General features: G+C 41.5%; 3 protein-coding genes across 7 annotated transcripts; 1 reads left to right on the top strand and 2 right to left on the bottom strand.

The window, feature by feature from the left end:
• Positions 1 to 927: 927 nt before the first annotated feature.
• LOC140592301 (uncharacterized) lies at positions 928 to 4,167 on the bottom strand. The gene is made up of 5 exons (XM_072715585.1): positions 3,380 to 4,167; positions 2,348 to 2,497; positions 2,133 to 2,258; positions 2,003 to 2,029; positions 928 to 1,901 (listed from the first exon to the last, which is right to left on the bottom strand). The coding sequence occupies exons 1-5, from the start codon at positions 3,447 to 3,449 to the stop codon at positions 973 to 975; spliced, it is 1,302 nt and encodes a 433-aa protein (XP_072571686.1). The 5' UTR covers positions 3,450 to 4,167; the 3' UTR covers positions 928 to 972.
• A 42-nt stretch (positions 4,168 to 4,209) lies between these two features.
• On the top strand, positions 4,210 to 19,697 carry LOC111860012 (hepatocyte nuclear factor 4-alpha-like). 4 transcript variants are annotated; one of them, XM_023843251.2, is made up of 15 exons: positions 4,210 to 4,350; positions 4,540 to 4,738; positions 6,718 to 6,893; positions 9,248 to 9,513; positions 9,667 to 9,789; positions 12,130 to 12,254; positions 14,531 to 14,702; positions 15,435 to 15,529; positions 15,812 to 15,918; positions 16,683 to 16,838; positions 17,263 to 17,350; positions 17,677 to 17,829; positions 17,985 to 18,221; positions 19,139 to 19,255; positions 19,458 to 19,697. In XM_023843251.2, the coding sequence occupies exons 6-15, from the start codon at positions 12,140 to 12,142 to the stop codon at positions 19,592 to 19,594; spliced, it is 1,377 nt and encodes a 458-aa protein (XP_023699019.1). In that variant the 5' UTR covers positions 4,210 to 4,350; positions 4,540 to 4,738; positions 6,718 to 6,893; positions 9,248 to 9,513; positions 9,667 to 9,789; positions 12,130 to 12,139; the 3' UTR covers positions 19,595 to 19,697. The 4 variants fall into 4 exon arrangements, with proteins under 4 accessions (XP_023699019.1, XP_072571688.1, XP_023699020.1 ...); XM_072715587.1 differs by lacking the exon at positions 6,718 to 6,893 and having other exon boundaries at positions 4,540 to 4,652; positions 9,335 to 9,513; XM_023843252.2 differs by lacking the exon at positions 6,718 to 6,893 and having other exon boundaries at positions 4,540 to 4,652.
• A 532-nt stretch (positions 19,698 to 20,229) lies between these two features.
• Positions 20,230 to 36,240, bottom strand: LOC111860011 (serine incorporator 3-like). Of its 2 annotated transcripts, XM_023843250.2 has the most exons (11): positions 36,021 to 36,240; positions 35,245 to 35,335; positions 30,578 to 30,739; positions 30,210 to 30,403; positions 29,227 to 29,306; positions 29,001 to 29,138; positions 28,719 to 28,888; positions 24,647 to 24,737; positions 23,699 to 23,900; positions 22,899 to 23,129; positions 20,230 to 22,309 (listed from the first exon to the last, which is right to left on the bottom strand). In XM_023843250.2, the coding sequence occupies exons 3-11, from the start codon at positions 30,713 to 30,715 to the stop codon at positions 22,171 to 22,173; spliced, it is 1,383 nt and encodes a 460-aa protein (XP_023699018.1). In that variant the 5' UTR covers positions 30,716 to 30,739; positions 35,245 to 35,335; positions 36,021 to 36,240; the 3' UTR covers positions 20,230 to 22,170. The 2 variants fall into 2 exon arrangements, with proteins under 2 accessions (XP_023699018.1, XP_023699017.1); XM_023843249.2 differs by lacking the exon at positions 35,245 to 35,335 and having other exon boundaries at positions 36,021 to 36,239.
• Between the last annotated feature and the right edge of the window lie 24,708 nt (positions 36,241 to 60,948).

The raw sequence follows: 60,948 nt of genomic DNA, 5'->3' as shown, positions 1-60,948 counted from the left end.
CTTGCTCCATCTCGCCTTTAGCTCCCCAACCACTTTCCTGACAAATAATTCGTCACACTGCGCATGCGTGAAATGCGTTAAAATTTTTTACGTAATTAACAAAAAAATAATTAACGTCGTTACTGCGTTATTTTTGCTATATATATATATTTATATATATATAGCAAACTACATAGTGCTTAATTAAGGGTTTACAAAACAAATTTACATACTTGCTTTCCATCAAACACTGAGATGCATGTATCTCTATGTTGTTTGAGTTTTGGGTCAAATGTAGGGTTCTGGTGAAGGTACATTCTGTTGGACTTCAGTGTTCCTGATACAAGATAATTTTGAAGTGCCTATACCAGATTAAGAGAAGTAAATAACAGGCTTTAATCAATTGTCAGCTTCAAGTATCACAACTGTGAAAACTATTTTTTACCATAATTTCCTCATCTGTGATTATTCTGACCACTAGTCCCTCCCGTACAGCAGCATGTACACTGGAGACAAAAAAAGAATTAGACCTATAACCAAATAATGTTTTCTTAATTAAACGTAATAATATTTTGTACCTTTCATATGGATATGGCTCTGAAAAATGACAGCCACAGCTGAATGGGGTATCTGTCTCAAATGTGCTAGTGTCAGTCCCTGCACACTCACTGTGCAGCCAACCACTGCAGTTGTCACACTGCACCCAGTCTATGGTTTTGCCTTGTGGGTGCACTGACCTGTGAACACAATTTTTTTTTTAATATCTACAAATTTTAAATTGTCCAGACACGTTTGATGTCTTACTTTTAAAAAAAGGTCTTACTTTTTTCTGATCTTTTGATACACACAGGCATAAATGTCCTGTGCAAGGCAGCGACTTCCAAAATTTTCAGTTTCTTTTCGTCTTTTTGGTGCAGGAAGACCCTGCTAAGATAAAGAGTCTTTAAATCACAGTTTGTCAAAGGAAATTTAATGGCTATAAAATAAAAGCCATCAAGGTCCAGGACAATATGAGCACACTACCTCCAGTGGTTTAAATGACTCTGGAAGAGGCTCTTCTTTGGTGACGAACTCATGTGGGAGATCTTTTTTGTGTGTTATTTTAATAACACCTGCAGACCTTTCAGCACACTGTCTGAGGGGTTCCTCTGTTTCTGCGACTATTTCTTCCACATCATCAGTATCAGTATCCTCCAAATTTAAATTAGCAGTTGATTTAAAAAAACATGGATGTTCCTGAAACATGTACCACATAGAAAGGTACCTATGTGTACAACTGGCTCTTCGCTTTTCTCTGCACTGGCAGTGCCACTTTCCTGACTGACTATCAAAAGTGACACGGGTCCTTGCAAACTTGCACCAGTTGTCCTTCTTATTTGTAAACACTGAAAAATAAATTAATCGCTCAGAAATGCTATTTTCATCCCAAAAAACTGGGAAAACACAGTCTATGTCTTCAGAATGTGCTTTTGCATTCATGTCTAGACATTCCTTTTGTGCAGTTCTTGAGATTAGACCTCTGTCACTCATTAATTGAAGTGATTTTTCTGCCAGAAGAGGGGGGGTCGTATATGCCAAGGCTTTGTTGGTCCTTTCCAGATGCTTGCATTCCATCCCTGGATTACCTCTTTTTAAAGCATCTGCCATGAAGTGTCTACAAACATCCACTTCACAGGAAATTGCCTGAGAGAGCACGGACTTGCATACATGAACCGGCACCCTAGGTCCATAGCGATCTTTTGGAGTTACAAAAATTCCATTCTTCACATCAATGCAAATAATAGGTTGTCTTTCCTTGTCATGCTGCATCTTTTCACTTCGTAAATTAGAAATGTGGGCTAATTTTAAACGGCAAACTTTACATTTCAGGTGATTAGATTTAGAGTGGTCTTGAGCAGTGGGTAGGTCTTTTGCATCTCCAGCTGTAGGTGTAAAAATGAAAAGAAAAAGTATGAAAAGGGGCTCTCTGAAAGGACATAAATAGCAATAAATTGTTCAAAGAAATAGTATAAGAGATACTTACTTCTTCGACTCCCAGTAACCACCAAACCTGTTGAACACAAAAACTTGATTATGTTTTTTCCTCCCGCTGACCTATTGTTTTAACAAAGGAAAACACAAGTTGTTCAAATAAAGAATTCATTAAAACTAACCATGATTTTGGAGATGCTTCCTAAGGTCTGATGATCTGCTGATTATTTGACCACACTTTGGACAGTGCCAGTGGCTTCTTTTTGCTACTTGCCTCTCAGCACAGAAGCATGGTATAGAAAACTTGTCTAGGAAAAACATCCATATACATAAACATGCATACAGTACAGAAAACCGTAACAAAAGAACCGTAACAATAAAAATATCACATACTCACCAGTATCATTTTCACTATAATGTACAGCTAGCTTCAAATGTCGGCTTAAAAGATGGCCATGCGAAGCTTTTGCCTTTTGACAGTAAGGACAGTCAAGTTCCGGTCTCAGGGAAAGCAGCTCCTCTTCAGAACTAAACTCAAACACCCTCTCTGAAAGTTACAGAAAATGGTCATCTTCAATTTTCTCTCTAAACATACTTGCCATTGAACATTAAACATTTGCTAAAAGTTTCTGTAAGGACCACCAATTAAAATAAACTGAGAAAGAGTAGTATCTGCTATCCATCTGTTGTACAAGAACATTTTTTTCTATGACTTATGTCTGTGGTATAAATATTTGTCACACCGAGCCAGTAACTTGTGTGAAATATGTCAATCAACTTAACCATTTAAATTTCTTTCACTCATATATTTTGTAAAGACGAAACAACAATGTGGATACAACAACTGTACCAGAATAGAAATTATATTAACAATACAGTCGACCCCCGAAATTCGTGGGGGTTACGTTCCAAGAGCACCAGCGAATTGTGAAAAAAAATATATACAGTACTAAAAACTGTATACAGTTATATTTTATATGAATATTTAGTTAAATTTACGTTCAAATTTCTGTTACAAAATTAGTAAATTGTATTTTTCTTAATAATGTAGCACTAAAATGCATGAAAAATGATAGATTGCCACGAAAAAAGCAAAAGAAAACATGCGGAGGATATTTGCGGTTTCCGGGCTTTTGCAGGGGTTTCCGCGAACAATTATTTGTTAGATTCTAAGAAAAAAATCCGCGAATGACTGAAGCCGCAAACTCTGAACCGCGACTTCGCGGGGGTACACTTCACCTGATAACTTTTTACTGTTAGAACATACGTGGAATGGAAAAATATCAGTGTTATCCCTTATGCTTAAAGCATACTATTTAACAATAATTTCTTTTACCTATGAGCATTAATTTACTTGACTTCACTAAAGCTATACACAAAACAAGCATGAATAAAGCATTTTAATAGACACACTGAAACTGAAAATTACCTGACATGGTTGACGTAGACAGCTCCCAGTCAGCTTGTGATACTTCTCTTTCAGAGTCACAACTGATCATCCTATATACCTTAACTTGTTGAATACGTAGTAAGGTTTTACCTAAAAAGTGGACTGGGTTTCATTGCTAATGTATAATATTGTAATTAAGTTCTGGTCACTCCCTTTGTATAAATGAAGTTTTTGTTATCTAGCTCCTTACCTCCCGGTTGGTAGGTGCCTCTCTACCGCGGCAGGCACTGTTTCCGAACGCACCTGCCACTATTAAACGCCACTAGCGACGGACAAAAGTGGCAGCTGCCACTCCTCTACCCGTCTACCGCAGTAGGGACTGTATCCGAATGGCACCAGCCACTGTTAAGCGCCACTAGCGACATACAATCATTGTTTCCTCAAATATGATCTTAAAAAGATTTAAAAAGATCAACAACAATAATACCATTCTTAGTCATACAAACAACACACAAGTGCTCTATTATTTTTCGTATTCCTCTCTGGCGTAGCTGATGCACAGAATCTCTGGTTTCTTCCAGGAGCGGTTGGTAGGTGCCTCTCTACGGCGGCAGGCTGCCACTGAACGGCACCTGAACACTGTTAAGCACCACTAGCGACAGGCATAAGTGGCAGCTGCCACTGTGGATCGAGTGGTGGCTGCCGCTATCTCCCAGCAAACAATTTTCGGTTCGGCAAATATTCCGTGAATGTTCGCAGTAAGGGTTCAGTCCCAAAAAGGCAGCTGGCAGGCGGAAGTGACATCAACGGCACCCGACAAGTCAGGTAGCGGCAGCTAGTGACACCCTGAAGCTAGCAAGAATAAACAAGCATAATGAACCGGAAGTACTTTCGTTTTCATGGTTATAACAGAGCATTTTTCAAATTAAAAACTTACGCGCTCTACGAGCTATCAAGGCGGACTTGCGGCTTTGTATTGAGTCTGCTGGTTTCTCGTGTGCGAATTGAAGGTAAAATTTTATATGATATACTTCACATTTTTATATCTAAATTTGCTTATTCGTTTACAATTACCTAATAATTAAAAATAAAAAATATATATTTCGTCTTTAATGTTTTGCATTTGACAGATTTATGGAATTGTAAATTAAATTTCAAGTTAAATATAATTGTTTTGGGCTAATTCAAATTGTCTACAGTGATGGAAGACTACGGGACTGGATTCCGGCACAAGTTGGAGAAGTGGCCACGATCTTCCATAACGGGTTTTTTTCACAAAACCTCTATTCCGGAGATTGTTGAAGGGAAGAAGGTGAAGCGTCTCTTTCACCACTAAACTACAGCAGAAATACGTTTCCTGACGTTTTCCTGACGATTACTTTTATGCAACAACATATGGTATAAATGTTTGTGCAGTTCTCTTACTTTTTTATCTTGGATGGTTAAAATTTACTTAAAATAAGTAAGGAAAGCTGTGTAATAAACAAAATAATTTACGTGTTTTAGGTATAAAATAAGGTAAATTTATAAGTTTCTCAATGTTTTTATACATTTACTTTTATTTATGATAAAATTTGGCGATGTAAGTATAATATATCACAGCACTTATTATCATTCTTGCACATAATTCACCATTCAATGGATTAATCGCCTATTAAAACCGAACTTTTATTTTGACACAATAAGAGGATATAGCGACCGGAGGTCTCCCTCTTATTCTTGCCAGCTTCACACTGCTGCGGCAGCTGCCACTTAATTCTTAGCGGCAGCTGCCACTAAGGAGCTTGGCAGCTGCCAGTTCTTAGTGGCAGCTGCCAGTTCTTAGTGGCAGCTGCCACTAAGCTCCCCCTGCTCTCCCCCCTAGTTCGCACCCTGTGTGTGTGTGTGTGTGTGTCAGCATGTCGGCTGTGTGGGCGCATTTCGATATACTGTATCTAAGAAAGACACACGGAAAGCCGTTTGTAAAGCGCGCAAAGCTGAAATTTCTAGAGGGGGTGCATCCACAAAGACTTTCTCAACGTCGGGATTAATTTATCATATAAAGCCAAAATATCCCGATCGCCATGCAGAGTATGAAAGGCGAGACCCTTTGAGCACACCTACTGTGCTGAGGGCGAATGGGTAAAACTTACTGGGTGGAAGAATATGAGCATTGTTTAAAGATTTCATATTGCCATTAATAAGATCATTGGAGTTTCAATGAAGAGCCCACTGAATGACATTTTATGAGTTGCTATTTAGAAACAAGAGTAAAAATGTATGTTGGTTACTATTTTTTTCACAGAAAATATTAAAGTTAAACAGTAGACAAACCAATTTACCCGAAAATGAAAAAAAAAAAAGTTGTAATATTTTATTTTTTTGAAGCTTGAAAACCCAGTTTTGTCTTTGACCCGGGAGTGACCAGAATTTATATTATACTGTGTATTCCCCGCAAAGTCACGGCTTCAGCTTTGGCCTTAGAACCTGACTAATTATTAATCCCGCAAATTCGTGGAAATAGCAATTAAAGAAATGTTACATATGTCAGGCATTTTAGTGCTTATTAAGAAAAATATAATGTATACATTTTGTAACATAATGTGAACGTAAATGTAGCTAAATTTCCAAATAAAATATAACAGTTCAGATAGAACACAAAATAACCGTATATTGGTCCAGCGTTCCGCATCATAACAGTGCTGTTATTTTGAGTATTTGACTGAGTGGTCTCCTGTTTTTCATTTTGTTCACGAGCAGCGGGTGACTGTCTCTGTACCCCGGCAGGCACTGTATTCGAACGGCACCTGCCACTGTTAAGCGCCACTAGCGACGGACAGAAGTGGCAGCTGCCACTGAGAAGTGGCAGCTGCCACTGAGAAGTGGCAGCTGCCACTGAGAAGTGGCAGCTGCCACTGAGAAGTGGCAGCTGCCACTGAGAAGTGGCAGCTGCCACTGAGAAGTGGCAGCTGCCACTGAGAAGTGGCAGCTGCCACTGAGGGTCTGCTACTTGGGTCTGAAATAAATGCATTAATATTATTTACATTTATATATGTAGGCTAAAACTTTGTGCGCTTGTAACAGGCGAGACACAAACGTAAGCACAGACGTTTTATAGACGGGCTCTTAATGGGGGTGCGCCGGGTGGGTGATTGAGTCACTTAATTCAGTTGGTGAAAAGCAAAGTTGACGACAGAAAAAAAATCAAGCTTGTGGAAGCAAGACAGTCTAAACAAGAAATCAGCGAGTTACATATTTGTAAAAACTACAAAATGTAACTGCAACGCATTGCATAAATAATGCAGCGATTTTCAAAACTGTCTTTTGGTTCTTAATGCTGGCAATCTAGAGTGATACGTGGAGTACATTATGATCAAATTCATCTGCCCCCCTAACAGAATACCTGGCGCCAGTCTGTCCACCCACCCCCCGGTTGAAATGGTCTGGAACTGCCACAGCATGTGGTCTTCCTTTCAACTTCATGGTGTCTCATACCATCCCAAAACAGGCATATAGGTGTAAACACGCAGAGATTACGATGATGACTTCAACACGATAATGCTGTGATTAAATGGTGAGAACTTTTACATTTAAATTAAGGACCATTTACTTTAACGCTAGAACCGCCAAGCAAGACGTACCTCCTTTTGTTTGCGCTAATGTGCCAACAGCAGGGAATCCAACACCTTTATCCAAATCCGTAATGTTCCTAACAGAGCGACTGCTCTGTCCTGAAATCGTACAACCTGTAAATTTTTAGACGCAGTATGTATTGTACAAATACTGAATACATAGACGTAGTTTATTGGTGATTTCGTGTTCGTCCAAGTTTTCATCTTGTAAAACTGTATAATGTTATTGTTTATGCAAATCAACTCTAGGAAAACAAAATGCACGTTTTCAGGGTTGTCATAAGTCTCTCGCGTACGGCGTGACACGCTTTCAGGCTCATGCTCACGCAATAAATCTTAAGGCAAATTCATATTATTCCATCATAAACCTAAAATTAACTGCATCAAAAGATTTGGGGTAGTTTGCAGACGCTATACAGACGGGTTTCAATGTAATGAAACAAACATACATGTAATGCGTGCGCATGTGTGTGCAGAATTGTCTCGAATTGAACGTCTCACTACAGCCAGCCACCCTGTGTTTTATTTGAAATGGAAAGTAAAATGCAATGTTTTCGGTTGAAGCTCTTATTTTATTACCGGTGTCGGGTTAAGTTCAATTAATCTATTTAAACTAATACTTAAATCAATGACCACTAAAATATATGACATAAACATGACTATTATGGGTTTTACGGCATTTTTGGGGTGACAGTAAGTCTGCCGCTGCGAGGATCACTGACTGTCCCATTGTTCTCTTCATGGATGAGCGGTATGCTAATGCGATGGCCCAATAATAAAAACAAAAGGTGCGAAACGCCGAAGTATCGCTGCTGGCGCTTAAAGGAGGTTCCGCCGGATCAAGTGATAGTGTTTAAAAACAGCCCTTTTCAGCTATGCTGAGCTCGTATATCAATGCACATTGATGATTATGGGTAGAGAGAGTTGCCCTGTGTGTGGCGCTGTTGCCTCATACCTCTAGTGTTGGGGCTCGAGTATCACCTCAGTGTGTGTGAAGTTTGCATGTTTGCATCTCCCTGTGCTGTATGGGGACACTGTTTTGCTCCTGCAGTCCAAAAACATTGAGTTAAGCAACTCCACATTGCCCGTAGAACATGGTTCGAATTACATGGGAGATGAAAAGGACACGATCGCCCTTGAAAGCCTCCCCTGAGACCTTTAGGGGACGCTCTAAAAATGTCCACTTTTGTGTTAAAGGTTATATTTTATTTTCGTAAATTATGGTTTCCGAAATAAATAAAAAACAGTACAAATATGTCAGTGTTCTATGTTTATTCGCTCATTACATTCCATTAAACTTCGTATGTGCTTCTTATACTGTTCTTGTATGAAATGTTACAGTATTTACTGCCTGCAGTAATAATAGCACAATGTTTTTTGAGGTAACCCTGTTATTGACCGCGGTGCCGTGCACTTGTCTGCGCGTGCATGTGACGGGACAATAGGGCTCCGTCGAAAGCCGCTATGTAATTCGAACCCTGCCGTGGAGTATGACTGAGTGTGTGCTTGCGTCCTGTAATGGGATGGGATCCTGCCCGGCGTGTGCCCCTGTTTTGTGCCCTGTGCTGCCCCCTCTGATCTAGATAACTGGTTTGAAAATGGATAGATTCATTATTATTTAATATTATTTCGATCTCCAGACGGGGTGCATATGTGTATAATACGTACACTCTGTGGTGTATTCAACCATAGAATGATGTGCGTTAAAATTTGCTTACTACATATAGACCACTAAAGTAAATCATAGGCTGTTGCGCTTGTAAGGGGTTCAACTCATGGTTACTCAAGAGTTACTCAGAACCCAGTCCTGCCATCCTGGACAGTGTATGAGCAGTGGCATCTATAGGAACAACCAAAGTTATCTATAGTACAGGCATACTGAGGATTGTTTTGTGCTGACCTCTACAGATTAATTCTCAAAGAAAAACAGCTGTTAATTATTATTGAGTCATTATTGCCAGTAGTGACTAATTTACAGAAAGCTTTGCCATAAAATGTCACTTAAACTATTGGTTGTTTTTTTAATATATGAATTGCTACTTACATTTTTATCTGTTTATGGCTGAACTGATAAGTCTAGATGTATCTATACTTAGACATGCCATTTAATAAGTGGCAAAAGTGCTTTATACTGCATGTTGAGAATATCACTGCTTGAAAACTGCATTCAGATATATGGTGTGTTTAACTTATTGACATGTCTCTTGGAATTATGGGAATTTGCATGTCTATGCCATGGTATGGGAATGGTGAGGAACACAATCCATTTACTGAATTTCACATGCACTCCCTTTAGAATATCCATTGGTGATGTGCAGTGCTTGAAGTGGGAAAAAATAAGTGCAGGAACTCTAATTTTCTCGGGCCACTGTCGCTGCGTCAGATCAGTTTCAGTAAGTACCGGAACGCAGAGAAAAGTGGCAGAACCCAAAAGACGAGAATACAGAAGTTCTGGAACTGCGTTCCGCTGCGTTCCGGCCCACTTCAAGCACTGGTGATGTGGTGATGGGCACCATCCATCAGCTGGAGCAATATACCATTCTCGTTGTGGAACAATCTGTGGTAAGCATATTCACACCATAACCCTTTAGTGGATAAGCGATTATGGGAGATGGATGGCAGATAGTGGTGATGAACATGATTTTAATATCAAATGACATGAACTGTAACAATTTATTTAAAAATATATATGTATAATTTATATGTATGTTTCAGTTTCAGCATTGTAAACTTCCACCTCTGATGGCTGTATGATCAAAGGCCAACCAAAAAGAGACTTGGTGGAAGTCAACTGCCTTGAGTGTGTCATTTTGGAGGAAGAGACAGAAGCTGTTTTCTGTGAGCATCGTCAGACGCCGTCAGCCATTGCAGTGGTCATTCACCAAAAAAACATGTATCACTGGTATTAAGAAAACCTCATGATGAGAAACTAAGTAATTCCCAGTAACAGTGAAAATGGTTCTACTAAACTCAGGATTGTTTTCACCTATTTACTGTATCTAGGGCACTAAGTGATACAGCTGTACCAAAGTCACTTTCCCTTGGCCATTATTCCTGCAAAAATGTCCACTGACTCCCCAGAAGCCCCTAGTCAGAATGTGTGACTGAATGAAGTGTGGACACGTGTTACACATGTGAAATAAATGTTTGCATTACCAGAGTGCTGTATGGCCCTGTGGAGTAAGAGTCTGTCTGTGTCTGGAAGGTTGCTGAATTGAATCCCATGCTTGCTAGAGCAATCATATCACTACAAGGCCCATAACCCCAAAAGTTGTTTCAGGGCAATTGGAAAGATGGCCGCCCCCAAGCTTTGCTCTGACTTGTGTTTTTATGTGTGACTATTTTATAGCAGATCAAGATGGCATATGTGAAAACCAAAGAGGTCCTGTATACTTATGTGGGTACAAATGTGAATAAGGTGCACCAGCATTTACAGGCAGTTATTAAAGATAGGAGGATGTCATTGGACACGTGCAGCACAATTACAGCATGTTGTCATAGTTTAATCTGATCTGTCCACAAAACACCCAGTATGGGATGCCAGTCCTTCACACGGCACACACAGAGTTGACAGCTTCCACCCATCCATCATGGTCAGTGTCGTGGGGGGGCCTGGAGCCTATCCCAGGCAGCACAAGGTGGGGGTACACCCTGAATGGGATTTCCTCTAGACTGTGAGTGGAAACCCATGTGACACACACAGAATAGGGGCAGGATGGAAGCCCCCCCAAACCTGGAGGTATAAGCCAGAAGTTCTGTCTACTCAGCCACCATGAATGTATGAATTAATGTGATACATTACATATCCAAACAAACCGTAAATACAAGCACTATTTCGAAGGCATCGTCGCCCTTATCAGTAATATCCAAGGCGTGAGTGGGCCATTCAACCTTCCTTATCATGGAGAAAGTAGCTTTCAGGTTGTGGTGTCTTCTAATCATTGGTCCGATTAGTGAGTAACGGTCTGACCTTGGAGATAATGTTTTATTGAGCTTGGTTTCGCTGAGTTTTGAGAAAAGATGACGACGCATGAGATACGGAATGAAATGGCCACGCAGATAAGATACTCTCCTCGGAGCTGAACCGGTTCACTGTGTTGTGGGAGCCTACATGTGAACAGGCAGGGGTGCCGGAAAGGGGGGGGGGGGTAGTTAGGATGATTCCAAGAGCCCCTGAGCAACAGGGGCCCTAAAGAATTCAAAATATTATTGCATTGGCATGGGCTGGGAGTCGAATAGGATGTGCCTTCATGGGGCATTTCCAAGACAATTCTTTTTGTTTTAAGGAAATGTATGCAGCGTGATAAGTCAGCATTGCCAAAACTGGTGTTTATAATTCTGCAATGTGAACTTTGCAGTTTACTGACTTACAGTATGTCTGACATACTTATTTGTGTAACGTGTCGTTTATCACCTTCCTTATGACTGTGTTGTGATATCTAGTATCGCAGCAACATTTTTGAAAGGCTTAAATGGTTTTAAACATTAGCCAGATTATGGGTGTAACTTTCATTTTGGTCATGCTGATGGTGAGTAACACACAATAATGAATAATAGCTATTTATTTTAACTCACAATGTAATATCATTAGAATTGATTTTAACAGGTACAGGGCTGTTTTTGAGGTGATACCATCCTACCAGCTGCTTTGGGATATAAAATTTACATTTACGTAGCTCCGCTGTACTGAAAATGCGCACCAGCTCTACACTGAAATTTGCTCTACATTGGTCAAACAGTGATTCACCTGTTACAGCCAGTAGCAAATATGAAGGTATTTCATTCCTGTTGCTTTTAATCCTGTTGCATTGTATCAGTGTGGTTTTTCATACCACAAATACATCCACTATCTTTCCACAAACTCGACCACATAGTGTGTATTTAATGCATCCTTCTGATCTAGCTGTATCAATACAGATACTTGGATGTAAAATCACAGACCAAAAACAGCTCCAGAGCAGCAGCTGCATCTGCTGGCTACATATTAATGCACCACCCCACCCCAAAGGTCACCTTGAGACACGTGCAGCCAGTCACTTGAGGAATCCTCTACATCTTACCTTCACAGGTGCTCTCTGACATGGGAGGGCGGGTGGGACCGCCTAGGAGGAGTTGGGGGGGGGGGGGGGCGGGGGAATCCCTGTTATCAGCAGACGTGAGCCTCTCACTTGCTGTCAGGTGGCTGAGGATGACTTTGTCAGGAACGCTGTTAGACATGGAGATGGTGGATTACAGCGACGCCCTGGACCCGGCTTACACCACGCTAGAGTTTGAGAATCTCCAGCTTCTCCCCGTGGCCCTCGGTGAGTCTGCCGCTAAAACTCCAGTTTGCGAGACCAGTTTCCTCTGACAGGTTCATGCGTACATATACATGTGTATATGTGTAATTTGAGGGGGTGGTGCGCTGGCCTCATGCCTCTGGGACCTGGTTTCAAGTCTCTGCCAGGGTTCCATGTGTGTGGTTCCCTGTGTCATCGTGGGGTTTCCTCCACAGTCCAAAAACATGCTGAGGTTGGTTGGCGTTACCAAATTGCCATAGGTGTGCATGTGTGAGTGAATGGTGTGTGAGTGTGTCCTGCGATGGGTTGGTGTCCCATCCTGGGTTGTTCCCTGCCTTGCACCTGTAGCCTCCAGGATAGGCTCCAGACCCCCCATGACCCTGAATAGGAGAAGTTTTACAAAATGGATGAATGGAGTAATGGAGTAATTTGAACTACTGCAGAAGGAATGAATAAATATTGAATTGTTCCATGCTGACTGGAAGGATAATTGATGGTATTGTAAGCATTTTGTAACAATTTAAATGTATGTGTTCGTTTTCAAGCTTATTTATTTAAGTACACATTAAACACTTGCTCTTTTCTGGAGTTTAATTGATCCTTTGTGTTATTTTTTTATATTAAGTTAGAAAATTTGTATCAAAATCAGAAATAACATTTTCAGCAGTATGGCATTGTCATGGTATTAGTTAATGCTGTTTTTTCTTTTAGTTTGTTGAAATAATCCTCTTGATTGTGTATAAATTAGAGAACTATCAATCCACAAAACTGTGAATAAAAACACTGCACTGCATTGTGATCAATGTGGTTCCTATTGCATATGTAGACTTACTATTCCCTTTGATCAGAATAAAAGCAATCAGCGTATTGAGTGACGTGATCATCAATTCCCATTGTTAAGTAAGTAAAATAGTGTAGTTAATACATCTGTCACTGACTGGCTTTCAGTGTGCCCTTTGTTTACCACAGGAAAAAGCCTTAATGTAAATGGTACAGCTACTGAATGAGGAGTTTAATTTTATAGTGTGTATTTGGTGTGCTGCCATAAATCATTCATACAATGAGTCTTTTATTTGGGAAACAGGATTGTTTGACATACATTTTAAAAACGCATTAGGCTGAAAGGTACATGTGCTTTCTTTTAAATATGTTTTAAATATGGGTAAATGTGATGAGACACAAAGTAAAAAAGTACCTGAAAGTATTGTCACTTCCTGTATGAAAGGAGATCCTATCATTGTATCAAGTGTCCCTGATGAATTCCTGTTTGTTTGATTATCATCGATGTCCTTCTGTCCACAGTCACTAATCTTCCCTTTACTACGTGTTTTGTGACTTGTGCTTCTACGTTTAAAGGGGTTTTAATGGAGTGAATGTGAAAATTTCCATAATTTGCTATTTTTTCTGAATTTGCGTTGTACACAGTATGTCAATATGCAGGATTTTTTTTTTGCCAAGCTTGCAGATGATTATTTGTAAGGATTGCCTTTGATAATATCCCTGTAAGGCAGGTGTATGTACTTGATTATAGTCAGTGCTTAACTGCTTGCCTGTTTAACGATTTAACTGATGTGATATTAGCACGGAGGATATTAGGTTTTCAGAGGGAATGGACCCTGTGTACATCTGGCCCATCAGGGTCAGCATATGACATTTCAGAACCACTGTCCCAACTTGTCCCAATTTGTCCCTTCAGATGTTCTACAGTAACAATAATCATTCATCCATCTCCCAACAACAAGAAGGCCTAGAGCCTATCTCAGGCAGTGCATGCACACACACATGCGCGCACACGCACACGCACACACATACACACATATGTATTTATATCTTTGCCGGGACCATCCATTCATTTGTATGGGAAAAACCTTAATCCTTACAATGACGACCTTAACCCCTACTCAGCCGTAACCTTAACCATAAATAACTAAACAAAATACAAGACTTCTTAGTTTTTTGATTGCAGTCACAGATATCTATTAAATTGAGTTTCCCCTAGTGCTTGTATTTCCCCGGGGACTGAAAAAGTGGTCCCCACAACGTCAAAATGACAGGTTTTTATGATCATTGTGGAAACATTTAGTCCCTATAATGGAACCCCCCCCCACACACCTGGCTACTTTAGCCATTTAAATTTAATTAACTGCATGTTTTTCGACTGTGGGAGTAGATTACACTACCAATTGGAAACCAACACAACTTAGGGAGAACATGCAGACACTACAGTTATGGAGCAGAGGCATTGAGTTAATCTATTGTCAGCAGAATCCATTTTGACACATAGCCTCCCCTGATTTCAGACTCCCCCGTGGTGAGCGCCAGCGCACACGGAGCCACCTACCCTGAGCCGGGCGCCCTGTGTAACATCTGCGGAGACCGGGCCACTGGCAAACATTACGGCTCCTCCAGCTGCGATGGCTGCAAGGGCTTCTTCCGCCGCAGCGTCCGCAAGAACCATGTCTACTCGTGCAGGTGAGACTGTCTCATTCCTGAATATACATCCCATTCATAAGTGTGTCATTCCTAAATGTGCATCCGATTCTAAAGTGCACCAAATGGTAAAGTGTATCCCATTCCTAAATGTATATTCAGTTCTGAAGTGCATCGTGCATCTCATTCCAAAATACATCCCAAAGTGAAGTGTGTCACTTTCCTAAATGTGTATCCCCTTCTTTAGTGTGTTCCATTCTTAAGTGTGCTTCATACTGAAGTGGGTCCCATTCCTAAATGTGTCCCATGCCTTAGGGGATTCCAGTATTGAAGTGTGTCATTCCAAGGTGCCTTCCATAGTGAAGTGTGTCCCATTCCAAGGTGCCTTCCATAGTGAAGTGTGTCCCATTCCAAGGTGCCTCCAATAGTGAAGTGTGTCCCGTTCCAAGGTGCCTCCAATAGTGAAGTGTGTCCCATTCCAAGGTGCCTCCAATAGTGAAGTGTGTCCCATTCCAAGGTGCCTTCCATAGTGAAGTGTGTCCCATTCCAAGGTGCCTTCCATAGTGAAGTATGCCCCATGTCTGCCTGAACCAGTACTCATGATAATATTTCACTCCAGATACAGATTTGTTAGAAGTATCAAGATTTTATACAATCTGTGATCCAAATCTGAGATCCAAATACCGACATTACTGGTATTCTTTTCTCATCGACTTCAACCTTTGGTTCATCCATCTGATAATTTGTACCTGTTTGCAATGTTTCATTGTCTAGGTTCGACAGACAGTGTGTTGTGGATAAAGATAAAAGGAATCAGTGCAGATACTGTCGGCTGAAGAAATGCTTTCGAGCAGGAATGAAGAAAGAAGGTCAATATATGTTAATCTATCTCACCATTATTCTCCTGTCCTTATCTGCCTAAAAAGTGATTCACAGCTGGGGGTTTTTGTGAAGAAAGCAGCTCAGATTCAGATGTAGGTTTTCGAAGCTGGTGAGTTATAAATAGACACCGCTGTGCTGTTAATCGTTTGGTAGGGTAACTAAGATTGTATTAAGCGTACAAGGAGTGGGTTTTTGGTGCTGAAGAAGTGGAACAGCGATCTGTGACTCCAGCGATGATGACGTGACTCCTCTGCCTGTTTCCCACCCAGCGGTGCAGAACGAGAGAGACAGAATAAGCAGGCGGAGGTCAGGACATGAGGATGCCAGCCTGCCCCCCATCAGCGCACTCGTACAGGCAGACATGCTCTCAAGACAGGTACAGATATGCGGGTGATCTGGATTTATCACATGTAGCCTCAGGGAAGAAAGTATCCAGTATCAAAAACAGATTATAATCATCTAGATTATATATTATATATGATTATCTATTCATCCATCCGGTTTCTGTCCAATTCAGGATCACATAAAAATTTATTTCACACTTTGTGTGAGTGTGTATAAGCGGTTATAGAAAATGGATGGATGGATGGATGGCGGCAGTGTGTGGCTCTGTGGGTTGAGACTCTGTGCTTGTGATCAGAAGGTTGCTGGGTGAAATCCCATGGCTGGTAGAGTGATTTTACCATTGGGCCCTTGAGCAAAACCCATAACCCCCAGTGTCTCCAGGGACCGGCTGACCCTGAACTTCTGAAATGGACCTCACTTTTGATAGAAGCATCTGCTAAGTGTATTTGACTTTCTTATGTCCCGCCTTTCTGGGATGTGTCCCTGACAGTAGACCATGTACTATAAATGGGGGTTTTGCCCCAGATTCCTTAGCTTATTAAACACATTTGAAGACAACAGCAATTTTGCTTGTGCTTTGAAAATTATTGTGATGCAGGGCTTTATGTCATGATTAGAAACAGAACCAGTAGTTGAATAATACCATATACTCCAGCAGATACACAGCACTGGGGGCCCATTTTGTAGCACAATAAATATTGATGTTATATTTCAGATTCTAACATATCCAGGAGTGTTACTTCCTGTTACTTTGGTGAACCGCTATACAAGTGAGTATCATGGATTGTGTCACAGATATCGGTACCGGATTCGCTCCTACACGGGGACATCCGGATTAGGAAGGTCGCGACCATCCCAGACGTGTGTGAATCCATGAGACAACAGCTGCTTGTACTGGTAGAGTGGGCCAAGTACATCCCCGCCTTCTGCGAGCTCCCGCTGGACGACCAGGTGAGGCTCGGTGTGCAGCAGCCAGTCTGGTGGGCGGTGAACAAGCTTGCATGGCTGTCTGACCAAGCAATATCCACACCTCAATACTAGAGATTATATGACGATGCCTAACTAACATGTTTTACAAAAATACAAATACTAATTCTTTATAGGAAAATCAGGAAGAGACAGAGGCTTAAAGAAATGTCCAAACCAATTTGTCACACTTACATAGCATGTTTTTGGCTCAGAAAATGGTCATAAGTTTAAGATTATAATATTTTCCTTTACTTAAATGCTCAGCTCATTGGTGGCATTTATAGCAGAATAACCACAGGGAAACAAGGTTTCAGCCTCTTGTCTCTCCCTCCCTCTGTTTCTCCCTCTCCCATTCCCTTCTTCCCTTGTCCCCCTCTCTCTTTATTTTTCTCTCCCTCCCCCCCAGGTTGTTCTACTGCGTACTCATGCTGGGGAACATCTGCTCCTCGGGGTCATCAAGAGGTCAATGCAGTTCAAAGACATGCTACTTCTAGGTAAGAATCATACAGGTGTATTAGGATAGTCTTTGGCAAATTATCATTTTATTTTATTAAATCCTGTGATTATGGGGACATTATTTTGGTCAGCATGAAAAGAAGATTGGTTATTTTGCTATGTAATCATGCATGTAAAGTTGTGAGGAGGTAAAGAAAGGTTAACTAACTACACGACCAATGCCTAACCTCAATGGTTCTGTGAGAACACTTTATCTGTTCTTCTCATGGAAGTTGGTGGTACTTTGACCTAAAGTTGCTGTACCGTCAGCTTCTCGCTGGCTCGCCATTCTATTTCGATCGATATTTCATCCTGTTTTCGTCAGGAAATGGTCAAATCATAACCCGGAACTGTGCCGAGCTCGAGGTCAACCGGATAGCGACGAGGATCCTGGAGGAACTTGTCCTGCCTTGCCAGGAACTCCAGGTAGATGACAGTGAGTTCGCTTGCCTGAAGGCCATCATTTTCTTTGACCCAGGTATGAACTCCGACGGCACGTGACCCCAACACAGTCAAAACTATTTGCACGCCCACTATTCGTAAAATGTTTCTGTGACGTAACTTGCGAACAGGCCAGAATTGGGGCTGTATTTAAAAAAAACATTGTTCATTGTCCCATGTTGGTCTCTGCAGACGCGAAGGGCCTGAGCGACGCGCAACACATAAAGCAGCTAAGGTACCAGCTGCAGGTCGGCCTGGCCGACTACGTCGCCGACCGGCAGCAGGAGTCTCGCGGCCGATTCGGCGAGCTGCTGCTCCTGCTGCCCGTGCTGCAGAGCGTGGCCTGGCACATGATCGAGCAGGTCCAGCTCGCCAGGCTCTTTGGCTCGGCCAAGGTCGACAGCCTCCTGCAGGAAATGCTGCTGGGAGGTGAGGTCACCCCCACCGCCTGTCCTTCATGCGTGCCACCCGAAGCCCACTGAGGAAAAATCCTGCGTCCAATAGCTGCTCACTTTGTTGACCGAACAGTGTAGTTAATGCCAAGATAAACAAGGCTTACATTTGCACTACAGTTTCATATTTTAAGGAATAATCTAGCACAGGCACCTGACTGAGGAGTTTACACGCACATTTAGTCCCTTTAAGACTGGCTAACCCCTGTAGCTCAGAGTGAGGATGTGAGACATGGTGTGCAAACAAAGAACAAAAACAGGAACATGAGGGGGATGGGGGGGGGTTGCGGAGGAAATAAGATCCTCTGTATAAGTAAGATATACTGTGACTGTAATACATGAAGGGTTGGTTGCAGTGGAGCAAATTCATAGTATAATTCCAAAGTAGTACTAATATTATTTAACACAGGAAACTGACTTATTGACTCCCTCACACAAAGAGGTTAAATGAATCTTTTGAGCAATCTGAGGAGGCATGGAAATCATGAAGGTCAAGCTTTATCAACGAAATGCTCAGTTTTTAAGCAGAACCAGTGCACCATTTTCTGAGAAAGTGGTACATCACTTCGTCCAGCTATACAAAAAGAATACCGTTTTTTTCCATGCATGATTGAAATTGAAGAATCCAGATGGATTTCTGTTAGTTATTTCTAGCAGAGGACACTGTTGAAAGTTTTAGGATGTAAAACCATGCAGCTTTAGTCTGGTCCTGTCAGACATTGCAATTTGAAAGATTGCAAGAAGTTGTTCATAAGAATATTTGCAGTAGTGTAAGACAGATAGTGTTTTTACCCAGAAAAAAAATTGAAAAAATTAATTTGTTCATTTTTATATTTAAATTCAAGAATGCAAGACTGCCCTAGATGATTCAATAATATTATCATTCATTCTCAGGTTTGATGAATGAAACACACTTTGCCTCTCCTCTTCTACATCAAAATGGAGTCCCAGAGTGCCTCAGCAATAACTGTGTGGTGGACAGCAATATGCTTTTGAGTGATAGATTGATCTGTGAGTAGAACCACCCTGCCGAGTTTCCAATTTAAAAATGAAAACACCTTTAACCCAAAACTGGATCTGTCTAAGTTTTGTGTGGTTTTGAGGCCTAGAGATCCGAGTCTGCAGGTTTTCAAGCCAGTTTATTGCAACAACATAAATGGACAAAACTATGTGCTACACTGTGGTAAGCGAATCCCCTTCCTGTGTTCTACAGCCTCTCCCGAAACACCCCTCACATCACCATTAGCAACCTCCGTCTGCGAGCAGTACAACCAGGGTGATATCACCATGCTGCACAAAGACGTTCCACTTCTACCCCAGCACATTCCCACCAAGCAAGAGAGCCACTGAGCCTCCTCACAGACTGGAAGCCACCTTGGCCCTGATTTACCTCCTAATTTCTATGGCGGTGCTTGTAAATAACTCATGGCATGTCAGGCATGCATTGTAAAATAAATTAGTTTTTAAAAGTGCATGGGTCAATCACTTAGTCCTGATTCAAATCTTTTTTTTTTTTTTACCTTATTGCATTAAGAAATAATGATACTTTACCACACTGGAATTGTATGAATTTTTTGAGAAATTTTAAGGTATCCCAACTGCCTCAAATGAAAAAAGTCTACTATTATTCCTGCAAAACTGAATTACAGCGGTCCACACAGAAACCACAAACAACAAATTGAGCATTTTTCAAACCGCATCTCCATGGCCAGTAAAATGTGACTTCTGGCCTTTCCAGTCATATTCAGTTCTTACTCATCCTAACCCAGAAGTTCTGACACAAAATACTGAGTATATAGTTCCCCTTCTTTAGGCACAGATGCTAATAGACACTCAGCAAAAAGTAGCCGAACATTTAGTGTTGCTACATGAAACTACATAGGAATGAAAAATGACAGTATCCTCTCAGATGAAAGCTAAAATTATACCATGTAACCATAGGCCATTAGTGTTTAAATTACTTTAGACAACTCAGATACATCAAATATGATGTTACAATGAGTTTATTGCCAGGAATGTCAGTTAAAGTTGGCAACAAAAATGTAGCATAGTGGCAGTTTTGAAACCAGCTGAAAGCAGATCATTTAAACATTCAGGACAAAGACTAAAGTTGACAGCAGTTAAATATAGTGCATACAATTGGTTCAGCCAATCAGAATACATAATTTATAAATATACAAAGATTGGTATAAATCAAATGATTGAGTACTTATTTTTGGTTGTACATCAGGAGTTCAAAGTGCATGAAGAACACATCAAGTCATAAAGCATTGACTGAAAGATTAAACATGGATGCAGACCAACAAATTAACTAGAGGAAAGTGCAGAGGGCTGTTCATGACGTTACATTTTTCCCTGTTCAACTTACAACCCAAATTTTTTTAATTTAAAGCCAAATTTATCTTTAAAAAATAGTGCATCAATAGTAAATAGAACATCAAACAAAAACAGGACAGAAAAAAATCACACATATATAGTCTAACTTCAGGGAGGGCAGCCCTAGTGGTAAAATTAGCTGAACTGGAAGGGATGTTGCGGCAGTAAAAACTGTCAAGAAAAAAAACATTTCTAACCACACTCCACAGCCCACTGAAAATGGTCCTGTGACACTTTTGGGTTGCAACCCTTTAGTTTAGAACAATTTTAATACTGAGCGTCACCCTAACCCTAAGATCTCGGAAATGCATTACACCCTTCCATACACAAAAGCAGGGCTGGTCCATACTGCAGAACTGCACGCCTCCTTACATGCTGACACACGTCACTGACAGAGGACAGCTCTGGACCCATATTAGTATATCGAAACCAGTTCATATACAGGGAATGGGTATAATGTGACAGACACGCACCTGGCTGTCTTTCTTTAAAAATTATTAGTTGAGAGACATTAAAAATCAGGAGTTCACAAATACTCTTGGCAATAAGTAGCACAGACATATCGTAACATGCGTCAAATGCGCTCAGTATATTAAATGAAACAAATCAAACTTTGGGGTTCAGAATAAAGAATCATGCAACACACACTATACTCTGTGTACATGGTTAGGCAAACTTTTGGAAGTAAATATAGAATTTTTAAAAAGACATGAACATTATATAAATCACACATATATCATTTTGTGCCTCATTCCAAAATGCTGGAGCAAGAATCATAGAAAGTGCAAATTAAAGCTCTTGGAATGTTCAACAAACCTGGACCTCATTGTTCAACTGTATAGATCATTCAGCAAGTCTGGCGTCTAATTACAGTGAAAGCTCTCGTATTCAGCAACGTCGGGACTGAGGTACTGCTGGATAGTTGAATTTTCCAGAAAAACTGAATTGTAACATTTCTCACACTTAAATCCTTTAATAAGCACTAATGATTATTGTACTGTTATTTTAGCACACTGCAATATCACTGTTGGATGATACACACAAGAAATCACAAGGTAGATAACTGCAAAACAAGAGGCACAACTATTATACCATCTGTGAGTATGTGCAGAAACTGACATTTGTATTGCGCAATACTCTTATTTTTAGTTTAGTGTAAATTCTTAATAGAACTGTGTCATTACTCACAGTGAATTTTTTATTTTGATATTGATTTTAGAATTGTCCCGGTTACTTGAATGGCAGATACGAGAGCTTGTACTATGCAGTTATTTTGGACTGAAACATAACTCTACTTAGTTTATTAAAAGGTGCTGAATAGCACGCATCCATCCTGGACCCTATCCTAGGCAGAACGGGGCACATGGGAGGAGTATATACCCTGGACCGGATGCCAGGTTACTTACAAAACATTTGAAATGGTCCCATTGTCATGTAGTCAAACAGCATTCATTAAAGAAAAGTCAAATTACTAGCATCTGGTTAGTGTGAAGTTTGAAAGCTCTGGCTGCTGAGATGGTGGCGGTGGGCAGAGTGGGGCACCACGGGCTTTAATTAAAGTCTCGATTTCTGAGCACCAATGGAGCCACGACCGTCCACAGGTAGAGGGCTATGCAAACCCAGCTGGACGCCATCTTCACCCAGACGACTGGCCACTTGCTCTTCATGGTGTTGTAATGTGCGTCGGGGCTGGAAACGCACAAAAAACGGAAACGGGACAAAAATGGATATCGTCACAGTGCTACTCCAGAGATGCGTTTACAAGCGTGAAGATGAAAGACTAACATTGATGAATAGCACAACTGACTTGTTCACTGTATCACAACAGTCCTCTAAAATATTACCAGCAGTAACAGCAAAATTAAAATCATACTGAGATGATCATCAGATCTTAGATATTTATACCACTGAAACATCTTGCATTTCAACCCCCCTTTTTGGAAGCGATTACATTTTAATGAGGATTATAATAATTAAACTTTATTGATCCCCGTGGGGAAATTCGCTTTTCATCTACCCCATCTTGCTCTCTGTAGGTGATACCAAGCTTGGAAGCAAAGGGCAGCCACCTGTAGCAACACCCAGGAAGTTAAGGACCTTGCTGAAGGGCCCACGGATGTGCCGAGGCCAAGCTTGAACCGACAACCTTCCGATCACAGGCACAGAGGCTTAGCCCACTGAACCAATTCAAAGAATAATATGTATATATGATACTAAGACCTTATGATTTCACAAGTATGCAATCCACAGACGGACGGGCACAGACTTATCTACTGACCTGTACCAGTTTGTCAATGTCATCATTATGTAGAGCGAGGCCAGAAAGAGCATTAAATGAAAGACCGAGTAATTGTACTGGATGGTGTCCGTCTCGTTATCCTTAAAGCGCCTGGGCCCGCTGGACTCATCCGCCTCATCGGGGGTGCTCGCCGCACAGTCATCCAGGATGACCGTGTCATTGGAAGACAGGGTCAGCTTGTTCACCTGGCTGGTGCTGGAGGACCGGATGCTGTCGGACGCCATGAGGTAGAGTTATGGGTCAGGACAGTGACATTCCCTCCTATTCTCATGAGCCACCTCTTACTTTTCAGTATCCTGTCAAATTATATTTTTTACTCCTGAATGGTTATGCTCCTGACAGAAATTTACATTATATTTATTTCTTGTGTTTTTTTTTATCCAAAGAAACATACAAAAAGGTAGAAGGCAGCGTTAGACAGCCCCTGGAACAACTGCGGTTAAGGGCTCTATTCAGGGGCTGAAGAGTGACATCACTCTGCGAACTCTGGGATATGACCTTCTGATCACAGCACAGCATACTCACCTGCTGAGCTACACGTTACCCCCAATTCCACTGCTCCTGATTAATTTGAGAACAGGTTCTCACTTCCGAGATGATCATGAGAAAAGAAGTCGCTTGTTCGTGCCACGGGGATGCCACGCTATCGCGAGGTTATTGTTGTTTACGCATGACAAACCACAAACACGCTACTGTGGGAGACAGATATGGCTTGGTGACGGGAAAAGGGCACCGTGGCCACATCCGCTCTTTGCTTCCACGAAGGTGGTCTATCTTACCTCGAGAAAAGAATGCAGACGACAAAAATGAAGAGTCCCACGATGCTCTGGGCGTCCCACCATGGCAGGTACGGGGTGGAGGGGATGGGCACCTCAGTGCTAAACAGCATAACTTCTGTCTGGTTTTCCACAGCCAAGGGTGAAAGCGTGGGTTCTGCAGTCAGCTGCAAGATGCTGAGCAGACCAGGATTGCAATTACGATCTGGGGGGTAGGAGGGTGAGGTATAGGTATGAGGTTAGGGCCATCCTAAATAGGGCACAAGGATGTTTGTCACTTTTACCACAACTGGATAAAACTGAGTTTCAGTCAAGCATTGTGCACTTACTGCATGCTTTTCACTTGTTGCGTGTTTTTAATACTGGAATTTTACCCTAGCAATTCTCCAGGCCCATTCTATCGCCACCCAGCTGACATGAGACCATCATGCTTCACCAGGTATACGAAAAGTAAAGCGCAACATCAGTGCACCAGGCAGGGTCGGAGTTAGGGTAGGCAAAGAGAGAATTTCCCCACTATAAAATATCACTATTAATATTTTTTAAATGGTTTATTTACATTAGCTATCAGCTGCTTCACTATCACTGTTATAGTAACACTGACAGGCCACCTTTAGAAATGACGGTCTAATGAAAATATCATCACAAATGCAGTTCCTTCTGCCAGGTGAAATAAACTAGAGAAATAAAAACCTGCATTAGCACAGGATGTACCCCATAATGAATTAAGCAGAATTACTGTTTTACTTTCCAGTATGTAAATTACCAAAATAATTTATAGTTTACACCCTAATACTATCAGTACAATGACACTGAACAACAGTTCAACATAATTTGCTACCAGAAGGCTGCTTCTGGACCCCTGTCCTGAGGTCTTTCATTACCGACAGCTCTGTCATGCAGGAAAGTACTTGTTTACACATGCTGCTTCACATAGGGCAATGTTCTCACCAGGCTCGTTGGTGATAGCAGACCAGGTCAGGTAAATGGTGTACAGGGAAATTATGGAGGACTGCAGCAGGCCGGAATGGGGATTAAATTCCTGCACAGACACACAAACAACATTAGAATATTATATGAAAAACTGTACACGCACAATCTAAACTTCAAGTTCCTTTACTAGCTGGACAGAGATGCAGAATAATCCAGGCAAGTAGAAAAATTAAGTGTCAGTCAGGTTTACTTTGTTCTGCAGTTCACACACTCACTACACCTTCTCACCCCCATTTAAACATTCCATAGGGTAATACCAATAAATTGTTTTTTGGCCAAATAACACATTCCATAAAACTTGAAATGATTGATGATGACAACACCCACACATGCTAAATTTATTACAAAATAAAGAGATAAGGAAGGATTATTTCAGCAGTAATGAAAAATTTCTGACGTGCAAATTCTATAATTTATCTACAACTACGCTCTGATGTTCCCTGGTCGGGGAGAAAATGTGACCGGAAGATATGGCAATGAAAAAGAACAAGTCTCACCATTCGGAATATAGGAAATAAGACAGCAGTGGACAGCACAATGTATTATCTATATGGAAGATTACATAAATAGAACCTTATGAAACCAAAACCTCATATCCCAATATAAATCAACTCATACCCCGATAATAACATATATTATGGCTGCACCTCTTATTTATGGATTTTTTTCTACAGATGAGATGCGGTAGGAATTGGACAAAAATCCACAAATAAAAAGGAGCGAGATCACAAATGTAATGCTATCCACAAATAGATGGGAAGTGATCCACAAATATGCAAAACCCTTTTCACGTGTACAAATTGCTCTGTATTTTTGTGGATATGATTTTATACAACACAAATAAAAATACATATTTGTGGATAGTGATGTATTTGAGATTTTTTTCTCTCTACAGTGTCATGGAAATTTCACGATGTAGGACTCAGGACAGCGTAAAGTCTTTTCAGCCTTCAGTTTATTGTGGTATCTTACAGCACGGGCCCGGGGAGATACCTCAGGAGTTCTCCCCCGAGCCTCTTCTTACAATTCTTTTTATCCCTTGTTTTACGCCCCTTTTTTGGCAACAAACTCAGCTTTGCTCTGAGGGTCCCTCCTTATGGTGCCACCTGTTACTTAGTTACCTTGAGTTCTGCTGTATGTTTCTTGACTAGGGCCTGATGCTATCATCCGACCTTGAACACATGGTTCCTACTTGCCTAGTGCATTCCTCTATTGCTAGGAGATTATACATATACACAACATTCACTACTGTTGTATCACATTTGGATTTTTCTCTCATACTAGATCAGCTGCAGTATTTGGAGCCCCTAAGAGGTCTGAATGGGAAAATATTTTTCTAAACAGTTTTGACTTCTCTTGTAATAGTTTTGCATTCCCTCGCAATACTTTTCTGTTACTAATAACTGTACTGTCTATTTGAAGTACAACTGATATAATTAATGGACTAATAAGTATAAACTTAAATGATACAGACATGTCCAGGCAAGTGTGCTTTATGCATTAAACTATAAGGAACAATGCACACTGTAATTTTCATATGTGTTTTCAAACGTAGATATTAACAATTTCAGTGTGTCCATTCACCGTCAGTGATAGTAAACAAGACAGCTAGACTACTGAAGGTGAAGTGCACACACAAACAATGAAATTTTAATTAAAATTCGCCCATAAAGAAATCTGGGTGTTGGTCTGTGTATGTGAGTATAATTCCTTTTTCAATTTAAGACAGAAAGTACAAAAAGCGAAAAACTGCTCAGTTTTCACCAATCTGACTAGACTAATCGTAAAGAGAAAACTGTAAAATGGCTGGTTTTGCCTTTATTTGTGTTGGTCTAAAGAAAACAGAAAGTGGCTCGTATTCCGTTTGACTTGGGTTATATGGGTGCTGTCTGTTAATGGCCAGGTACATCGCAAAGACCACGGTCCGCGAGATCGCTACAGAATAAGAGTTTCGGGTCTCCCTTCACTGCAAAGGGTACCTCGGCATTTCTGTTAAAGCTGTACACCAGAACGTCGTAAATTATTTATGGATAAATAAGTCTGAACCAAGATGATGTTTCAATCATACTTCAGAAGAAACGTTGTCTTGCCCCTTGGCCATAAAACGTTTCACTTGATTTAGCATATTTCTCATACAGCATATTGTAGCACCAGTGAAATGGCTCCACTAGGCGGAGCACAGTAACAGCTCAGGAGCCTGCTGGGAAAACTGTAAATAGCCCCTGTGTGTGTACTCTGTAACAATCAGGTGGGAGGAGTGGTCTTTGTGATGTAACTGGCCAATGACAGATAGCACACCCGTATAACCCAACCCACCTCCACTCAAATGGAATACAAGGCATTTTCTGACAAAAATAAATGCAAAACGAGTCATTTTCCAATTTTCCTATTGGAATTTTCCTACAGTTGGTATAATCAAAATGGTGAAAATGACCCAAGCAGAGCATGCCCCCATAAATGCGCGCCCCCCAGTCCCATTCATAAATGTCTTTTAACAATACCTAATACTGCTATTTTAATATGCATTCACTGAAAGTCTGATGTAACATGCACTTCTGAATTTCATGAGAGCAGAAAGGGACTGGGCTCAAATCAGCAACTCTAGTTACCAGTCAAATGCTCTACCAGTTGAGCCACAGAAACTGAGATCTGTAGCCTTTCAATCTATCAGTGATATTTTTGCATACCACCTCCCTCAATGGTATCAAAAGTACAGAATGTATTGTATCTATCATGTATAAAATGGTTTAAATACTGATATTCTGTAATATCAATTCTACAGCTTGCATTTCTGGTTTGCTCTGACCACAGAGGCTCGTAGGCTAGCAATGCGCATGCCTACACCTGAGTTAGGGCTGGACGATTTATCGATTTCAAATCGAAATCGCGATTTGAAACAACGTGATTAGCAAATCGCAAAAATTGCGATTTAGGATATACATTATACAGCATGTCGGACCCAGGGTTTAAAACTGTTGTGAGAATAGTTTTACAAATTCATGCCGTGCTCCCTGTGTGACAGTCATTCTCACCAATCACAAGCGTCGTGCTTCTCGCATGCCAGTCATGCTCACCAATCAGAAGTGGCCCAAGAAGGCGTATAGGCCCACAAACAGCAAAAACGTGAAACCCAAGGAAAATGTTGCATTTGCGGTGCGGAAAAATACTGATTCCGCTACTGAGCTATAGGTGAATTGCTTTCCCATTTCATGGTACGAGATTGTTTCAGAAAGCTCCTTTTAAACACCAGCTGCAATATACTTCAGCGTATCATACCTTTGGTTTTTGTTAATAGGCAATAGCATTAGTATACCGCTAACCCATGAAAACAACAATGAGACAGTCAGTAATTCTCACACAAGCGGAGTCGGTGACCTCCAAAAAAGCCGTAAAACCCACAATACAGTTGTGTTTATGTCATATGTTTTTGTGCTTATTAAATTTAAGTGTTTCCAAAGATTAATCCCACAACAGTAATAAAATAAAAGTCTTGCTTTAACATAAGATCGCTATTTTTCTTTTTGCTGCAATTGTTCTCATTATTACTTTATTTATCTTGACACATCACATCTTTAAATTCTCATCCCTGCATTAGAATATAGACCAGTTAATACTGATGGTATCTCATGCTGCGTCATATGTTTTAAAATTACTACACACTGAATATTGAACTGAAGCTTGACATAAAAAAAATTAAATCGCAAATCAAATCGTAATTTCTGTCAGAAAAATCGCGATTCGATATTTTCCCCAAATCGTGCAGCCCTAACCTGAGTGCTTTCTCAGAAACGGAGTATTAAGATGACTTGTTCAGAAGCATCACAGCTTTCACAACTGTACTTAATCAATAAGTGGTGTCTGGGAATACTTTAGCTTAGCCACTAGATAATCACAACGCAAGTCTGATGAGTAATAAATCCCCATATCATCACTGATGAGCTTTCAGATCGATTCCACAACCCATTCCCAAAACGTCACTCAATCATCCACAGTGAGGGAGTTCATTCCGGCACAGGAAGCTCACACTCACCTGCACCTTATTCAGGACTGAAATGATGGAGCCAACGATGCACAGGAGGACATTGAAGGTGATGAAGAACACGTTCAGCCTGCAACCTTCAGACTGGGTGTAGAACACGTAGAGCAGGACGACGGCGGTGACAAACAAGGCGTAGCTGACACCAGTCACCAAGCACAAGGCTGAAACCGACCAGAGACAGGGAGAGAGATGGGAGCTGGAGTCTCTACCACCCAGTGATCCCATCTGACCAATGAGGTGACATCTCCCCTGCTGAGAAGCAAGAGGCCTCACCTGCAAACCAGCCTCTGGAGTTCCCTTCTTCTTTCTTGCCCATCCAGGACTCGTTCAAAGAGTGGGCGAAATCAACCAGGAAGATCAGTTGGATCAAGATGAAAATGGAAGCACCGATGACTCCTGAAGTAAACCAAACTTCACAGAGAGGGAAGGATGTTAACATGAGATGGGAGGCTTTTCATTTCATGTGAAATCAGATAAAATGTGCAGGTTGAAGCCTTACACCGGGTGAAGGGTCCATCCGGGATGTAAAAGGCACCAACTGTCACAGCAATGATGGCAGCAACCTTGAAAAACCAAAACCTGCAAATGAAAAATGACATTTTATAGTTAGTTCTTCAGAGTTCCTCAGTAACCTTTGAGATAAATCAGTATACTGTGCATTTTATCACTTTTATTATTGTTATTAATATCATGTGCCACAGTCACAATCTGGCAATGTTTAAATATATGCTCTCTCTAAGTATGATGATCAAATGACTTGTTGAATTTGTGCAAAACTTCCCTGAGTGTGTGGCTCAGTGGGCTAAGCCTGTGTGCCTGTAATCAGAAGGTCACTAGTTCAAAGCCAGCCTCAGCACATCTGCAGGTCCTTGAGCAAGGCCCTTAACCCCCAGCACCCTGGATGCTGCTATGGGTAAAGACAATTTCCCCACAGGGATCAATAAAGTATTGAATATCATTTGTGGGCAGTGGTGGCTTGATGGTTAGGGAAGCGTACTTGTAATTGAAAGATTGCTGGTTTGAATCCCCAACCAGCAAGGCACCACTGAGGAACCCTGAGCAAGGTACTGCTCCCCGGGCGCTGAATTAGCTCCCCTCTGCTTTGTCACGGAAGTCACATATGGGTTAAATGCAGAGGACACATTTCGTTGTGGTGTGTTAACAATGACCACTGATCACCAAATTCTAATTCTGAGAAAACAACCAAGAGAGTCATCATTTCTACTAACAAAGCACAGTTAAGAATTTGTACTAGCCCTGAAATCTTGATGTTAGCTTTAAAGTATTGCTTAGAGGGTTAGGGATCTGTGTCCATCTCCAGAAGATCACTGGCTCGAATCCTGTGGCTGGCAGAGTATCATATCACCAATGGGCTCCTGAGCTCCAGGAATACTGGCTCCCAATCTTTTATTCCTTGTATATCGCGTTGGAGAAAAGTAAAATGTAACGGAAATGACATTAAGTGAATTCTTAACATTTTACCCATTCTGGATAGCTGCCCGTGGGTCTCGACTGCTCTTGACTTTGAACATGAAGATAGAGAAGACCAAGAAGAATACAGCCAATCCAAAGCAGATGCGGTAGACAGCCTTGTAACCCACAAAAATCTCACAACTGACATGGCCGTAGAGGCCAGGTATAGAGGAACCAGCCCCTCCTTCACAGAAGCTGGGAATCTGGAAGAGGACAGACACAGCGGTCATGCACACATCCACAGTGAGGCAACCATACATAAAGGGTATACTGTGTGGGCCTCCAACCTTGCCACCAAACCCAAAACATGGGCAAGAAAGTCCTACAGATTGTGGGGCGTATTAAGCTCTGGTCGTACTCTGAAGCAGCATGCATACCTTCTTCAGCTGGTGCTCAACTCCCGGTGAAAGCATTACACAGCATACGAGGGTCCCCAGCAGCAAGATGAAGGCGTAGATGATGCGTGTCACTGTAGAGTTGCGACTGATGGGACAGCATGCACACTGAATGCACATGGCTCCACCACACAGGCAGGGAATCTACATAAGCAGGTGAAAGAGGGATAGCAATCAAATCATCTCATTCCTTTGGTTCATTGCACTCTACTTAAATCAGTAGTTTTTAAAAACCCAGTCAGTACACATTTAAGGCCTACCCCAAAAACACGACACATTTGAAGGTCATTTACCGGTGCATTTTCCATTTATATTTACAATTGCGGTAACACTTACCTTGATGGGCACAAACAAATATGGTATTATGTAAGGCTGGATGATTTATTGATTTCAAATAGAGATAGCGACTTAACACGCAAAGGTTGCGATTTAGGATATGCATTATACAGAACGTCTGACCCAGATTTTAAAGGGTTTAAAACTGTTGTGAGAATAGTTTTACAGATTCATGCTGTTGTCCTTGTGCGAGTCATTATTACCAATCAGAAGTGCCGTGCCGCTAACATGCCAGTCATGCTCACCAAACAGAAGTGGCCCAAGGTGACCGAGTATTCGCCCACAAACATGTGAAACCCAAGGAAATCATTACATTCAATTTCTCGGTGCGAAAAAATATTGACTCCGCTGCTGAGTTAAGTGAATTACCTATCTATTTCATGTACAGAGATTGTTTACAGAAAGATTATTATTAATAGATATTATTAATAGAGATGCACTTATCGATCAGCCAGGGACCGGAATTAGCCGATTTTCAGCGTGCTCGGCCCAGACTGGAAACCGGCCAATCAGTCTCATGTATTTCCGATACTGAACGAGTCCGTTATACACATGTACTACACGTCATTCACACAGCAGCGCAGGCAATAGCCTCTCACACCATGTGCACACTCATAGCCACATGCTAACATGCCGTTAGCGTGGAAGTTCTTCACTGTGAGTGAAGACGACATGAAGCTTGCAAATTGTAAGATCATGTAAAGCCAAAAAAAACCGTGGGGGAACCACCATGAAAACGTGGTGAAACATCGGAGGTAAACTTTAAACTGATTATTAAACATATACTACATGATGTTGAAAAGGAATAATCATTAAAATTGCAACGCTAGCTAAGGTTTTGTCCTATGAAAGAGTAAAAATGCTATAGCAAAACTTTAAGCCCCTGTGCTATAATGTCCGTACAGTATGAAGGTATGAAAAAGCCTGGGCCGATATGCATAAAACTTCCTAAGAATGGTCTTAAGAATGGTCGTACACTTGGACTTAAGAGTTAAAAAAAATCTTAGCAAAAAGTAGTACCTAAGAGCATTGTATAAAGCCGCTAAAAGTAACTTTCAGCAAAGTCTAAGCCCAATTCCTAAGTGCTGACGGAGCCAGCATTTAAGTGTTTTGAAAAGAGGAGTACAAATAAAATCCCGCCCCAAATACTGAGTTCAACCAATAGATAAGCTGCACGGTGAATATATTAGTGACGTTAAACCGTTAATGTACAGCTTTATACAACATACCTTTCTGTGATTATACCTTTAATTGGTTGTACGAAAATCTACCTAGCACACCACCAATCAATTTCCACTAATAGATGCACATGTTGTATAAATTATGGGTCAAACGCAAAACTCATAGCAAGACATTGAATTCTAAAAGAAAACCAAACTGGACAACAAACAAAACGGTTCTTTTGGCACAGTTGGTGCTTAAATGGAAGTTTGGCCCAGCTGTTACAAGCACGGACAAAAAAAGCTTAGGGGGCTATTGCAAGCTCCGTAAATGCTGCGTCACCTCGGACAAGGCGTTCAGTAGAGGAATGTGAAAAAAAGTGGTACAATGTTTTATAGACTTCGCGAAAGGAAATCACAGTTTATAAAGCAAGCATGCAAGCTACAGGTTTGTGTAATTACTTATATTGCTCTTATGACCCTCGCTATAATACATGATGATAATAATAATAATTATTACTATTATATTTTTCCAGTTGCCAAAAACGTAGCATCATTATCACCTTCAGTTCAACTGTAAGTGCTTTTTTAGGTGACGCAGGAGATTGTATCCGGTTCCTAATTAGGTTGGTAACAAAAAGAATGCCCTCATGATCGAGCCTGTACCTTTTTACCAATTCATTATTGTCGTACGTCTGCAGTACGCCCTTTCTTTCACGGATAGTGCGCGGTCTCCGTCTTTGTGCGCGTAGTGCTGCCGCCATCGTGCAACTCCTAACTGGTTTAGGAGTCCTCTCCAGCTCTCTTAAATCATTTAGGAGCTGAGACCTACTCTTAACACTTAAGAATGTTTATGCATGCCACTTATTCTTAAGTCTGGGAGTAGGAGCAAAATCACGTCACTCTTAGAACATTTAAGAGTGAAATTTTACTCTGAGAAGTTTTATGCATACTGGCCCTGATCTTAATCTATCTTATGAGTGATGTTAGAATTGTATGTGCATAACATGCAATGTTGGTATTAATATTATCCTGCATTATTTGGAAGAGTACAGTATAGTTTTATTTGGATATCTGTAACAAATGGACTTTTTTATTTTAAAAGTAAAAAAAGGTCAATGTCATGATATCTGGTGATTTTAAACATACTAGAAATGATATAAGTAACATTTGTTTTGTTATTCAAATCTGTTGCACCTGCTCTTGTTTGGTAAAATAAAATATGTCGGATAGAGTTGGGTGTACAGCAGCTCATTTGCAGTTAATTGTTATTTGTACTTCCTTCCAGTCACAGAGCACTTTATTTTGAGACTTAAGTGAGAGAACATCTTGTAACTTGCAATTGTAAAGTGCAGTTTGGGGGAAACTGTAAAGTTTAACAATTACTTCCATTATGAAAATAAAATTTTGCATTGAAGAAAATCAGATTTTTGTTTAAATATGCCCTAAATTATAGTTTTTAGAAACAAAATCAGAGTCGGCAAAAATTGCTATCACACTTGCAAAAAAAAACAGAAATCGGCATCGGCTAAGTAAATCGCAATCGGTGCATTTCTAATTATAAGGGGTCCAGGTAGCGTTTCTGCAGGATACCTATTTTTCTTTGCTTACTGGAATTGTTTTATTTGTATTATTATTAGTTTATTTAACAGTAACAACTTTTGTGAAGATTGTTTATTGTTTGATTGTTCTCTGTTAAGCAATAAATACATATTGAAAGCAACCTTTAAGTTCTCATTCTTGCATTAGAACATAGCATCAAAATATTGACTGGTCTATCTCCTGTGGTAATGCTGTGTCACATTTTAAATATATTACACACTGAATATTGAACTGAAGTTTGACTTTTAAAAAATAATATCACAAATCAAATCACAATATCTGTCAGAAAAATTACAATATTTTCCCAAATCATTTAGCCTTAGTATACTATTACTTATGTATTAAACACAAACTAAGTCTTAGTTATATACTGATCTCATATTACTTCATCTTTAATAAATCGCGACGCATGTTTGATCTCAAGCAGTTACTATATTTGTTATATCTGTTAATTCTGTAAATGTTTGAGCTACTGAAGGAACAAGTCATCAATAAAACAACTGAAATACTGATCTCATATTTATTTATCATTAATGAATCATGATGCATATTTCATCCCAAGCAGTTACTATATCTGTTAATTTTGTAAACCTTTGTTAACTATTGAAGGAACTACTAAGGATCAAGTAATGAATAACACAAGTGAAATACTGATCTCATGTTTGTTCATCATTAATGAATCGTGACATTTCTTAATCTCGAGTGGCAACTATATTTGTAACACAAATAATTATATAAACCACTGTCAATGGAGATTGTACACAACTTCTACTGTTTGCAGTAGGATGGACAAGGTCAATTGGCCATGGTCAGACTGATTAATCCATGCGAGGTGGACAGTATTCCTGAAAACAGCACATTTGCAGCATATTTTGATAGGCCGATCAAAGACGTTTTTGTATTACTAAGTAAAATGAAAGCATTCATCAGGATGAAGTGGAGGCACGCTCTGCACAGCCCAGGGTGTTGCATCATGACAGCAAGCAACATGTCAAATGACTCAAGATTTACTTGCAATTTGTACCATCAATACATAGGAATTCTTAATCACACTATCCAGTGAGTAACATAAAATTAAATAGGATTAGATAGCACAAAACTCAACAAAAGCACTCACAAATTTTTTAATTACACATATGATTAGGTACTGGAGAGGTGTGCATTTATGGAATAAACGAAATAGTAGAAACATGTGAAATGGAAGATACGGCTACATGAATTTTAAAGAAATGGCAGTATAGTGGAATAAGGTGCAATTTGCAAAGTGTTGCTCTCCAATAAAGTGAACTGTGCATTTATGAAGTGTTATTGCTCTGTATCGAGTCGAATGGGAGAAAATATGTTACAATCATATTTTAAACTAATACAATAACCATCTAATAATCTTTCAAGACGTGGTCATCAAAATTAAATGAAAGCAGGAAACAGCTTACGTCCTCTAAACACAGATTATCTTAATTTTCAGGTAATTGACCAACCAGTGGCTCGTTATTAAAACGTTATTTATTTAAAAAAGAAAGGAAAGAAAAGAAAAGAACTCCGAAAACTCACAGCCAATAGCTCACTCTTTGTTACAGCGGTGTTTGAGGTTAACCACCTTCACCAGGTCGCCATCAAGATTGGTGTCAATGCTAAAAAAGGACTTCCACAACAAGAACACAAACGTGTCACATGCAACTTTTTGGGTCAGGTATTTTTCTTTAATTGTAACAATTGTGTTCGCATCATTTGGCGAAGCTCGACTGAAATGTAATACTGATTAAGTTAGTAAACAAATATTTTTGAAGTTATTTATTAGTACTAAAATCATTTCATTACCACACAGAGAAAACGTATTATGAACGTTACGTTTTCAGCTACACATTAAAGGCATGTCACTAGGTCTTGTCGTCAGTGTCGCGAGTTCTCTCTCACTCTCTTTTTAAGAAAATGTGTGTTTTAGGTCATTGTAATTCGGAATAACCCCGGGCTCGGCACAGTGCCACCGGGACCCACCCAAGTTAAGTTTAGGTTCTCCCTCCAAAGTGCCGGTTACCTTTCGTTTTCAGGCAAACATTCCCCGGTGCTCATTACACATAAAACCTGACCACTCAACAACGCTGCCCGCATTGTTAATTATCCGCTGTGCCGCTGGCAGTGACCTACGCGAAGTTTCCCGCTATATTTATGAAAACCTGTTGAGCAGGTAGTGGACGCCGTCATCTAACGGGATTACTGAAGTACGAGCGCCCGTCAACGCCATAAATCCCTCAGACACACAACACGCCATGATTACGTCAGATTTTTAATCGGCTCTCATCGTAATTAGGAGGTAAACTTCGTCTTACCCAGCTGCCGATAGAAAATGCCCCCAACACTGCGGCCATTGTTTCACTTTCAATAACGACTAGAGGCTCAAACGACGTTTTCTATCAGAGAGACTCCCTAGCGGCGTCTCCCGGAGCCCAGCGCGCAATCCGTATGTTATCAAAGCTATTCACATATATCGAAGGGCGTAAGCGCGGCCCTCCCGCCCACTCTGCCGTACGGTATCAGCGTAGCTCTGAATTCCCCGCGACGTGTCGGTGACGTCAGTGCGCCCGGGGCGTCGAACTAGAGAAGCGCCGAGATTTATACCCTGTTTCGGGTTTTGTCATTTGACACTTGGCAGTGAACTAGGTCTACCAATCTGCGTACAGTGCAATATCTTTATACTAGACAGGGAGGTTCTTACAAATGATGAAGAGATCAGGTAAACAAAAAGTGAAACATCCCATCATTCTTTAGTGAGAACTTTGTTGGAGTGGTGGTGGGGTAATGGTTTGGGTATTGCACTTGTAATTGCAAAATTGCTGGTTTGAATCCCTCATCTGCAAGGTACTCTGAGTGAAGTACTGCTCCTTGGGCACTGAATTAGCTGTCCCTTGCTATGTCACATAGGGGGTAAATGCAAAGGACACATTTTGTTGTTGTGGTATGTCAATAATAACTAATCACTTCACCTTTTTAAATATTTGTTATTGTGTGAGGTATGTGTGAAAAAGTCATCTGTGTCTTTTCAAATCACCTTGTAACTGATTATACGAGTCAGGTTGACAGGGGGCCTGGAGTAGTGATGTGTTTGCTAACGAGTTAGCTTTTTGAGTCAGCTCTTCCAAGTGAACAATAAAAGCTGGCTTCCAGATCTGACCAGTTGTGGTTTATTGACAAAATTGCCCAGTAACAACATAACGAGTGCATGTCCAAAACGAAGCATCATTTGGACACATTTTAACAGCTTGGGCAACATAAGCTTACAACACTGTTATGTTTAAAATTTCATACAGAGGAAGGTCAACTCATAGTCTCCACAGGAACTTAAAAACTACGTATGCAACTGTATAGTTGGAGTACCAACAAACTGGTGGGTCTGCTGCTGCTACAGAACTTGGAGAAGAAGCTGGCACCTCCACATCTGTTACTTTGATGTCTCCTCCTAGTACATCTCAATCATCAGGGTCATCACAGAGAGATCCAGACCTCCATGAGGCTGTTTATTTCAAAGGCTTCGACCCCTGCAAGACGATTGATGAGGAATTGTCAAAAGCTTCCTTAAGAGAATGAATTTGCGGGTGATTACGTCGCCCACATAGCATAGAATTAATGAGTTGTTCACTGTCCTCCTATTACTGTAATATTCTGTGAAGTTGTGTACTCACAGTTAGGAACAACTCTGACTCCACCTAACAGATATTCATATGAGGTGATTGAGGTATTGAATGATTCTGTTCGTATATCGACTAACCAACCCAAGATTCTAATGTGTCCTCTAATATGTCCATGATTCACCCATATCATTGTGCCAAGGACAAGTTGTGCAACATGTTTTTCTAAAATCACTTGTATAACTTGTTTGTGGGACACTTATCTTGGCTTAAAAAATTCTTGTTCTGGGATGCTTTCCTTGTTCAAGGACACTTGTCTTGTTTTTCAGAGGAAAATGGAAAGTGAGTCTTATGCAGCTGTGTTTTGCAGCTGCAAGCAGTCTCACTCCATTCAGATAAGAATTGAAGAACCAAGAGCGCACTGCCTGAGGGGAGGGGTAAGCCTGGCCAGCTCATTCCATGCCCACATGCACGCAGTCGTCTTAGACAGCGCCCAATTTAGTTTCAAGGAAGGGGGAGAACTCAGCACTGACACTAGCTCAGCCGTGGGATAGAGTGCATATCGCCCGGCACTTTCTCAAGACTCACGTGATGGTCGCCTGCCTGGACTGAAAAGGGCTTCCTGGTCTAAGAGTGAAGGTGGGTGATGATGCTTACTCCGCAAAGAGCAAGTTGAAGGAGGCATAAAGACAATTTCCCCACAGGGATCAATAAAGCATCTATTGTTGTTATTATCTCGAATTACCTCATGATCATGTCAGTTATTTGCCACTTTATTGAAGAATACAAAGTGGTCTCCTGTCTTCTGGACTGTTCTAAATTCAGTGACAGACATACATCAGAAAATGTTGCAGAGAATGGAAGGTTAATGACAAAGTGACTTATTGTTAGTGATAATGCAGCAAGCGTAATAAAAGCTGTCCAGACTTTTAAGTGGACTTGGCACATGTCTAGCTCTCACAATCAACTTTTACTGAAAGTTGCCCTAAAAGAAATGAAGACCACTGTGAAGAAAGTGAAGGCCAGTGTGGGATTCTTCCACAGGAGCACAATAACTGCAGAAATGCTTATGTCTATACAATAGCAGATGAGGTTGCCAGTCCAAGACTCAAATAAGACTACACAGTGGAACACAACACATTGTATGTCAGAGTCAAGATTCAAGATTCTTTATTTGTCACATACACAGTTATACAAGTATAACATGTAATGAAAAGTACCCTGATTCAGCCCTGAGACAATTTGCAATAAAGTTTAACAAATTGAACTAAAGATAAATGTGAAAGGGTTTAGATGAAGGCAGTGAAAAGATACAGAAAAAAAATAGCTCAAGGGCCCACAGATGTGCTGAGACTCGGCTCTGTACTTGGTTGTACTCATTTTGTGTTTTGACAGTAAAGAACACTAAAACCAACCCTGTTTTCCCTGTTGTGTTTTCAAATGAACAAATCGAAATCCTTAACAGTAAATGTGTAAGGCTACGTTCACATTACAAGCCTCTTTGCACAATTCAGATTTTTGTTCAAATCAGATTTGACAGTCGTTACAGTTCACATTCATAATTACAAGTGGTGTGTATCTAACCGTAATGTGAACGCATCTGTCCTTTGAAACACCACGGATTGGGTGTGGGGCCCAAGGTGATATTTTGTCAGGGAGCCCAGAATTTCTAGCTGCGCCCCTGGAGTCAATCATCTACCCTTGGTGTTGCTCTTGTCTTATCACAGGTGAGACTGAAGTAAGCAAATGAGGCAGTGGATTCATTAGTCTTAGGTTTACTGCCACACTGACAGTGACCCCATCCAGTTGGGAGCTTCAAGTTTCAATTTATTTGTCACATATATGTTAATGCAGGGTCGACATTACAAAGATAAGTGTTGGACGAGAGGATAAGCAGGGAAACAAGTCTCTCAGCATTGGATTAAAATTAAGAATTAAAAATTAAAAAGTCATAAATAAGGGAATGTCTGAGTATGTATAAGTGGGGGGTGGGGGGTAGTGCAGTGTTGTGCCTTGGGAAAGTGACTTAGTATCAACAATTGAATTGGGTGTGCGGGTGGTCCGGGGTCCGGGCTTTGTCCGTGCCTGCGTGGCCGGCCTCCCGGGGGGGGGGTGGCGCGCTGCCGCCTGTGGCCGTGGGGTTCCTAGCTCGTGCTCGCCGGTGGGGGGCGCCCGGTGCCGCCTTCCCTGCCTTCCTCGGGTGGGCGCGCAGCCGTCCGGTGGCGGGGGCCCGGGTACCTGGCCGCTGTGGGTCGGCTGGGTCTGTGACCCTTCGGGGCTTTCCCGGCCGTCTGGGGGCCCCAGGGCGGTGTTGTTGTGGCCTCGCACACACACTGGGAATCATTCCATGTTAACCTGCACACTCATACATACACTCACAATACACAAACATACACACATACGTACACACACACATACACGTATGCGTACACACACACATACACGTATGCGTACACACACACATACACGTATGCGTACACACACACACATACACGTACATATGCACACGCACACACATACACACACTTTCATATCAACACACATACACTTAGAATGCACACACACATAGACATGCGCGCACACACACACACACACACACACACAAGAGAGCCTAGGGCTCTCATCCCCTATTTTACCCCTCTTTCCCCTTGTCTGGGTGTGTGTGTGTGTGTGTGTGTGAGAGTGTGTGTGAAAGTTGGTGTGTGGCTTCCACTCCCTCCTCTCAGATGCAGATACGGGTACGACGATATTTAGACAGTGTTCCTGGTGGTCTGCTTATGCATATATATTTATTTTCTTTCGTTGGTACTAACGTATTTAATTCCAGAAGCAGTTACTGGCACAAGCACATTCCCATGTCATAATGGTACCACTTGGTTTCTTTGTGTGTATACTGTTTGTGTGTGTCCCTGGATCTTATCTTTCAGATACAGCAGCTGGTGTGATGATACGGTGTAAAGCAGCAAGATGCAGAAGCTGTCCTCTTATTACTCTTTCCTTTTTGTTCTACTGTTTGTTATGTATTATTTCTCTTCCCTGTCTCTCTCTCTCTCTCTGACCCCCCTCCTTATTTTATTTTTATTTTTATTATGTATTTATTTATTTTTCTACTTCCTCTGTCTCTCACCCCTTTCTCTCCTTTCTCACTTTCTCTATCTCTTTCCCACTAACCCCCCCTGTCAGCTCCGGCTTTGTGGCGCATTGACATAAAAATGATTAATAAAGAGTATACCTCAAGTAACAAGAGGAGCTTAAATCCGAAGCTCCACTTGTTAAAATAAAAGTGTTGGCACAATAAGGCACCCAGACTAACATCCTGCTTGCTAAACTGCCGGACACGACAAGGGGAAAAAAAACAAAAAAAACAATTGAACATTGAGGAATAATTGCGCATAATACCAGTATGTTTTTATACAGTTTTTTCAGTTTTATGTTGTATAAGGATGAACTTGCAGATGATTAAGTTGCCCACGTAGCATAGAATTAATAAGAGTTGTTCACAGTCCTCCTGTTACTGTAATATTTTGGGAAGTTGTGGTTGTTCAACTCAACCTAGCAGACATACATATGAGGTGATTGAGGTATTGATTGATTCTGACTGTGTATGGACTAATCATCCTGAGATTCAAATACATCGTCCATGATTCACCCATAATATTATTGTGCCAAGGTTGAACTGCACAAGCATATTGTCCACTAGTCACGTATATAACTTGTTTCTTACGAATAATTTGTTTCTCACAGAAAGAGTTAGGACATCTGTCTTGGGAAGTTGTGGTTGTTCAACTCAATCTGGCAACCTTTGCAACTGCATTTTCTTTTCTCATTAGAGGGAGTACTTACCAATGCTTATGACATTTCCTAATATTGTATCGCTTTGGACCACTTATGAATGTGTGTGGCATTTCATAATTTTACCTTATTATATTACATAATTTTGTAATCACTAAAGGGACTACTTACTATTGTTTATTATATTTCATGATTTTGTCTCAATTTAATTAGTATCACTTTTAATAAAATATTTCTGAACGGACCGAAGCGTGCCTGTTTGTTCCTTCGAGAGTCTTATATCCCCCTCTCGTACTAAAACATATGTGTTGGAGTTGAGGAGTCTGATGGCCTGGTAGTAGAAACTGTTCTGGAGTCTGGTAGTCTGAGCAGTCAAGCTACTGTATCGCCTGCCAGACGGTAACGGACCGAACAGGTAGCGTGCTGGGTGGGTGAGGTCTTTGATGATGCTTGTGTGCCTTCAGAGGTACCATTGGAGGGAAACGTGCTGAATGGCAGGGAGACTCTTGCCGGTGATGTGCTGTGCCGCCACCACTACTCTCTGTAGTGATTTCCTTTGTTTTACTGACATTGAGAGAGAGGTCATTGTTCTGGTTAATCTTCACTTCCTCTCTGTATGCAATTTCATCAGCGATTGTGTTGTCAGCAATGTTGAAGATGACACTGGAGCGTGAGTGAACAAGGAGTATTAGTGGGGACTGAGCACACAGCCCTGTGGTGTGACCATGTTCAGGATAAGCGAGGAGGAAGTGTGGCTGCCAAAATTTTATTATTTTTTTTTAATGTGTCCTGTCCGGCAGCTTTCGCAAGCAGAATAATGGTCTGAATGCACTGCTGTGTCAGACATATTTGCTTTACCATGAGGGGCTCTATAAACTCTGTACTGTATAGGCCCTTCATGTTGGTCAATTTCTTTTTATTCGTATATTTATTGTATCTTATTTAATACATGTAAAATATTCCAGTTGCCGTGCTGCCCGGAAGGGAGTGATAGATTAGGAAAATGAGTGAAGAAAAGGGGTAGGGAGAGAGATTAAAGAGAAAGAAGGAAAGAGAGAGAGAGAGAGAGAGAGAGAGAGAGAAACACGAACAACGGCGGAGACAACAGTGGGACAGAGAGGCTAAGAAAGACAGGAGTAACGTAAAAAGCGCATAAGGCAAGAAAAGGAAAAAAAAAAACGCATTTGAAATACAACCAAAAAAGCATAAATACAAAGACACAACCAGAAATAAAGAAAATAAAACAGATACACAGACATACAAAATTGTAGCATGTGCTTGGAAGGGAGCGTGGAGGTGTATTTGCATGTGTGTTCATCTGTTTGGGGGAGGTGTTTGAACACGTATGCGTGTGTTGGGTGCGTGTGAATTTCTCCATGGAATGCACTTGATAGCGAGGGTGGGGGGCCGCAACCACACCCCACAAAAACCAGAGGCCGGCGGAGACAGGCCCAGGAGACCCCGCAGCCCCCCAAGAGCACGGAAGAGCCAAGGCCCCACGCCCCCACGACAGCCAGGTCCCTACCCCAGCAGGAGGAGGAGGGAGGACCCAGGCGCAGCCCCCGCAGCCAAAAGGGCACGAGCCCCAGAGAACCATAGGCAACAGGCAGCCGACCCCGCGAGGGTGATGGCCGCTCCCGCACGGGCCAGGGCCAGGGCCCGAGGACCCCAGGTGGCCGGGAGCCGACCGGCCCTCGGCAGAGTGCCCCACCCGCGCCGGAGAGGCCCGAGCCCCCCCCAAGCCACCACCCCAAGGAGGAGGGCCAGCAATCATGCCAAGGAGGCAGCCGCGCCCAGGAAGGAGCAGCTAGCCCCGGACCCAGGCCCACACTGCCCACACAGACACCTCGCAGACACACCTCTCAGCCATACACATAGACCACACACCCACTCACACAACATACACGGACACATACACAGAGACAAAAAGACATAAGCCCATCCACTCCGGACCACCCTCCGGCATGCGGGGGAACGGACGCCACCCCCCAGCGCCAGCCGCAACCCCAGGGCGCCGCCAGCCAGACAACTACCCGAGTGCCCCCCCACCATCGCGGGCAGGGAGCAGGGGTGTAGGAAGACCCGTCCACTCTCCTCCCCCACGCACCTGTGTGAGAGGTGAAGTGTTGGATGCATGTGTTGGTGATTGTGAGTGTATGTGGTGTAAGGGATGAGTATGACTGTTGAGAAACTTAAGATGGATTTTAAAATTGACGGGGGAAGCGAGGAGGAGCGCTGCTTGCAAAAAGCTCTCCTCCCCATCACCCCCCCCGCCAAGACCCTCAATGTAATGGTGTAAGTAAAATTGAGGGGCGGGCAGCAGTGAAGAGGTGAGTGAGACCACCTCAGCGACCCCACCCACCAACCTCTGAGTAGTGCCCCCACCCCCCAAGGCCCTGTGTGTATACTGATATGTGATGACTAAAGTGCAATTAAAACAAGGGGAGGCAGAGGGCCGCGCCGCACAGCGAGTAAGGCCATGTGGATGGCCCCCTCACCGCAGCGTGCGCGGCACATTCCCACCCCGAGATCCTACATGTGTGTGTGGCATGTTATGTGAGTGAGGGGGGAGAGGGGCTGGGATTCATGATACCAGGGGGGAGCTTACTACCCCCTGGCAGAAGAGAGCCAGCTAACCAGCTGGCTCATTAGGCATCCCAGCCCCCCACCGCGGCATGGGATGGAGCGGACCCGGGGCCCCCGGCGACAACGCCCCGGAGCAGTGCCGACGCCATGAGCTAGCCCCCCCCCGAAGGGCAGCCCGCACTCAGTCACCCACTCATTCGATGACAAAAAAGTGGCAGACCAGCCCGGGCTCGAGACATGCCACCCCCCAAACAGCGCAGGCTGGCCCCCCAAACATGGACCGACCCACCCCCCCCGGCAGCACCCCGGAGGGAGCACAGGCCACCCCCGTGCAGGAAGGCACCCACCGAGGAAACGGCCAGGCCCCGGGCACCAGAGCCCCAGACCCCCCCACCCAAGCCCGCACCGAAGAGGCCAACCACCCATCCCAGGGCCAGCCCCCGCCACCACCGGCGCCCCAGACCCCATGCCCCATGACCACCAAGCAGCACCCGCCCAAGCCCCCCCCACCACCACCAGCCAGGGCAGACACCCAGACATCACAGGACGGCAGCCATAGCCCCCCCAGCTCCAAGAAGCCACTAGCTGCCCACAGCCCGGGGGCCCAACCCCGCCACCCGCCAGAACCCCGAGGAGACGACTGGCTGCCAAATATTACCGCCTGGGGCCTGCCCATCAGAAAGCTGAAAATCCATCTGCAAATGGATCTCTCCAGTCCGAGATCATCGAGCCTGGAGACCAGTTTAGAAGGGATGATGGAACTGAATGCTGAACTGTAATCAAGAAAGAACATCCTCACACATGTATTCCTTTTCTCCAGCTGGGTGAGGGCGATGTGTGTCGCCAGGAAGATGGTGTCCTCCGTGGCCCCATTTCATCTGTAGGGGAACTGGTAAGAATCTAAGATGTAAAGGAGGGAGGAGCAGATGTGATTTTTGACCAGCCACTAGAAGTACTTCATGAAGACTGATGTCAGTACAATAGGGCAGTAGTCGTTCAGACAGGTGACCACTGGTTTCTTGAGGATAGGAATGATGGTGGATGCGTTGAGGGAAGTGGGCACCACAGACTGTCTCAGGGAGAGGTTGAAGATGAATACATCTGCCAGATGTTCGGTACAGGCCCTGAGAGCATGGTCTGGAGTTCCATCTGGCCCTGGAACTTTGTGAGAATTGATCCTTTTGAAGGACTCACATCAGCCGTTTGTAGGATCAGTGTTGCCACCTTCTTGCCCCACCTGAGGACATGTGACATGTTCTTTGTTGTCCGCATCAAAACAAGCAAAGATGGTGTTTAGCTCCTCTGAGATGGATGTGATGGGCAGTACACTGACTTCCTTCTTGTATACAGTCCATGATGCAGTGTAGTTCTCTCCACATGCTCTTTGGATCAGAGCTCTGGTAGTTTGATTGCACTTTGTCCCTGTAGTCCCTCTTGGCATTCCTGATGGATGTCCAGAGGACGTATCTGGCTGTTTTATAGGCTTCAGGGTCACCTGAGATAAAGGCAGAGGTCCACACTTTCAGTTTAGCATGAATCTCATAGTTAACCCATGGTTTCTGGTTTGGGTATCTGAAGATTGTGGCTTTTGGAACTGTAAATGTCACCTGTATCCTGAAACATCTTCCAGTCAGTAGTCTCAGTTTGTTGTCCAAGGACTGAACATTAGCAAGCATAATGCCAGGCAGAGGAGGCTTGTAGTTAGTGGTGGATCTAGAAAATTTTACATGGGGTGGCAAGAGATTTTAGCAGGGTGGTATGGAGGGCAGTATGTCAGAGTTCTCATATAGAAATACAATTGTACTTCTATAGGTAAATGATCTCAACAAAAGATCCACAAATACATTTTTACAATATTTACAATAATGTTATAGTCTTTCTTGATTGGTTTGGGTATAAAGCAAAATGGCAATACAACAATAACAAAATGAGAACAAAACATACTGGGGGAACCAAAAACAAAACATAACACAATGATCACACACATACACACGTGGACAAAATTGTTGGTACCCTTCGGTCAATGAAAGAAAAACTCACAATGGTCAGAGAAATAACTTTAATCTGACAAAAGTAACAATAAATAAAAATTCTATGAAATTTAACCAATGAAAGTCAGACATAGCTTTTCAACCATGCTTCAACAGAATTATTTTAAAAAATAAACTCATGGAACAGGCCTGGATAAAAATGATGGTACCCCTAACTTAACACTAGAAAGACTGACTGGGTCAATTGACCCAAATCAAACAAAATCACTGCTATTTCTCATTGAAGTTCTTGCTACAGGACCCGAGCGGCAAGGAGTTCCCCCATGTGGTGGGTGCGGCAATGTGCTGCATCAGGGCATGTTCCTCAACCTGACCTAACCTGTGAAATTTTGCTCATATAAGGAAATGTGCATAAAACCATGAATTTCAAATTGCATTTTTTTGAAAATAAATAAATGCAAATTTGTAAATGTTGACCAAATTTTGTCTAAAAATAGCTTAAGAGCCTGCCTTTCAGAAAGTGTAAGACTTGTTTATACATATATATTCTGTGGAAATTATGTGCATAATACCATTATGTGGTATGTCCTGCCAAACTAAACTCATAACACAAAATGACGGATTCCAAAGTGCATTTTCTTGAAAATTGTACAGCAAATATTGACCAAATTTTGTTGTGAAATAGCTTGGCCTCTTGCGTTTCAGGCGGTATGAGACTTGTTTTTACATTGTGGAAAAATTCTGATATGGCCTGTGAAAAGTAGTTCATATAAGGAAATGTGCATAAAGTCATAGATTTCAAAGTGGCATTTCTTGAAAATGGTATAGTAAAAGTTGACCAAATTAAACCAGGAAATAGATTGGGACCTGGAGGTATACATTATGGGAAATGTCTGTTAATGCCTCTCAAACTTGACTTTAAAACCCATCATGGGTTTCAAAGTGCTTTTGCTTGAAATGCAACAGTAAATGTTGACCTTTTTTTTTGGAAATAGGCTAGGACCTTGCCTTTCAGACTTAATTATACATTTTGCAGGATTTCTGAGATACATCCGGTCAAACGTTACTTATAATACACAAAATAACATGGACTTCTTGAAAATGGTACAGTAAACGTTCATGAGATTTTTGACAGAAAATAGCTTGAGATGTTGCCTTTCATGTGGTATCAAGATTTGTTCATACATTATGGGAAAAGAAATATGAACTGTCAAATTTGGCTCATATAAGCAAATATGCATAAAATTGGATTTCATAATGCCTTTTCCTGAAAATGATAAAGTACTTCCTACATATGACTAGAAATCACCCTTTTTCTATGTGCAATCACTAAGAGCTTTTTTTTTCTAAAGGCGATCCGATACCATAATATTCCATCTATATGTGTACCACACATTTTAAGTGTGGATGATGTAGACTGTGTGTTGGCATAGCAGATAGTTTGACTGTAGTGTGATACCCATTGTTTAAACAAGAGCCATGTACTATAAAACAATACTATTGTTTTAAGCCTAATGTTTTAACATTTCTTTAATTCATGGTGGTTTCAGTAATTCCGTGATTACTTGGGCCCTCAGTTATCTTAATGACTTATCCATTTAATAAATACAGAAAGATGAACAGCAGGTCAAGCAGTTTGCACACTTTCCTCCATGTTGTCTTTGCATATTGCCTCTACCATGGTTTGCTGTGCCGCATGGGGATGCCCCAGTCACACAGAGAAAGGAGTACAAATGTACATGTCCCTCTCCTCTCGAATATAATGGGACTGAATGGCATTCTTTCTGTGGTGATTAATCAATCATGAAGAAAACACGCCACCTTGTGCAAAAGAGATGGAACTTTACAAAAAACATGAGCTCTTCCAAATAATTTTTAAAAGCTGTAATACACTCTGTACCTGCCCACATTCACTTCAGTAGGTTTTACTCCACATTTAGAAATGTTCAAAAACAATAGACAGTCGAATAACACTGGAAAAAGAACTGATATTTTTTTAATAAGGAACTGTGATCCACAGCTGCAATTAACATAACTGTCTTAAAAGGATTCAAAAAGAACAAAACAGAACAAAACACAGAATACATTATAGTTGCAGCCTTCCTACTGACAATATTCTGAACAGCACATACAAATAGCATAGTAATGTGACTTACAAATAAATCTGCCACACACTTTGCACAAGATGCTTGTTTTTCTGTCCAGTCGACTAACGCACAAGACGCACCTTCTCCTTAATGATTTCTGCAGTGGGGCAGGAGGGGCGGGAGGGGCGGGCAGGCCTTTCTTCACCATCATCCCCAATCTGGCAGCAGCACCATCTCTCGGGATATTTGGCCGCTGCTGCATTACAGGAGCTAATAGGGATTCGTCCAGCCGCACCATCCCGTGCACGTATGACTGCTGCTGCATTGCAGGAGCTACTAGGGCTTCACCCAACTCCTGCAGAAACACCTTACGTTTACTTCCGTTTTTGTACAGCCAGTCGGGATTTATGACATTCCAGACTACACAGGCATTGTGCGCGGCAATGTCCAGCATGTCACAGAAGAGTGCAAGTGTCCAGCTCGAAGTTTTTCGTATTGTACTATACGCTGCGGTCAGTTTGTTCATTGTATCTGCCCCACCTCTAGTTTCATCATATTCTGTTAAAATGCAGGGCTTTCGATCTACGCGACTGCTGATTGCTGGGTTCTGGTGGAACGTGCTCATTAGCACATTCATTTTCCTATTTGTTTTCAGATACGACACAATGGTTGTGTTTGAGAAGAATCCGAATTTTGAGCTGTGCAGTCGCCTGCCCTTGCTTATGAGGAAGTCAGACGGCAGCTCTGGCCGACTGCAGCGCACTTCGCCTGTCATAGTCAGTTTCTTTTTGAGCAGCTCTTGACCCAGGTCAAAAGACGTGAAAAAACTACCTAGGGTAACATTCTGCCCCTTCAGCCCCTCCGACAAGTCCAGCACTACGCGTTTTGCAAGGTTTTCTTCCGTTTCTTCCCCTGGAGGCTTGCCTGTGTAGACCTGGACTTTCCAGCAATAGCTGGATCTTGAATCGCATGCTACCCACAGTTTGATGCCGGACTTGCTGGGTATGTGTGGCATGTTCTCCCGAAACGGGCACCTGCCTACAAGAAGACATACGGAGAACACTTAGTGGTGTCAAATAAAGCAATCAGAATAAGATTTTAGGCAAATAAAAAAATTCTGGTAACACTTTACAATATCATTCCTTTAGTGACTACGTAACCCAGTCTTACTCAAGTACATATCGTGAACAAATACAGTAACCGCTTGAAATGATCAGTTACGATTATTTGATGATAAACATAAGGTCGATTTACATATGTACATTAATCAATAGAAGTGCCCTACTAAATACGGAGTGGTAACGTCAAACTTGTTCAAAAAGCATAATTTTTATACATAAAAACTATAAATTGTTGTAACAATGTAGATCAATGTAGAGAAGTAATAAAAAACATATACTACTCACCTCTGAAGGGAACCAGATGCTCGTCAATTGTTATATGATGGCCGGGATTATACATAATGGAAAGGTTGCTTGACCACGTGTCCCATACGTCCCGGATCGCAGCCAGCTTGTCCGTCGATTCCCTCAATGCTCTCGACTCTGGATTGTCGAACGTGACGACATGTAACAAGTCAAAAAATCTTTTTCTGGACATCGTCGCCCGGAAAATCCACCTTCCCATTTTTCTGTCCCACAGCTTTCCAATGGATTCCTTACTTGATTGAAAACCCCCTGCCAAAATTAAAAGACCCATAAATGCCTTGAATTCAGTCGCTGTTAATTCTTGCCAGTCGTTGGAGAACCTCCTTTCCCCCTCCAGGTTTGTCATATCGATGATGATCTTCTCCATCGATCCTGGAAAGAATGACATAAATGTAGACGTTATATCCTGGGCTTGGGAAATGCAAAACCTTGTTGGCCCCGGAGTGATCTTCAATACATTCTGCGCTGGCACCCTACGTCCTTCATCTGGTGCACTTGTACACCAGCTGATTTCCCCATTTTGTGACAAGTATGTCTTTTCAGAATATTCATCATCCGAGGAGGACAATTGTGCATTTCTCGACAAGTATGTCTCTTCCTCTTCAGAACATCCTTCCTTCGAGAAGCTCATTCGCCGAGTTTCGGACAAGCGTGTCTCTTCCTTTTCAGAACATTCTTCCTTCGAGAAGCTCATTTGCCGAGTTTCGGACAAGCGTGTCTCTTCCTTTTCAGAACATTCATCCTCCGAGAAGCTCATTTGCCGAGTTTCGGACAAGCGTGTCTCTTCCTTTTCAGAACATTCCTCCTTCGAGAAGCTCATTTGTTCCTTTTCCGACAAGTATGTCTCTTCCGCTGCAAAACATTCATCCTCCGAGGAGGATATCTGCCCATATTTCGAAAAGTATGTGTCTTGCTCTTCAAAACATTCATCCTCCGATACCTCAACACTGTCGATTTCTGTACTGCTGCTTTCCATAGTGTCATGTAGTATGTGATCAGCAACTTATTTTGCGCTATACTTCTGCTTTTCTCCTATCAAGCAGCAACTGAGACGGTCGTCAAGTTTGGCGCCAGTATTCTTCTTCTTCTGGCGTTTTAATTGGTAGTTGGAAAACAACAAAATGGTGCATTACCGCCACCAACTGGTAAGGAGTGTGGATCAGGAGTCTAATGTCTACCTCAGTCCAAAACAAAAACCTAATAATAGTAAAATTAAATGAAATCCTCCCAATTAAACCAGTCAACCGAAGAATGCGCCAGTATTTAATGAGTGTGTAAATATTAACCGCGTTGCAAGCTGGAACGGGGCGTCATTTAGTAAGACAAATGTTTTGTTTATCTGCGCTCGCGACGGTGGTTAGCTGTATATTTTTAAATTGTTTTCGGATTTAAAGTGTTTTGTACGTTTTTAGAATCTGCCGGAGAAGAGATGGTGAAGGGAAGAAATTAAATCGCAATGCCGAGCAGCAGTATTTGGGCAAACTAAAAACGATAAACAACTTATACCCGTATGACTTGCCAACAGAAGAAAGTATTACAGACCCCGGCGCACTACCTCCATTCACATACCCGCAAGTTGTAAATTATCCCGAATTGCACTAAGTGCATACTCTGCAATCGTTCATGGCGATGTCCTTCACAGAATTCGGTGCACAGCACTTCAGTCGAACATCCCCCCGGCGTCACCGAGCAACAACACTCTGCCTCTGACAAAAAAACGGGCCAGCAATTTAAGGACGGCCGGGCAGCGGTCAAAGAGACAGAAAACTCTGGTTTCTGTGTCATGGACCTGAAGAGAACGGTGCCGTGGGGGCATGATAGACTGAAAACTGTGATCCAGTGGATTCATTTACAGTGTGTTGGACTTGAGGATAGCCCTGCAGCAGAAGACGTCTGGTTTTCTTCCTCATGTTCAAAGTAAACAGGCTAACAGTGTCATAAACAGTGTGATAAACATGTCTCCTGAGGTGTACTTCCTCAGGTTAAAGTTTTTATAATTGTATTATACTAGTACATATTTATTATATTTTCTCTTTTTTCATATATGTGTGCATTTATTTTAAGTTTAATTTGCACTGTTATGATGTTTAATTTGTATTTCATAAATTATAATGTAGTGTATGATTTATGCTGTGTATATATTGTGATTTATAATGCTATACATAGAATTCTACTAGAAACAAATATGTCGTTTCAAGTTATATAAAAAGGTGCTTGACATTGTCATCATTGAAACCATTCAAAATAAATTTATTTTACTCATGTAATGTAGCCTGGCTTTATTGGACAACATAAACTAGGAATCAATCAACAGAAATTGTTCTAACTGTCAAAATAACTCAATTACTGTAGTTAAAACCTAATGTTTACTAATATATGCAGAGGGAGGGGAAGGGAAGGAATGTTTCAAAATTCAGATAAGATTAATGCCTTAACATTGCTTTAATTCATGGCTTCAGTAATTCCATGATAACTGAGGGCCCAAGTAATCTTAATGATTTATCCACCTAATAAAAGCAGAAAGATGAACAGCAGGTCAAGCAGTTTGTCTGCACACTTTCCTCCATGTTGTCTTTGCATATTGCCTCTACCATGGTTTGCTGTGCCGCATGGGGATGCCCCAGTCACACAGAGAAAGGAGTACAAATGTACATGTTCCCCAGTGACATGGAGGAGAAAAAATGGTTGGATAAAATCAGCAGGAGATATCTCACTATAACTAAAGACTACAACCAAAAAAAGTGAGGTAATCATAAAGACGTTCTTCACAAAGACCACACCACTGGGAAACATAATGTTTAGAATCAGCTGAGCTGCAACATAATATAGACATGAAAGACCCAAAAACACTCAAACCATAAGATGCGTTTTTGTTTGCGGTTTATTATAAATGTGCACTCCTCTAAATCCAAAGCAATATATAAGAACAATAGCTCTCTTCCTTATTGTGCAACTGTAGCTTGTACTTAAAGGGGGAGTTCACCCCAAAACTGAAATAAGATACATTTTAGAGGGGCATTAAAGCTATCTATCCATCTAGGTTGTTCTGCTGTGAGTTGCCTAGTATTCCTCTCGAATATAATGGGACTGAATGGCATTCTTTCTGTGGTGATTAATCAATCATTAAGAAATCACGCCACCTTGTGCAAAAGAGATGGAACTTTACAAAAAACATGAGCTCTTCCAAATAACATACTTTTTTAAAGCTGTAATACACTCTGTGCCTGCCCACATTCACTTCAATAGGTTTTACTCCACATTTAGAAATGTTCAAAAACAACAGACAGTCGAATAACACTGGAAAAAGAACTGATATATTTAACAAGGAACTGTGATCCATAGCTGCAATTGACATAACTGTCTTATTAGGAGTACTATTATGTATTATTATTATTATTATTATTATTAAAAAAACATGAACAAAATAGAACTTCAACAATACAAAAAGAACAAAACAGAAGTCAATTAATTCACTGAGTAAAAGAAAACAAATCATTAAAAAAAATTTAACACAAAACCACAACAACCACTACTAACCAAGACCGTCACCATGGAGTCCACAATGTGGGGACACCAAGGTGGTAATTATCATACATATTGGGGAGGACATTTTGAGCACATCTGAAGGTTGGTAGGATGCCCCCCCCTTCAGAATACATTATAGTTGCAGCCTTGCTACTGAAAATATTTTACACAGCACATACAAATAGCATTGTAATGTGACTTACAAATAAATCTGCCACACACTTTGCAAAAGATGTATGTTTTTCTGTTCAGTCGACTAACGCACAAGACGCACCTTTTCCTTAATGATTGCTGCAGTGGGGTGGGAGGGGCGGGCAGGCCTTTCTTCACCATCATCCCCAATCTGGCAGCAGCACCGTCTCTGGGGATATTTGACCACTGCTGCATTGCAGGAGCTACTAGGGCTTCGCCCAACTCCTGCAGAAACAGCTTGCGTCTGTATCTCTTTCCCGTCTTCCACTCAGGGTTAATCTCATTCCACACTACACAGGCATTGTGCGCGGCAATGTCCAGCATGTCACAGAAGAGTGCAAGTGTCCAGGGTAGTGATTTTTGTATTGTACTATACGCTGAAGTCAATTTGTTCATTGTATCCACTCCACCGTTATTTTCATTGTAATCGATTACAATGTGGGGCATTCGATCAAGGCGATCGCTGATTTGAGGCTTTTTGTGGAAGGTGCTCATAAGGAGCATGTTCTTCGTTCTTTTTTTCAGATACGACACAATGGTTGTGGTTGAGAAGAATCCGAATTTTGAGCTGTGCAGTCGCCTGCCCTTGCTTATGAGGAAGTCAGACGGCAGCTCCGGCCGACTGCAGCGCACTTCGCCTGTCATAGTCAGTTTCTTTTTGAGCAGCTTTTGACCCAGGTCAAAAGACGTGAAAAAACTACCTAGGGTAACATTCTGCCCCTTCAGCCCCTTCGACAAGTCCAGCACTACGCGTTTTGCAAGGTTTTCTTCCGTTTCTTCCCCCGGAGGCTTGCCTGTGTAGACCTGGACTTTCCAGCAATAGCTGGATCTTGAATCGCACGCTGCCCACAGTTTGATGCCGGACTTGCTGGGTATGTGTGGCATGTTCTCCCGAAACGGGCACCTGCCTACAAGAAGACAAACGGAGAACACTTAGTGGTGTCAAATAAAGCAATTAGAATAAGATTTTATGCAAACAAAAGAAATATAACACTTCACAATATCATTCGTTTAGTAACTTAGTCATTTAGTGTTTATTCAAGTACAAATCATGAACTAATATAGTAACTGCTTTAAATAAATTACCAAATACGATTCTTTGATGATAAAAATAAAATTTATATATATATATATATATATATACACACACACACACACACACACACACACACACACACACACATACATACATACATACACACACAGATTTTGTTTATCATCAAAGAATCGTGTAATACACACACACACACACGCACTACAAGTCAATTATTTTTTTACACAAACTGATATTTTCTACATTGGCATGTTGCTCAGTTAATACACTGGATATTTTTTGCTTATAAATAAATTTACAGTATGTTCACCATTTGAGTACCTTGTATTAGCAAGAAAATGTCATCTTTCATTCATCAAAGTAACCTCTTCCAGCAGTTATAACAGCGCAGAAAATTCGAGACATTCTTTCTACTAGGGAAATTAACTACTGTTCTGTTTCGTGGGATGAAACAGGTAAATATTCATTCAAATTTAAAGGACAGCCTACATTTGACGATGTCCTCACCAAACATACCGTTACTAAGATGCCAGACATGCATGTTACATACACTTTTCATGTTATAAAGAAAACAATATAGGTCAAATAAAACAAGTTATTTTCATTTATACTTTCGAACTTTCCAAATGCTTAACAAGAATAAAAAATCTGCATCTTATGATATAAATGGTAAAACCTGTGGTGCGCAATATGTGTGTATGTGTGTGTGCGTGCGCGCATACAGTAATTCACAAAAGTACTAGATACGTAGTGGTAACATTAAAGAAATTAATAAAAATGTGATTTGTCATAGTAATGAAACACTATAAACTGTTGTAATAATATATATGAATGCAGAGCAGTAATAAAGAATATATATTAGTTACCTTTGAATAGAACCAGGTGCTCGTCAATTGTTATATCATGGCCGGGATTATACATAATGGAAAGGTTGCTTGACCACGTGTCCCATACGTCCCGAACCGCAGCCAGCTTGTCAGTCGATTTCTTCAATACTCTCGACTCTGCATTGGCGAACTGCATGATATTAGACAACTCACGAAATCTTTTAAAGGACATCGTCGACCGGAAAATCGTCCTTCCCGTTTTTACGTTCCACAGATTTCCAGTGGGTTCCCTATTTGATTTAAAACTTCCTGCCAAAATTAAAAGACCCATAAATGCATTGAATTCACTCGCTGTGAATTTTTGCCAGATTTTGGAAAATCTCCTTTTCCCTTCCAGGTTTGTCATGTCGATGATGATCTTCTCCATCAATTTTGGAATGAATAACTTAAATGTAGACATTATATCATGGGCTTGGGAAATGCATGATTTCGTTGGCCCCGGAGTAGGCCTTTTCTTCAATACACACTGCGCTGGCACCATTGCTGGAGCTTCTTGTTCATGTACTTTTGAAGACCAGCAAATTTCCCTATTTTTCGACATGTATGTCTCTTCAGAATTTTCATCAACTGAGGTGCGCATTTGTCCATTTTTCGATAAGTATGTCTCTTCCTCTTCAGAACTTTCATCCTCCGAGGAGCTCATTTGTCCATTTTTCGACAAGTATGTCTCTCCCTCTTCAGAACTTTCATCCTCCGATACCTCAACACTGTCGATCTGTGTACTGTTGCTTTCCATAGTGTCATATAGTATGTGACCAGCAACTTCTTTTGCTCTATACTTCTGCTTTTCTCCTATCAAGGTTTGGCGCCAGTATTCTTCTTCTTCTTCTGGCGTTTTAATTGGTGGTTGGCAAACAACAAAATGGTGCATTACCGCCACCAACTGGTAAGGAGTGTGGATCAGGAGTCTAATGTCTACCTCAGTCCAAAACAAAAACCTAATAATAGTAAAATTAAATGAAATCCTCCCAATTAAACTAGTCAAACGAAGAAGGCGCCAGTATTTAATGAGTGTATAAATATTAACCGCGCCGCGTTGCAAGCTGGAACGGGGCGTCATTTTGTAAAGACAAATGTTCTGTTTACCTGCGCTCACGATAGTGGTTAGCTGCATACTTTCTAATTGTGTTCGGATTAAAAGTGTTTTGTTCGTTTTTAGAATCTGCCGGAGAAGAGATGGTGAAGGGAAGAAATTAAATCGCAATGCCAAGCAGCAGTATTTGGACAAACTAAAAACGATAAACAACTTAGACCCGTATGACTTGCCAACAGAAGAAAGTATTACAGACCCCGGCGCACTACCTCCTTTCACATAGTTTAAGTTTAATTTTACAATGTCTTTTGGCCTTTGCTTGAAAACAGGCAGATTCCTAACCTCATGAATGTGGTCAGCACACAGCAGCACAAATGCCGTTGTCTGTAAGCCGAATTAGTTTAGCTGACCAAAATTGTTCAACATGTTCGTCTTTTTACTAAATTCTAGCAATGGGATTTGACAGAAGCTGCTAATATAACTGTCTCTCCACAACATTGGCAGGATTGGTCCTTTCCCCTCGGCACCACCATACACACAGATGCAGAACCGAGATTTATTGCTGAACATGGTACGGCGCCACTCATCATCAGTCCAGGCCTCCTGGTTACGGCACCACTCCAAATTCAGCCGTCTCTGCGCTGGTGTTAACGGCAGCCTACGCATGGGATGGTGAACCTGTAGTCTGGCTGATGCCAGTCGTCGTGACACGGTGCAGGATGACACAGGGTGTTGTAGAGTCCAATACCTATGTCCAGAGGGCAGGCGTAGATGGCATGGGATTCTGTAATGCTTGGTGCACAATACAACGATCCTCTCTTGGTGTGGTCTGTCTTGGTTGACCAGAACCTTCACAACCTGTGTGGGTGCCCTCACGTGCCCAATGGTTCATTAATGCTAATAATGAAAATGATGCGGACATTAATGTCTCTAAGGACAGTAGGAAACAGGGCTCTTCGACCCTGGCTTCACCAGACATTGCCGGTGGGGAGTCATGTTGAGCAAAGTAGTTTTGATAAACCGCATCATTTTCCTTATTAGCGTTGTTGATGTTCTCTATTTCATCTATTAAGGCTTCGTGTATATGAGGGGGTGTTGCTCCGTCCATACCTGCTGATTCAGAGACCCTTTCATTTAACATGCTTATTAATGTCTCTAAGGATGGTAGGAAACAGGGCTCTTCGACCCTGGCTTCACCAGACATTGCCGGTGGGGAGTCATGTTGAGCAAAGTAGTTTTGATAAACCGCATCATTTTCATTGTTAGTGTTGTTGATGTTCTCTATTTCATCTAATAAGGCTTCGGGTATATGAGGGGGTGTTGCTCCGTCCATACCTACTGATTCAGGTCTTTCGTAGATTTTCTCTTGACCGGTCCACGCCGTCTCTCGTAGAAAAAAAACAGAGAATACCTATTATTAGAATAAGTTATTTTAATGTATAGCGTTTATCATAAAACATGTATAAAAGAAATAATATACTCACTCTATGGAAGTCCCGTGTAGTTTTCTTCTTTTTCCAGTGGGGTGCTTGTGTTTCTTTACCAAAGGAGGAAAACCCGTACGGTGACCGCTCAGCGTAATAAAAATATCTGCAGCTGATTTTTAACTTTTATTTAATGAGAAATATACAGCCTGTCAAGTTTTAGGATACCAAGGATTATCTTATTTTCTTAATTATGTCTATTTGATGTACGTCGCAGTGTTTTTCTTTTAACTCATATTTGTACTTATGCGCAGACGATACGCTCGACCTGGGATGACCTACCGGGATATAAATAACGGCTGTATCAGAAAAACCAAAACTTCAAACAAACAAAAAAACATGTTATATACTGTAAGACAAAATGTCCAATTTGATGTGTGGCCCATACAGTTGACCGGAATGACCTACGGGGATGTAAATAACAGGTGCATGAGAAAAACCCAAACTTCAAACAAGAAAAAAAGGGGGGACATCCTCACTCCCTACCACTGTCACACGCACACACGGCCAAACTGCTGCTGCGGGGGGGGGCTTTCACAGACTCAGAAAGATGAACAGCAGGTCGAGCAGTTTGTCTGCACACTTTCCTTCATGTTGTCTTTGCATATTGCCTCTACCATGGTTTGCTGTGCCGCATGGGGATGCCCCAGTCACACAGAGAAAGGAGTACAAATGTACATGTTCCCCAGTGACATGGAGGAGAAAAAATGGTTGGATAAAATCAGCAGGAGATATCTCAATATAACTAAAGACTACAACCAAAAAAAGTGAGGTAATCATAAAGACGTTCTTCACAAAGACCACACCACTGGGAAACATAATGTTTAGAATCAGCTGAGCTGCAACATAATATAGACATGAAAGACCCAAAAACACTCAAACCATAAGATGCGTTTTTGTTTGCGGTTTATTATAAATGTGCACTCCTCTAAATCCAAAGCAATATATAAGAACAATAGCTCTCTTCCTTATTGTGCAACTGTAGCTTGTACTTAAAGGGGGAGTTCACCCCAAAACTGAAATAAGATACATTTTAGAGGGGCATTAAAGCTATCTATCCATCTAGGTTGTTCTGCTGTGAGTTGCCTAGTATTCCTCTCGAATATAATGGGACTGAATGGCATTCTTTCTGTGGTGATTAATCAATCATTAAGAAATCACGCCACCTTGTGCAAAAGAGATGGAACTTTACAAAAAACATGAGCTCTTCCAAATAACATACTTTTTTAAAGCTGTAATACACTCTGTGCCTGCCCACATTCACTTCAATAGGTTTTACTCCACATTTAGAAATGTTCAAAAACAACAGACAGTCGAATAACACTGGAAAAAGAACTGATATATTTAACAAGGAACTGTGATCCATAGCTGCAATTGACATAACTGTCTTATTAGGAGTACTATTATGTATTATTATTATTATTATTATTAAAAAAACATGAACAAAATAGAACTTCAACAATACAAAAAGAACAAAACAGAAGTCAATTAATTCACTGAGTAAAAGAAAACAAATCATTAAAAAAAAATTAACACAAAACCTCAACAACCACTACTAACCAAGACCGTCACCATGGAGTCCACAATGTGGGGACACCAAGGTGGTAATTATGATACATATTGGGGAGGACATTTTGAGCACATCTGAAGGTTGGTAGGATGCCCCCCCCTTCAGAATACATTATAGTTGCAGCCTTGCTATTGAAAATATTTTACACAGCACATGCAAATAGCATTGTAATGTAACTTACAAACAAATCTGGCACACATTTTGCATATGCTGCTTGCTTTTCTGTCCAGTCGACTAACGCAAAAGACGCACCTTCTCCTTAATGATTTCCGCAGTGGGGCGGGAGGGGCGGGCAGGCCTTTCTTCACCATCACCCCCAATCTGGCAGCAGCACCGCCTCTGGGGATATTTGACCGCTGCTGCATTACAGGAGCTACTAGGGCTTCGCCCAACTCCTGCAGAAACAGCTTGCGTCTGTATCTCTTTCCCGTCTTCCACTCAGGGTTAATCTCATTCCACACTACACAGGCATTGTGCGCGGCAATGTCCAGCATGTCACAGAAGAGTGCAAGTGTCCAGGGCAGTGATTTTTGTATTGTACTATACGCTGAAGTCAATTTGTTCATTGTATCCACTCCACCGTTATTTTCATTGTAATCGATTACAATGTGGGGCATTCGATCAAGGCGATCGCTGATTTGAGGCTTTTTGTGGAAGGTGCTCATAAGGAGCATGTTCTTCTTTCTTTTTTTCAGATACGACACAATGGTTGTGTTTGAGAAGAATCCGAATTTTGAGCTGTGCAGTCGCCTGCCCTTGCTTATGAGGAAGTCAGACGGCAGCTCCGGCCGACTGCAGCGCACTTCGCCTGTCATAGTCAGTTTCTTTTTGAGCAGCTTTTGACCCAGGTCAAAAGACGTGAAAAAACTACCTAGAGTAACATTCTGCCCCTTCAGCCCCTTCGACAAGTCCAGCACTACGCGTTTTGCAAGGTTTTCTTCCGTTTCTTCCCCCGGAGGCTTGCCTGTGTAGACCTGGACTTTCCAGCAATAGCTGGATCTTGAATCGCACGCTGCCCACAGTTTGATGCCGGACTTGCTGGGTATGTGTGGCATGTTCTCCCGAAACGGGCAGCTGCCTACAAGAAGACATACGGAGAACACTTAGTGGTGTCAAATAAAGCAATCAGAATAAGATTTTACGCAAATAAAAAAAATATAACACTTCACAATATCATTCCTTTAGTAACTTAGCCATTTAGTGTTTATTCAAGTACAAATCATGAACTAATATAGTAACTGCTTTAAATAAATGACCAAATACGATTCTTTGATGATAAACATTATATATATATATATATATATATATATATATATATATATATAAATAAAAGTTGGTATATATACATACATATATACACGCACACACACACTACACTACAAATTAAAAAATTTTTACACAAACTGACATTTTCTACATTGGCATGTTGCTCAGTTAATACACTGGATATTTTTTGCTTATAAATAAATTTACAGTATGTTCACCATTTGAGTACCTGGTGCAAGAAAATGTCATTTTCATTCAAAGTAACCTCTTCCAGCAGTTATAACTAGGGGTGCACCGATCGATCGGCGCACCGATCTATCGGCCTCGATCACGTTAATTTCAGGGGATCAGAAATCGACCATATTCCCATGAGATCCACCGATCTTAGTTATATGCTTTTAAATCAGCCTTTTCTCCCATTCCCGAGAGAGGTGCAGTGCAGGCTGCCTCCCTCCCGCCCGCCCAATACGTCACACCTGTGCTGCCGTGCAGGAGGAAGACGAAGAAAAAGGAGGAGGGGGAGTTCGAGGCAACATGTCCTCAGTTTGGAAATTTTATACCATAAAAGAGAATGAGAAAATGAGAAAAAAGAGGATGAAAAAATATGATTTTGTAGTTCAGACAGCAATGCTCATTTATATGTTCATTTATATTTGAGGACACTACCTCATGTTTTGTGAGTATTCATATCAGTTTACTCAATAAAAATGGAAACATTGAAGTAATTGTCTTTTAGTT

The sequence above is a fragment of the Paramormyrops kingsleyae genome, chromosome 8, assembly GCF_048594095.1.
Source record: "Paramormyrops kingsleyae isolate MSU_618 chromosome 8, PKINGS_0.4, whole genome shotgun sequence".
Classification (NCBI taxonomy): Eukaryota; Metazoa; Chordata; class Actinopteri; order Osteoglossiformes; family Mormyridae; genus Paramormyrops; species Paramormyrops kingsleyae.
This window is presented reverse-complemented; position numbering and strand designations above follow the sequence as displayed.

What these genes read in the sequence shown, in the direction of transcription:
- LOC111860011 (XM_023843249.2), bottom strand. Translation starts at nt 36,059, where the DNA reads ATGGCCGCAGTGTTGGGGGCATTTTCTATCGGCAGCTGG. An exon ending in CAGTCCTGAATAAGGTGCAG is followed by an intron (nt 24,738 to 28,718) that starts GTGAGTGTGAGC and finishes GTGTCTGTGCAG; the next exon opens with GAATTTAATCCCCATTCCGG. An exon ending in ACATTGACAAACTGGTACAG is followed by an intron (nt 22,310 to 22,898) that starts GTCAGTAGATAA and finishes GTGCGTTTCCAG; the next exon opens with CCCCGACGCACATTACAACA.
- LOC140592301 (XM_072715585.1), bottom strand. Translation starts at nt 3,449, where the DNA reads ATGATCAGTTGTGACTCTGAAAGAGAAGTATCACAAGCTGACTGGGAG. An exon ending in GAAGCATCTCCAAAATCATG is followed by an intron (nt 2,030 to 2,132) that starts GTTAGTTTTAAT and finishes TGTGTTCAACAG; the next exon opens with GTTTGGTGGTTACTGGGAGT. An exon ending in GGTTACTGGGAGTCGAAGAA is followed by an intron (nt 1,902 to 2,002) that starts GTAAGTATCTCT and finishes TTACACCTACAG; the next exon opens with CTGGAGATGCAAAAGACCTA.
- LOC111860012 (XM_072715587.1), top strand. Translation starts at nt 12,140, where the DNA reads ATGACTTTGTCAGGAACGCTGTTAGACATGGAGATGGTGGATTACAGC. An exon ending in CAGACATGCTCTCAAGACAG is followed by an intron (nt 15,919 to 16,682) that starts GTACAGATATGC and finishes ATTGTGTCACAG; the next exon opens with ATATCGGTACCGGATTCGCT. An exon ending in CATCATTTTCTTTGACCCAG is followed by an intron (nt 17,830 to 17,984) that starts GTATGAACTCCG and finishes TGGTCTCTGCAG; the next exon opens with ACGCGAAGGGCCTGAGCGAC.